General features: G+C 36.3%; 1 pseudogene across 1 annotated transcript; it reads left to right on the top strand.

Moving 5' to 3' along the window:
- Window positions 1-26,899: 26,899 nt before the first annotated feature.
- On the top strand, window positions 26,900-61,505 carry LOC143622647 (uncharacterized; annotated as a pseudogene). The gene is made up of 19 exons (XR_013151760.1): window positions 26,900-26,980; window positions 55,761-55,840; window positions 57,022-57,095; window positions 57,296-57,361; window positions 57,515-57,580; window positions 57,675-57,757; window positions 57,834-57,885; window positions 57,966-58,034; window positions 58,137-58,204; window positions 58,299-58,347; window positions 58,442-58,529; window positions 58,619-58,720; window positions 58,813-58,864; window positions 59,018-59,069; window positions 59,216-59,332; window positions 59,424-59,662; window positions 59,759-60,161; window positions 60,302-60,782; window positions 61,030-61,505. The product of XR_013151760.1 is annotated as an uncharacterized LOC143622647 (transcript).
- Window positions 61,506-72,089: the final 10,584 nt, after the last annotated feature.

The following is a 72,089-nucleotide window of genomic DNA, read 5'->3' as shown; positions in this document are numbered from 1 at the left end:
ACTGCAACAAATATATTAATATGGAATACATTAAACTACACATTTTTAAAGGTTTAAAAGTTATAGCATAAAGTTGTTAGAAATGTCTTAAAAATTCAATTTTAGGTTGTGCATTATGGGCTACGCCTTTGTCATGAAAATATGCTCAGCCAAGCCACAACGCAACCATCATCAAAGGGAGCCAGCTCCTTTGTCGCCAACTCAATAATGCCAAATTTTATCAATGAGATGGGTCCATCCAAACCAACTAATCACACTTTTTTCTATTTTTTTCTATTTATTATTTTTAATTAAACCATAACAAGCTAGTTAATAGGTGGGTTAGTTAAAGCCCACAAACTACGTGATAGAACGTTATATTTAAACCACAATGCATAGTTTTATAGTTGTAGACTTGTAGATTTGTCAAAGTATATATTGAGACGAGAAAAATACCTATACGCTATACCAATGGGAATACATGTCAAATATAATGATTAATCTGCTTCAAAAATATTTATGTGTGATTTTATTTAAAGGTTTGTGCATTCAGAAAGTTTAATCACGGGTTGAAAGTTTAATTAAGGGGACTAAGGGTACCATTCGATTCCCGTCGGTTTCATCTCCGACATCTCCAAAAGTGCCCCTAGCAAATCAGCAATGGACATCTCCAAAAGAAATCAGTTTATAAACCCGAATCTCCAAAACATAAATGAAAGATTGTGTGTGTGGTTGAAATACATTTGTGTAGTTTGGTATAGACGGGACACCACCCCTAGCAATTTGACAAACTTTTAAAGTTTTAGGTACTATGGTAAAAATGTGTGTCCATCTGATTGAATGATGTGAATTGGATACTTAGGTAGTTCTCCGTGTGATCATAGTACCTAAGTACACGTTTAAAAAAGATCAAACAAATACCATATTCAAGATTATGTGTGTGATTAGTTAGTTAGATTCGTGCGGTCAACCGATTGTGGAGGTTTTGAAGGAAAGGTTTGTATAGAAATCTTAACATTAATTTATTTTATATGTACCACAACCAATGTTATGCTCAACAGTCTAAATATGTTTAAATGGAAAAGATGTATATAAATGGTGTGACCCAAACCTACATTTTTCGGTTTTGTGTCAATTTTAAACTGATACGATGCTATTTGGGCTAATAAATCAAAAAAAAATGGGCCAAAAATATGGACCGTGATTTGACGGTTCATTTTGTAAAATTTGTAATTTTTAACCAATTTGACTGGCCACAAATTTGAACCTTTTAACACAATCATACAATACACGTCTTAAATATTTTATTATTCAATCTTCAAATCTCTCTCTGGACCTTGCGACCACCAAACCCTCATATACAAACATCACGCGGTCGATACCGATATGATATTTGTTTTGGACGTCAGTTTTATGGAACTGTAACTTTTGAGTATGCCTGTTCAAATAGCTTGTCCTAAAACTTGCTCGAAAAAAAAAGCTCACCAGGATCATTTTATATAATTTTTTGAGCCAAATTCGAGGAAGGTGAGCTGGCTTAAACATTTTTAATATTAGGTACACCGTACACTAATAAAGGTAGTACAAAACCCTTGGCCCAATGCTTAAGCCTATTGCCCATCTCTTTGCTTTGCAATCTGCCGTAATTCTTTTTCTTTTGTGACTCTCACAAGTAGAGGTGCACAAAAAACTCGAACCCGGAACCGGACCCGAAATAACAACCCAGAACTGGTTTTTTCAAATACCCAGGTTTTTAATGCCTGAACCCGTACCCGACCATATCCGTAGGGTACGGATAGGGTATGCATTTTGGTACTAAAACCTGAACCCGAACCGGACCCGATGTGTACCCGGTAATACCCGAAAACCCGAACCAGTTCTATACACGGAACCGGGTTTTGTCCAGTACCGAAACCGGGGTATTTTAAATACCCGATGTATACCCAGAAAATACCTTAAAAATAACCGAAAATACCCCTAAAAAGTGCAACCTTTAAAAAAATCCAATTTATACCCCAAAAATACCCGGAAAAAAGTCCGAAAAAACCCCAAAAATAAGGTTTTTTCAATACCCGAATATTGGGTATTCAAATACCCGGTTATATACCCGACCCGAACCCGATGCATAGGGTATGGTTTTTCAAGACAATACCCGAACCCAAACCCGACCCGGGTATTACCAATACCCGATTATCCAATACCCGGTTACAGCCGAACCCGAGTTTTTGAAAACCCCGATTGATGCACCTGTACTCACAAGTAGGGTTGCTTAACAAGCATACCCAACGAAATCAACTTTGGTTCAATTCATGCTCGAAGTTAAATGAGTTGAAATTTGAGCTTGAGCTCTGTTTGAATAAAACTAGGCGCAACTCATTATTTTTGAAAATTTGTACTTTTACATATTTGTATACTATATTATAAAGCATTTAGGAATGACATGTTAGGAGTTTTACAATCTTTTATTCATAGAGTTTAATACTTGATACATTCACTTTTAACAAGAGGAAAGGGTCATTTTCGTTCTTATGGTTTGGCAATTAATGAAAATTTAGTTCAAAAGTTTATTTTTTGCATATGGACCCTCCACGTTTCCTAGTTCCTGTCAATTACATCCAAAACACTAACCCCGTTAAATATAATCGTTAAGTCAGGGGTAGATATGTCATTTCACTATTTCTTTATTATAATACTTATTTCAGTGAACTGCAGTTTTCGTCCTTGTGGTTTGTTCAAATCTGCAGTTTTAGTTCAATAGTTTCAAGTTTGCAATTTTCGTCCTTGTAATTTCATTTCACTTGCAATTAAACCCGAATTTATTAACCTCGTTAAGTCTGGTCGTTAACCCATTTGTGTGCCTCTCACGTGGCGACCAATTTTGTTGTTTTTTTCCTCCAATAAACCTCAGTTTTATTTCGCAAGCCACATCACGTGAGGGGTTGGGGTGTATTTGGGGAAAAAGGAAAAAACTGACCCTCACGCAAAGGGTACACTGATAGGTTTAACGACTAGACTTAACGAGATTAGGGAATTCGGGTTTAATTGCAAGTGAAATGAAACCATGGGGAAGAAAATTGCAAATTTGAAACTACTGGACTACAACTGCAGATTTGGACAAACCAGAGTGATGAAAACCGCAGTTCACTAAACTAAGTATTATAATAAAGAAAGAGTGAAAAGACATGTCTACCCCTGACTTAACGATTAAATTTAACGGGGTTAGTGATTTGGATGTAATTGACAGGAACTTGGAAACGTGAAGGGTATGTGAAAAATAAACTTTTTGAACTAAATTCGCATTATTTGGCAAACCATAAATGACACTTTACTCCTTTTAACTAATTACAATTTTTTAAAAGGACAAAATGGTCTTTACTCACTAGCTCTACATTTAATTCACTGGATTCAATCTAACAAGTTATAATGAATCATACATGTATATATTACACTAGTTTTTATCCCCTGTATTACGGGGGTTGTTTTACATTGTTTGTTCTAATATTTATTTTTTTTTTTAATTTATATTTTTTTTATTATATGAACGTTAATAATATACTTATGGTTTGATGATAAATTGTTTCACAAATAAATGAGATGTTATAACCCGGTATAAAACCTATATGGTTTTGATGAGACCCAAGACCCGTTTATTTTTTTTACTATGAAATTGGTTTTTTAATTATAAATAATATTTATGAAAGTTAATAATATACTTATGGTTTGATGAGACCCAAGACCCGTTTATTTTTTTTACTATCAAATTGGCTTTTTTAATTTAACTAATATATATCTTTTTTAAAATAAATAAGATATTATTTTTTATTATATCGTATTTTATAGGATTTTTCCATAAATAATTTGGTGAGAATAATTTTTAATTTAATGTGATGTTATAACTCGTTTAAGGAATATCTGAGTTTGTTAAGACCCATACCCATAAATTCGGGTCAAATGCATGAGAAGTCTCCATTTAAAAATTAAGCAAATCTGATGACTCCAAAAAGGGGGAGCGACCACATCGCGACACATAAGATTTTTATGTCTTCGTTTATATATATTATAGATTAGAGTTTAATTTATTTTACTTTTATCTTATATTTTTAAATTTTTGAACATTATTTAAATTTTATTATTTTGACCAAATCACTTTTATTAAAGTTGGAAATTGCGAGGGTACACCTCTATACCATATTTCGTATTTAATAACGTTAACTTTGTTATGCACAGTTATAGTTGTGGGCTTGCACAGGTTGGATTAGATGGAACACCGGTTATTCCATCATACGGCTCGGGTATTTGTGTTATATGTTGTTGGAGAACTGGCCCTATATTTAGAATTTGTTCTTGTAAGTGTTAATGTCTCTTTTTCTTTTCGTTGGATTTGCTTCTTAAATTTATAAATATTTACGAGTCTCATTAAATAAAAAAAAACTAGCTTGCACACGTAAAATCTCGCTGCAACACGCTGACAACTTGCTGACAACTTACTAGTGAGTAGTGAGATATAAAAGTAATATTTCTTAACAAAAAGAAAACATACATTTTTTTTAATAAAAGTTTGGGTTATTATATTAAATTGTCTACTTAGCTTGGGCAAGCTAAGAGTACCCACAACAGGGTGCAATGACTAATGTCTGGATGAGGTGGCAAGAGAGGTAGGCAAGGGTGAACTAAATGCATTGTTATCGGACTAAAGCTTGAATGGTGAGAGTTGTTTATGCAAATCTTCACAAACAAGGAATGGTGAGTCCATTTTCCCACCTTCTCTCACATGCATATATACATGTATATTATATATATAGTTTTAATAACATTTTAATGAAGTTTGTTAAGGTTTGTTGTTTTGGTAAAAAGTTGGGTTTTTTAGAAAAGTTGGGAATCTGACGTGACGTTGATGTGTCGGTTTGTGAATGTTTTTTGTTGTGAATGCTCTAACGAGTGATCTCATCTTAGATAGGAATTTAAATGTGTCAGCTCGGCATGACTCGCTTATTTACGAACTCATTCCAAGTGGGTTTTTTTATAGAAAGTTTCAAATATATTCGTTAAAGCTTGCAATTGTGATTCTCTACCTTCTCTTTCTATCTCTCACACTTAACTATAACAAGACTGAAAGTGATTGATATTTATTGAATATTATTAAAATGTAACCATTAGGCCATTATAGAGGATAGGAATACAATCCTATACTAGTATGGGAGCTAGAGAGTGTTTGCGTGAGCTTTCTAGAAGTTACATATTTGTTATTTGTTTGTTGATAAGGCCATGCGTAGTCGTAACTAGGCACACCCGGGCATTTTACGTCATGTGACGCCTAGTCAGCTTTTGGACATTTTGTAAAAAGTAGGTGTGGTGGGAAAATGCCCCCAAAACGCCTCTCTCTCCTCTACTTCTCTCTCACAAGACCCTTAAAATTTGTGCCTTCCTTGCGTTATGTGCAAAACGCTTTGCCAAAACACCAACCCCAAAACGTCAGGGGGGCGGTGTACCCCGGCGTTTTAGAGTGAAAACGCCTCTAAAACGCCATAAGTACGCATGGTCTAAGCAAAAGTTGTTTGGTAAAGCTACTCCAAAAGCTTTAAAATAGAGATATTCAAATAATGACTTTTGTTTTTCAAAAAGCAAACAAGTAAATAAACAAATCTAAAAGCTCACTCACACACCCTAAATAATGAAAAATCAAATACAAATCAATGAATCATAGATAATCTTTAATATTCCCCCCTTAGTGTGAGTGTGTAGTGCGAACATGCAAACTCTCGAGACATTCTTGATATAATTGGCGTGGCAATGGTGGTAAAAATGCAGTAATATTGAGCAGGGATGGCCCAACGATTTTGGTGACCTAAAGCTAGTTAAAAATCAAGGTCTTTCCTAAGAAATTTAGAGTTGTAATTTCCAAAAAAAATTTCATCCTGCTTCATGTTCAATTAATGAAAAGTTAAATTTTTAACTAAAAAATTCAGTTCTTTTTAGATATTTTATTTTATTATATAACCTAGTACATGAATTTTTTTTTTCTCTTAAAAAAACCCAAATAATAATTTAAATATGTTGTAAAACGTCATGATGCAACTTGATCGGAGAATATTGAAAAACATCATGTGGAAATTTTAAACATATGCTTAAATTAGGAACATATGCTTAAATTATTATTGTAACAACATATTCTCAGTTATTACATTTAAACATAATTTAATTTAAGATTAGTTAAAAAAACCTACCGAACAAACTAATAGAAATAGAAAAGAGGTACGTTAAATAAATAGTAGAGAAATGATTTATATATACACACACTGATTTAGTTGTTCTATTTCATGGGGCTCTAAAAAATAGTAATTCTATTATGAGGTAAGGGGCTCTTAAAAATTTAAATTCTGTTGAGAGGTAGCATAGGAGAATCGAACCCTGGACATCATCAATCAACAATCACTAACAAGAAACTTACTACCGCCGCGGTGGAACAGTGTTTTGTTTTGATACCAAAACAAAAATTATATATGTTATATATATAACTCTATTTAAAATGGGGGCCTTAAATATTTGGGGGCTCAAAGCCCTAACTTGGGTTTGATATATAGTTGGGCCGGCCCTGATATTGAGAGGATGACGGAATATATAGGACCCGAATATGACCAAGCCGTACTATTTCCCGAACGAAGTAAATATTAATTTCCACATGCTTCGTTATTTGTTTACGTTGAGCGGGATTTTGTGAAAGTATACATCGGAGACGTTTTCACAGTAAAAAATGGTAGCTCGAGTAAGTGGAACGTGAAGTTCAACCAATAGATTTAGTAACCAGGTGGTTTCGGAAACTGCATTTGCTTCACCACGATACTACTTCAACACTTGATCAAGTGATCATTGCCTGAGTTTAGAGGACCTGGAAAGTAAATTCTTCCCAAATAATACACAACCATCTAGACGTAAACAAACGGCAACCCGGACATCCTCCCCGATACACGTCTGAGTAAGCCGTGAGAGAGGTGATAAAAGATGGGACCCCGTGAAAGTCATGATCAATGGTACTACTGAGATAGCGGATAATATGTTATCTCAGTAGTACCAATTACGTTCGCGTGCACACGCTATCGTTTTATTGGTCATGGTCATACCCTCTTATGAATATGAACATCGATCCCAACTTCAAAATTTTCAACTTTTCTTTCGTATTTCTTCGTTTCTCTATCATGAACCTATTACACTTTAAATTGTAATATAAACGTAATAACTGAGTTTAATATTAAAGTTAAAACATTTCAAGAGTTTATGAAAAACTGAGAAAACTATGTAATAATAAGCATTTTTAGTGTGTTATACATCTATGGTACCAAAACTACGCAAATAACAATCTACTTTACACTTTTTACTTGCGTATTGGATTTTTCTCCATCATGATTGTGTCATACGTTTTTTTTTTCACATACACGTATTTTAAGCACTAGAAGAATATTATAACAAATAGAACTCGAAAAAATTTTATTAATAGGAAATACTAAAGGGGTGTAATGGTTTATAGGAGAGATAAATTTTTTTTGGGTTTCTAGGTGTTCCGTCATTTGAAATGGCGGAACCGAGCATGATTGGAGAAACTGTCTGGTGACCTGGCTCTTATTTTTTGTTCCGCCATTTCAAATGGCGGAAGTGAAATATAAACCACGTGTTCCGCCATTTGAAATGGCGGAACACAATTTTTACCCCTTATAGGCTGCATCTATTTATTTTTCTCACTTCCGCCATTTGAAATGGCGTAAATGAACAGTATAATCCTGACACATCTGACGAGGGCTGTTGATCAAAACTATTCACTTCCGCCATTTGAAATGGCGGATCTGAACAGTACCGACAACTTATGACGTGACATAACCTTTCTGGCACCTTTTTACCACACTATTCACTTCCGTCATTTCAAATTGCGGAAGTGAACAGTGACTTTTATGACATCTTTTTATGCATGCTCTCTTGACCACATATTTAAACTAACACACTATTTAATATACTATTCACTCATTTCATTTCAAATGGTGTAAGTGAACAGTGTAATTTAAATACCTAATAATAAAAATACTTAATACGTAACTAAATTTTCTTTATTAATTTGTTTGTTTAATAAATATGTAAATAAATAAAGGTAAAAAACATGTTTAATAGGTAATTTATTTTTTCCATTTTTTATTAATTTGTTTATTTTATATAATTAATATGTAATAAATATTTTATAATAAACATCATTAGAAACACATTTTTCCTAAAGTTTGTGTTTTCAAAACGCCTATTTAAAATATACTTTTTTGAGTCTTAATTACGTATAATATTTTTATTTATAAAGTAATAATATATTTTTATTTATAAATTTTACTGTTCACTTACGCCATTTGAAATGGCATAAGTGAATAGTATATTAAATAGTGTGTTAGTTTAAATATGTGGTCAATAGAGCATGAATAAAAAGGTGTCATAAAAGTCACTGTTAAATGGCGGAAGTGAATAGTATGGTAAAAAGGTGCCAGAAAGGTCATGCCACTTCATAAGTTGTCGATACTGTTCACATCCGCCATTTCAAATGGCAAAAGTGAATGGTTTTGGTCAACAGCCCTCGTCAGATATGCCAGGATTATACTGTTCACTTGCGCCATTTCAAATGGCAGAAGTGAGAAAAATGAATAGGGGCAGCCTATAAAAGGTAAAAATTGTGTTCCGCCATTTCAAATGGCGGAACACAAGGTTTATATTTCACTTCCGCCATTTGAAATGGCGGAACACAAAAATAAGAGCCAGGTCTCCAGACAGTTTCTGACAGGTTCTCCAATCATGCTCGGTTCCGCCATTTCAAATGACGGAACACCTAGAAACCCAAAAAAAATTTATCTCTCCTATAAACCATTACACCCCTTTAATATTTTCTATTTATAAATTTCTTTCAATAGAACTCACAACCATTGTTCGGATTGCATCTTTAATGTTGTGTTTGTTAAATGGAGAAGAGGAGAGAGAGATAGAGAGAAGTTTGTAGGGACATAGCTCAAATCCCCATTGTTCATGTTCTAAATCTAACTAGCTAGATGCCTGCGTGATGTAACGGCGTGCGCATTCAACTCGACATTGAATTCATATTCAATGTCATTACACAAGTCACCTAATGATAGTGTGTACGTAGATCGAAATTTGGCGCATAGCTCGTGCAAGGCCGTTTGCTTGTAACCGAAGATTGAACACGCGTAACCGGACTAGATAACACGTTACTGAAAATTAAAACATGCTTAACTAACCCCGGGTGTGTAATTCATGCCGATTACTGGCGCAGGGCGTTGGGTTGAGCGCTTACCAAAATTTGACTATGTGCGTTACATGGTGCTGGACACGCATTTATCGGGCCCGGTACATGTAAACAACATCATATGCCAAACCAATGACGAAAATCAAGAAGCAAATCTGAAATATAATATATAACTTATTGGCAAATTAAGACACCTAAATTTTAAGTAATTTACAACTTAATTAACAAATTGTACAACTTACATAGCTTACGGAAGAAGGGCAAAATAGTAAATTTCAATTATTTAAATATAGTTTCAATATTGCCCCTTAACTTTTGTAAATTTAAGTAATAGTCGCAACCTTAGTCCATTAACTTTTAACTATATATATTTTTTAATTTCACATTTAACCAACTTCCACCCACGACTTTTAAACGGTCATAATTTTTTCGTAGGCTAATAATTTTTTTAAAAACCGGCACCATAAAAACGAGAATTTTATTCTCTTTAATTTGAATATGATATCGCCTTTGTTTTTTAGTTAAAAAAATTAACATTTATATAGCGGTGTTTGCGTCCGGTTTTGATGATTTTTAAATAAACAATTAGTAGTAGTTTATGATCATGTAAACCAAAATATAACCACTAAAAATTGAAACAAAACCATTATTAATGTTCCGTGTTTCCGCTGAATCACGTGAACACCCGTCCAGTAAAGTAATATGTGAAACTACACTGTCAAATAATAACTACCTTTTATTAGGTAACCGTAGTAATGGCTACGTAACTCCCTTAGGTTTGTAAGTTTCAAAATTAATTCCATTAATTAATTGGTTAGCTACTCAAGTGAGTTTTAGATTATTTAGAAGTATTAAATTATTATTATTCTTAACAAAAAATTAATAATCCCAATAAATGAAAGTTAATGATCCCCATGCATTAACTAATTTACGGGGATCATAAGATTTTTTTTAACATATAAAAAAAATACAAGAACCATATTTATTTTTTCGAACGGTGACTGTCACAGTTAAGCTATCTTACTGCATGAACATGTAGCGCCCCACCACCCCACTCAGGCCAACTATGTTGACATGATCGGGATCCACGTTGGCATCCGAGTTTGGCTTGACGTTCCCGGTAAAACCCAGTTGGCTCACCCCGCCCGAAGGCACGACAGGTTTTAATGCTCTGGTAAAATCCGGTCGGAATCAGGATTCAAACCTAGGACATCCGGGTCATCCATCATGTTCCTGGCCATTGGGGCAAGCCCCTCTGGTTAATGATTTCATGATTTCATGTATCATGCTATAATGATATTTTTATATTTTTACAATAGTATTAAAAACAAATATACAATTAAGGGGGTGTTTGGGATTTCTTATTTTACTTCCTTATAACTTTTCATTAAGTTAATAAGTTACAAAAGTGTAACTTATGGAACTTTTCCTCTTAAAATATAAGCAATCTCAAACTCTTTATTATTTCTCAAAAAGTTTTAAAGTTACAAGTTAGTAAAAATAAGCAATCCCAGACACCCCCTAAAATTTTTCACATTTTTATTCATTTTTTATCTTTTTAAAACTCATGCCTCTCAATAACTCTCATTCATCTTCTCCATCTCTAAAGTTAAATAATATTTCTTTTTTTATTATTTTTCTCATTTATTCATTTACAAACACACACAAATATGAGAGAGATGGATGGAAATGAGTAGTGAGTTATAGTTATAGTTATAAGTTATAAGTTGGTGAAAATAAACAATCTTAAATATGAGATAGATGGATGGAAATGAGTAGTGAGTTATAGTTATAAGTTGGTGAAAATAAGCAATCTTAAAATTTTTCACATATTTTTTTTTATCTTTTTAAAACCCATACCTCTCATTCATCTTCTCCATCTCTAAAGTTAAATAATATTCCTTTTTTGTATTTTTTTTTCTCATTTGTTCATTACAAACACACACAAATATGAGAGAGATGGATGGAAATGAGTAATGAGTTATAGTTATAGCACAACTTACAAGCCGAGACTCAGCTCAATTAGAGCCTACTCATTTTAGAAAAGTCAAAAAAAAAAGGTCGACGAGCATATCGAGGTGACATGTCAGAATGTTATCAGAAGAACAATGGTTACATGAGACAAGCAAAAGACAATGGGAATGAACAAGTGGTGGATTTGGGCATGGTGAGGTGCCTTACCGAACCGCGAAGACGTCGGGAAGAAAGGGAGGCAACCTATTAGCTATGGTTTTGTTTGTGGCGGTTATATTGATAAATTGTGCATAAGAAATATGAAACCTAAAAGTTGATTATAGTAGCATGGCTTATGAAGAAAAAGGAATAATTGGGTTTTCACTACATTGTTGTTTAATGTCAAACACATCGGAAATATATTTTTTAGGGTCAAGTTATTCTATAAAGGGTAACAAAAATGAGAAGTGTGAGAAGCCATAAATAATTGATATGTGTCAAGTGGGGACCAAAGGAAAAAGAGGTATAAAGGTAAGTGTACACATTTTCTCTCCCCACATACAAGGCACATGTTAATACCACAATTATTTAAGAACGTTTATAACTTTCTCGTATGATATTTTTTTTAAAAAAAATCATCATAATAACAAGCGTTTTTTTTATCTTTAATATGAGTGTGATTTTTGTAATATAAAATTTAAAACAAAAATCACGCCATTGTGTCTTTTCACAAATCATTGTGTCTTTTCGCTTATCATTGTGTCATTTTTTCGTCATTGTGCCTTTTCGCACACCATTGTGTCTTTTCGCAAACCATTGTGTCTTTTCGCTTATCATTGTGTATTTTTTCGTCATTGTGTATTTTTCCACACCATTGTGTCTTTTTGCTTATCATTGTGTATTTTTCGTCATTGTGTCTTTTCACACACCATTGTGTCTTTTCGTTTATCATTGTGTCTTTTCGCACACCATTGTGTCTTTTTTCGTCATTATGTCTTTTCGCTTATCATTGTGTCTTTTTTCGTCATTGTGTCTTTTCGCACACCATTGTGTCTTTTTACTTATCATTGTGTCTTTTTTCGTCATTGTGTCTTTTCGTCATTGTGTCTTTCAACTCATTATTATGTTTTTATAAATACTAATAACAACGTTATGTAATAATAATATGTAAAAATAATGATATAATAACAACAAGTTATCTAATACATAAAACAATATGATTGATACATGTTACATAATAACTTGAAACGTAAAACACAATGGTGAATACGTATAACAAAATGACCTAAAACGTAAGACACAATGGTGAATACGTATAACACAATGACCTAAAACGTAAGACACAATAGTGAATATATATAACACAATGACTTGAAATGTAAAACACAATGGAAACAACATATTATACAATGACACAATGAACAACAAAAAAATACAACTAAAAAACCCATTAATTTTTTTTATTTTATATAACAATATGATACTCATATTAAATATAAAAAACGCTTATTATTATGGTGAATTTTTTTTAAAAAAATAATGTCGTATAAATAAGTTATGGACATTTTAAAATGATGGGGGAATTGTCATGTGTCTTGCATGTGGAGAGAGAAATTCAACAAAGAAGTGTTATTACCTTCATGCCCTTTCCATCAATTTTTATTTATTAAATTAATCCCAGTCATTCAAATCTAAGTTCAAAATGGACTGGTTCCTTCTCACCCTTCTCATTTTTGTTATCCTTTGTATTTTAACTTTACCCATCTTTTTAAACAATAAAATTACATAAGTTTTTTTAAGGTTAAGTTCTATAAGTGTTTTTTAGTCTAATACCAATCTTGCCAAATACCCAAGTAATACCTTAAAAATACATGTGCAAAATTAATGCTACAACTACGGGTTGTGTGTCTCAATGATATTGGAGAAGTTTTCCGATTACAAATATAAATGCATAACACTACCCCCAAACTAGTTTGGTGATTTTCTTCTACATCAATATTTACCATGAACAAGTGTATTTGAGTCCGGTCAATATTTTTGTTTTTTTTCACCTTTCATATTTTAATCAATTCTTTTATTGGGTCTCGCTAAATGACCCAGCTATAAAGGTTATTTACTAAATGTACCTTTTCTTTATCACATCGATATGATATATTCTCACCCTTCTCATTTTGGTTGTCCTTTGTATTTTAACTTTACCCATCTTTTTAAACCATAAAATTACATAAGTTTTTTTAAGGTTAAGTTCTATAAGTGTTTTTTAGTCTAATACAAATCTTGCCAAATACCCAAGTAATACCTTCCAAATACATGTGCAAAATTAATGCTACAACTACGAGTTGTGTGTCTCAATGATATTGGAGAAGTTTTCCGATTACAAATATAAATGCATAACACTACCCCCAAACTAGTTTGGTGATTTTCTTCTACATCAATATTTACCATGAACATAATGTGTATTTGAGTCCGGTCAATATTTTTGTTTTTTTTTCACCTTTCATATTTTAATCAATTCTTTTATTGGATCTCGCTAAATGACCCAGCTATAAAGGTTATTTACTAAATGTACTTTTTCTTTATCACATCGATATGATATATGAGGATATAGCTAGATCTTGTATTCGAGCATATAGTCTCAACTCTCAATATACTAACATATACATAACGGGGCAATTTCCTATAATAGTAACCAGGTTTCACGTTTCAAAAGTGTTTCAATTAGGTCACTCGTAAATTTTTTTCAAAGGCAAAATGGCAAAACACGTCATTTATGTTTTCATGGTTTTTCAATAGTCGTCCTTTGGCAAACTTAATGATTGAAATCATGTTCTATGTTTCAAAAATGTATCACGTTACGTCCTTTTACACTAACTCAGTTAAGTTTTTTCGTTAAATCTGATAATAAGCATTAAGGAAGAGGCTAATTTTGTAAATTCACGTATTTATTTAATAATTAAAACTAAAAGAAATAATATATATATATAAACCTCTCTCTCTCTCTCTCTTCAACAAACCAATCTTCATCCTCTGGCCACCACCACCACCTGCACCCATCCACCCAAACACCACCCCCAATAATCACCACCAACACCAAGAAGCTCATAAACACCCTCCACACGTGACCGACACCGCTGCCGGAACCACAAGTACCACAATAGCACCACCATCGTCGATCCAATCAACATAAAATTAATCGACTGAACCGTCACTGGTTCATATCTAAATGGAGGTGAAGCAAGTTTATAAACTCTAGATCTAGAAGGGTTGGATGAATCAAACCAAATCCGACCCGAATCAAAGAAAAAATACACTTGAATCAAAACAAATCGAAGATTGTGTGAATAACTAGGGCATAAAAGATCTGAAATTAGACCCGAATTGGATCATCATATTTGTGAATAGCTGGGTATTTTGTGTCGGTCAAATTTAAGGACGGGTTGAGGTGGGTGGTTTAACAGTTGTGAATCTGATGTTTCTAATGGCGGTGACGACGAGTTGAGGTGGGTGGCCCGTGGTTGTAGATCTAATGGTTGTAAATGACAGTGGCGGCGACTTGAGGCCGGAACCCGGTGGAAATTACGATAGTGAGATGCAAACCGACGGTGCCGACTGTAGGCTTCCGGTAGATCATCACACAATGATTAAACAGGGAGGGAGAGAGGGGGGGAGGGAGGGAGGGAGAGGAAGTGGTAGGTGGGGCTTGCATCTTCTGGTCGCCGGAAAACGAGAGGTAAGAGAGTGACGGTGGCAGGTGGTGGTGAAAGTGGCCAGGAGAGAGAGAGGTGAGAGAAAGAGATGGAGAGAGAGAGAGAGATAGAGACAGAGTATGTAATTTATATGTATAATATAATTTTTGGTTATTAAATAAAATTTGAAGTTACAAATATACCCTCATGTGGATTGCACATGACCAAATTTAACGAAAAAACTTAACTGAGTTAGTGTAAAAGGACGTAACGTGATACATTTTTGAAACATAGAACATGATTTTAGTCATTAAGTTTGCCAAATGACGACTATTGAAAAACCATGAAAATATAAAGGACCAGTTTTGCCATTTTGTCTTTTTCAAATTAGGTCACTAAATCTTCAAAACGAGTCTCACCGAATTTTTTGAAACACTTTTGAAACTTAATTATTATTCTATGATATTTTCCCTCTACAAAGTAACACATATAACTCCTAAATTGATTAGGGGTTATTTTAATTAGCCAACCCATTTTGTTTTACACGTATCCTTTTATACTTCTATTTAACTAGTGAATGACTAATTTTCAAGATTTTTAATGAGCTGTGGTAGAAACATGTAGTATAATAATTTACAAAGAAAATGTATAGATGAATTCATAAAATATAAACTAGTTATTTATATAAATTTGTAATGTTTAAAGTTTACTTAATTTTTCTTTATTTTGATTTACTTTACATAATAATTAAGAAGTTATCTTATGAAATCTTAAATTGTAACAAAAAAATTTGACGAGATGTTCGTTTAAACTGTTAACTTAATAAAACTTTAAGACGTTTAAAGAAACTATATGAAAGTTTTACATGTACATATTATGTTTTAAAACATATACAATTTTATATTATTTAATTTGCAGATTTTAAGTTTTTAAGTAAGAAACTGTTCAATACAATTTTACTTAATGACTTTGTATAGTTCTTGTAGGTTTTTTACATGGTGATCGAAGAATGAATACTTTACGAAAAAGATAAAGAACATAAAGAAAATACATAAGATTTTTTTAAAACACGCGTAGGTGATTTAGTTAGCTAGACGTGGCATATGAAACACGAGAGTAGACTACTTCAAAGATACTTTAACGTGTAAAAGTTAAAAATTGAAGATTTATGAAAAATACAAGTACAAAAGCATGCAATTTTTAATACATAGTGGTAAGATAACGTGAATAAAAAGATCAATATGTAAAGTATACAACTAAATCATGACTGGATACATAGCGTGTTATACTTAAATTGTGTTAAACACCCCACGTCTATATTAGAGTACACACCTAAGTAAAGCAATTTACCTACGTGTATAGGATGTAACAAATATGTTGTAAATGCATAACTTAGGTCAATAAAAAGAGGAACACATATTGATACTTAGTGAAAAGCTTTTTAGGAGATTAGATTCGAAGTTTTTCAAGATTCAACTTCCTTGAGAGAACCTTATGAACTTTTCAAAGGTAGCATTCCATCCTAGGTCATACAAAAGTCTTTCCTAAATAAGGTTCAAGTTCATCTAAAATTAAGCTTTAGCAACCTATTTTCCCGAGATAAGTAGGAAATAGACCCAAACATTTTAAAAAGCAAACAATGATAATTTAATGGGTCACGTTATTTTGAAAATGAGAACAAAAATGATAAGATTGAGAATGATTTGTAACCACCTAAAAAAACTCCTCAAAAAGTAAAAAAAAAATAAAATAAAATTATAACTCAAAATTTAATAAAAAAACGAAAAAAGTAAAAACACAAAAATGTTTTCACCGTCTTTCTCGTTCTCATAAAAAAACACAATGGTAAGTGAAAAAAGTCGTTGTGTCTTTTTGTTTATCATTTGTTTTGTGTTTATTTTCGTCATTGATTGTGTTTTTTTCCTTGACATTGTGTTTTTTTTCTTTATATTGTTTTATATTACTCAACATTGTGTTATATTTTGCGATCTATTGTTTCTTTTTTAATTATAATTGTGTCTTTTGTTCATTTTCGTCATTGTGTCTTTTCGTTAATTTTTTTTTATTTTTTTGTTTTTTTTAACGGGAATGATGACGGAAACATTTTAGTTTTTTAATTTTTTTTCATTTTTTATTTATATTTTGAGTTATGACTTTTTTATTATTTTTTTAAACTTGTTTTAAGTGTTTTTTGTGTGGGCACAAATCATTCTTATCATTCTCATTTTTGTTCCCCTTTATATTTTAACTTTACCCATAATTTGATTAGATCCAAAGATCTATATTTAAGTTAGGTAACTCTTCAAAGATTGAAGATAAGATAACGCGTATGTATGGCAAGGAGCTTTTAGAAGCTTTAAAGAGTTTCAAGCTTCAAACTTTTAAGAAAAACTCATTTTTAATAAAAAAAACTTTGTTTGGTTAAGGTAATTTCAAGCTTTTAGATTGGTAGAAAAAGCTTCATATTTGAACGATACCATTACTAGCGTTTGAGAAAAAGCTAGCTACAAACGTTTACATTTGAATTTGCAAGTTTGGTACTTGAACTTCTATCAACTTTTGTTAATTTATATAACAGTTACACATTTAACCCTTATTTAAAACTAACTACCCCAAGACTTTTTTAGGGGTCGTAACTTTTTCACGCGTTAATAATTTTTAAACAAATTACATCATAAAAACGAGCATTTTATTCTCTTTAATTTAAGTATGATATTGTTATACTTCTTTAACTTTAAAAAATTAACATATACGTGATTATCGGTTATGATCGGCAACAAGTCGAGTCAGGTGAGCTCGAGTCATGTGTAAGACCAAATTAGGGTCAGAACAAGTAGATACAAAAAGGGTTAAATTAGTTCGGTTCGTGTCGGTAAGCTTTTGAGTCGAAAGGGGTCATGTCATAACATGTTTCAGATTAGAACAGTGCCTGTTTAGAATGGGATTCAGATCAAAATAGGTTGGTTTAAAAAAGAGTTAATGGCCATTTTCGTCCCTGTGGTTTGCTACTTTCGCCACTTCAGTCCAAAATTTTTAATTTTGTCAATTTTGTCCTCATAGTTTTAAATATTAGCCAATTACGTCCCATCCGTCTAACGGCATCCAGCTATGCCGTTAGTTTAAGGGTATTTTTGTCTGTCTCCTTTTAATTATGAGTTAATGGTCATTTTAGTCCCTGTGGTTTAATATCTTTGCCAACTCAGTCCAAAGTTTGAAAATTTGTCAATTTAATGTTCAGTTTAATTCATTTTTTTTTATGTTTTTTGTTTATAACCCTGAAGAGCATAATTCAAGCCCAAAACCATCGAGCAACCTCAAATACTGGTATGCATTTACTCTGTTGACAACAGTAATCCCCCCCTTATATTTAGTTTCTAGACATTTCCTAAAATCTTCTCCATGGTGGAATTAAATGGTAAAGTGGTCAAGGTAATTCCCTGAAACCGAATTATACAGAAAAAACTATAAATTGTTTTGTTGATTAATGTATAATAGTTGATTACGACCCAGATTTTCGTTATGATATGTTAATCTCTAAACCCTAAATATTATGCATTCATCAAAGAAACGATTTTTAGTTTTTGCGTGCAATTCGGTTTCACGGAATTGCTTTGACCACTTTACCATTGAATTCCACCATGGGGGAGAGTTTAGGAACCGTCTAGAAACTAAATGCGAGAGGAGGGGGTATGATTACTGTTGTCGACAGAGTAAATGCAGACTTGTTTTGGGCTTGGATAATGCTCTCTAGGGTTATAGAAAAAAAAACTGACTTAAATTGAAAAAAATTCAAACTTTGGACTGAATTGGCAAAAGTATCAAACCACAGGGACGAAAATGACCAATAACTCAAAATAAAAAAGAGAAAGACAAAAATAGCCTTAAACTAACGGCATAGCTGGATGCCGTTAGACGGATAGGACGTAATTGGCTAATATTTAAAACTATGAGGACTAAATTGACAAAAATACAAATTTTGGACTGAAGTGGCGAAAGTAGCAAACCACAGGGACGAAAATGGCCATTAACTCTTTAAAAAATTATTTATTTGAAATTACTGCATATTTCAACTTTTTTTTCTTGATTTTCGACATCATTTACACGCTTACTGCTTTTCCATGAATTACACGTCTACATTCGAGTTATGTATGCACCGTCATTAGGTGAATCATGTACCGACACTGATTATGTGGTTAATGTTAGGTTGAGCGCCCATTCTGCCGCACCACGTGGGCACCCAGCTAGTTTTATTAAAAGTTTCTGCTACTCTGCCAAACACCTAAAAATATTTAAAAAACTATAGCTAATAGCTACCAGCTTCCAGTCTTTAGCTTCCAACTTTCAGCTAATAGTCACCATCTAGTTTTGCCTGTAACACCCTTGGCAAACACAACATTGTCCCACTCTTAGGCTATCCCACATCGGTCGTGGACAAGAGAGATCACTGGTTCATAAGTAATGTCCTGCCTCTTCAATCACCAACGCGTTTTGGGCAACCAAAAACAAATCCGTGAGCTCTTCATGGGCAGAGCGGACAATATTGGTGGTGCGAGGGGCCAGATGTTACAGTTGGTATCAGAGCCTAAGGTTTAAGATAGGTCGTTAGTGGTGCCTTAGTAACATGCTTAGGAACCCTATACATGCTTATTTGTTTACCTGATGTGTTCTATTTGGTTGTTTACAGCTTGCGTAATTACCTTATAGACTAAGTACTTATTTAATTGTTTAGTTTAATGCTTATTTTATTGTCATGCACACACAACTCCGAGCTCATGTCTCACTCTCAAAATATTTTTATAATTTCGAGACTATGTCTTACCCTGAAAATGCTTTTATAACTCTGAGGCAACGCCTCATTCCCAAGATATATATTTACATTCAAATTTTTGTTGGTAGTTTTCATTGACGGGAAATTCTTTTAGGATTTCCTAAGTCTTGTTTTTACCTTTTAAGCGTTTAACGTGATCAGTTAACGGTTACATCTTTCCATTTCGTTTTATTGTTATTATTTTGTTACTTTTTAAATGTCTAGTCGGGTGAAAAATCTATGGGACGCCATGAACACACCAACTATTCATTTTAACAATTATTATATTTACGATATTTGGTTGGAGCATTATCACGTGTGGTAATATATAGAGAAACTTACGTTATTTATTATTTGTTTATGTATTTTATTCTATTTGAAACAAGTCACGATTTGACTCAATTATTTAATTATTCAATTACATTGAACCAAGACTTATTGATTCAATTCATTCACATACTCACAAATATTTTTATCCTCATGACGGAGCACAAATCGTTTACTCCCTGGGACTATGTTATCACAAGTCCATCTAAACAACTTACTATTTAATTATTTAATAGGTTATCTCGCACTCATATTATCACATTCACTAATTATCAAGAGCAATTAATAGCTATTTTTTTCATACGGATATTACAACATCATCAAACTATCAAATATAATAAAAGTATTATTAAATACCTTAATATTTGAACAATATCCCTCATGTTCACGATTATCAAGTTATCAATTAACGAACTTATCACAAGTAACTCAATACCCCCAATAACTATCAAGTACATCTCAGTTATCACCCACAAATTTTAAGTATTAACATTTTAATTTGTTATGCTTCGATTAAATCTCATATCAAATCATCTGATTGATTATATCACCTACTTAACGAATTATCGTATAGATTACCTCATTTAAATTCTGACTTATCCTTAAGTCATGATTAACGCTAGCACTACTTATGTCGAATTTCACTTTTTCTTTAATAACTAATAAGGAATTTACACAACTTACTATTTATACTCATTTAATCTCAATTTACATAATTATAGAAGGATTTCTACATCAAACAATATAGATCATATATTCTCTACACCTGCTCTTACAATCTCTAGAAGATAAATCCTAAACACTAATACAATCAATTTAATCTTGTTCACTAACTTCTTTCAGAGAAATTTCGATTCATTTACCCTTACTCACCCTCATAACAACAATAATAGCAAGCGCAAGCTTAATAATCGAGTTTAGGTTATTAAGCAAACCCATTTATCAATCTCAACGAAATCATAGTGTCCCAAACAAGAAACCTTACACCGGAGTACGCTCGTTACGTCTTATTCGCGACTTTCGTCATCCAACTCAATTCTTGTGTCATTCTTATACTCACTATAACAGTTATGGTTATCCCGTTAACACTTGTCGTTACGCTGCCTACGACACAAAGACATCCCATAACGGTCTATGCCGTCGACTTAGCTTTATACACCTGCTACACGTGCCTTTTACAATTATGGAGACCCTAATCACCTACGCAACGCATTGTTCTTTACTCATTCGCGCCGAGTTCAAATCATACCGGCACCATACCATACTACCCATGCTCATTTAGCTTAAACCAACCAACTCTATGCCTTTCAAGCTTTCTTCATGTAACAAGGTCATTCTCGCTTACTCGATTCTAGACCCGCAAGACTTAATTTCATCGAGCTTACCTTAGTTAAACCTCGTTATCACAAACCTATTCGAGGTGCCCCAAATCATTCGATCTCAATTATTTAAGTTTTCATAAGCTCAATTAACAAAGGTGTTTTGAATTAAACCAATCGTAGTTATGTTTTCACAAAGAAGATTTTTATCGTCTTAATCATTTTCGTCTAAACGTATTTTGTATTCAATTATACCTTAAATGATTATTTGTCTAAATTAGTTATTTTGGAACAAACCCAACTTGAAAAATTTATCATTTTAAGTATCTTATTTCGCATACGATAAAAGTTTTCTTATATTTTTCAAAGATCAATATCGTTGGTTGCCGTACTTATCTATACGTTTGGTTTTACTTAATCAAAATTGTAGGATTTGGTTCATTAACATTTCGTCAACTGATCAAAATATTTAGAACCTCACAAATCGAAACAAACTTTAAAAAAAAATTATAAAAGACACAATTTCGACAGCCAGTAGTTGACCATATTATTTGTCTTTTCTCATTTACCTTGTTTTCTTATTAATTTATTGACAACGTGTCAACTTCTACTCTCAACTTTGATTTTTAACATTTTTGTATGGCGTGTATATATTGATCTCATGCATTACAATTTACCTTTCATCTTATAAATATATTTTATTATTAATCTCTAAAATATAAACTCAATTTCCGAAACATAAATACAATCAACTAAATTGTGTTCATTAAACTAATTGTTGGTAATTTTAATTCATTTACCCATGCTTATTCTCATAATAACATCAATAACAAACGCAAGTCCTAACATCAATTATATGCCATTAATCAAATTAACAATCAATCTCACCAAAATCTTAGCGTCTCAAACAATAAACTTTACGTCAAAATCCACTCGTTACGTTTCACTTGCCACTATAACAATTCAATCCAATCCTCATATCGTATTATACCACAAGACGTTCCACAACCGCCTATACCGTCTAATTCTAAACCCCATGCTATGACGTTTGCTCAAATTTTTATACCCTGCTACCTGTAATCGTGACAATTATGGGAATCCTAATCCCTACGCCATGTGTGTTCTCGATTCAATCATGTTCATTATGCTCAAAATATCCAAACTTATTTTATTAAACCTTACTTTGCAACCTAATCAAAATACTTCAATTCAATCAACTTCAATTATTTTAGTTTTTATAGATCTAATTAATCAAGTTATTTTAAATTAGATATATCAAATCAATCATAACTAAGTTTATCAAAGAAGATATTTTTGTCATCTTTATCTAAACATATTTTATCTTTTTCAATCATACCTCATAACAAACCTTTATTCGATTTTTGGATTTAAACAACTTCAATTTCAAGTGATTATGCTCATACAATAAAATCTATCTTTTCAAAAAGACAATTTCCTAAAATTATGTACTCTTAGTTTATATCTCTTGACCTCATTCATCCCAATTTGTTTCACTCTCAACCCTATTGAATAATTTCCTTTTCAAACTTTCAAGATTTAGAACTTGTATCAAAAGACGTTCTAAAAACTTTATTTTATTAAATCAACTCAAAATTTCAATTCATTTTAACAATACTGTACACAATGACTATCTTTTATTTATAACCAAAATATATTAAAATTCTTGTTTTCACTAAAAACCATGCCTTTCAAATGTTTTGTAACCCACATGATGGAACGAGTTATGTGGACCATCCGACGATATAAGTAATTATGGAGACCTACATAATTACTGAAGTCCTCGCATGAAAATCATAATGCGTGCAATTGTGTGTTCTAATATAGAATCAAAAGTAGTTGGGATAACGGTACAAATGTAAAGATGATAAGGACATTGTGGGTACGCCACTGGTACATCCTATATATAAGTGCCCTTATCGAATTTTTATTTGGAGCGTTATCTTGACTATTCAAAATTCTGTGTTATGATAAACTATAAAAGTTATATTTAAAAAAAATCTTCAAAATTTAATGGTTTTGTTATAATATCCTTTAATTTCGGGACGAAATTCCTTAAAGTAGGGGAGACTGTAACAACTCGGGTTTAAGAACTAATATTTTATATCCGTTACCCGACCCACTTTTATATTCAGAAAATTTTATCCGTAAAATGTCGCTGGTATCGACTAAGTTAATTATTATTATCTTATGGTTTAATTAATTATATAAAGATATAATTATAACTTTCATAATTTGGCAAAAATTACCCAAACTAAAACTTTTACCCAACTTTGTTTCCACCTTTCATCTCTAGGGACTAATGTGCAATATATATATATATATATATATATATATATATATTAACTTATCAGGTTCAAATAACCCATTTTCGCGACCCATAACCAAACCCGTAACCTGTATTTGACCATAAACCCTAACCCGTTTCTTAACTTGCGCCATAATCATCGCGTTATAGTTGGAATTGATTATTGAATATCGTTTAGACGCGTATTGTAACAAACACTGTCAATTTAATTAAAGAAACCCGATCAGAAACGATTTCGTATGCCTAATATCCTAACTGTCCTAGCCCAAATCCCTAATATACCATTAACAGTCTCTAGAATTCAATTAAACGGAGAGACAAGACGAAAATACCAGCGCATATTGAACCCCTATGGTTAATTGTGTTATCGTGGTCTTCTAAGGTTGTTCTTGATCATCTTTTCGCCGTCACTGCCTCGACCCAATTAACACCATGTTCATCGTTGTTTGAGGTATTTATATATATGGTTTTGCTCGCTTTTAGGTTAATTTCAAAAGCCCTAATGTTAATTGAACAATCATGGATCGTATTGATCGATTTGGTTCTAGGGTTCATAGGATCTTATGTTCGCGTATGGTTAATGTTATAAATTAACAGTTTCGAGTTTCTAATCAAATAACACCATAGCCCGGTTGGCTAGGGGGGGGGGGACGTTACGTTTTCATGTCCACAAGTCTCGTTAGAAGTTTTCGTTATGTGTATATATGTTTTTTTATATCCTAATAATATTCAAACCATCGTTATTTTATAAAAACCCGACACCAACATTTACGTTTCTCGTCGTTAAGCGTTCTTTTTACAAACGTTGATCTTTATTTTATATTTTTATTTTATTTATTCAAATAATTAAAAGTATATCCCATTTCATATTTAATTATACTTGTTGGTGCATAGATGTCAGTAGTTCATATGTATAAAGTCTGTAATCGAGTCTGTAATATTGTTTATGTAATTGTTTGTGTAACAGCGAAGTTGTTGACAAGTTCGTCAGGCGAACTTGTTAACCAAGCGAAGTTGTTGACAAGTTCGCCTAGGCGAACTTGTTCAACGAGCGAAGTTATTGACAACTTCGCCTGAGGCGAAGTTGTCGTGTATTTAAGTAACCTACGGGTTACTGTTTAAGTGTTCGGTTTTTGATAGTTTGTTTGAGAGTTCGTGATAGTTGTGATCATTTCACGTGTCAAGTGTCTGTAATAGACGTGGTTCGAGTTATAATATAACGTGGTTTCGTTTGTATCGTGTGTTCGTGTTTTACGTATTCTACGCTCGTATCTACCCACGCAGGGATTCCGCACCTGCGTAGATAGTGATATCCCGTGTAAGATCCGTACGGGAACCTACAATTGGTATCAGAGCTTAGGCTCGATTGTGAGGTTCGGGATTTCACGCGGGTGTAGAAAACGTCTCGTTTGACCTATTCGCGGGACGCGTTTTCGTTGGGATTGTGTTATACTCACCTTATACAGTCATATTCAAGCCGTTACACCGACCGGAAACTGCTAAATCGTCGAAAACAGATCTGAATATTTTCAGTGTTCTTCGGGCGAAGTTGCTGTTCTTCAGGCGAAGTTGCCGTCACTGGAAGTAGGGTTTCGGCGAAGATATAAGGCTAAGCGAAGTTATCCACAACTTCGCCTACCTCATAAGTTCGCCTAGGCGAAGTTATCCTCAACTTCGCTTACCTCCTAAGTTCGCTTACCTTAAGCGAAGTTATTCTCAACTTCGCCAAGTCACGCGAATTTAAGGTTTTTCCAGCGAAGTTAACACTTAAGCGAAGTTATCCTTAACTTCGCCTATAGTACTGTTTGGAAGAATTTTTTGATTTTTCGGGTTTTTCGTATTTTCGAGAAGATGTCGCCGATTAACATCTCAGAGTTAGTCAAAATGGAAGTCGAAGCGGGGTCGGCTACTAAGGCTCCAAGGTTGATGAAAGGAACAGACTTCGTAGCTTGGAAAGATAGATTCATTCAGTATATTAAATACCAGGATGCAAAGATGTGGGTGTGCATCCAGGATGGATATATTCCACCGACAATGGAGTACGAAGGTCGTGATGTGGTTAAGAAGTACAGCAAGATGGAGGAAGAAGAGAAGAAAATGTATGAGGCCGAGAGCAAGGCCCATGCTGCAATTACTATGGCTCTTCCTCAAGAGGTTCTCCATACATTCCGGAAGTACACTTCTGCACGAGAGCTTTGGGATGCTCTTGAGAATAGATTCGAAGGGAACGTGGGTATTCGTGCCTCGAAGATTAAGCTGTTAAAGACCCAGTTCTCTGTTTTCAAGTATTTGAAGAACGAATCGCTCGATGATATTATCACCCGATATTATCATCTAATGACAGAGCTGAACAACTATTCAATTGCTTACAGAGAGGAGGAAATAGTTGAGAAGCTTCTCGATGCTCTCCCACCGAAGTGGGAAATGTACACTGTTCTAATGAGGGAAGACAAAGACTTTCACAATTACGACTTGGAGACAGCAGTAAACAAGCTCAGAACCTTTGAGCTTAATATGGTTCTAAAAGAGACACCAACGGATCAGGTTCAAGACCCTGGTATGTATGGTGCCAAAGTTAACTCAGGCTCAAGTTCGAAGCCTGACTCTGCTGCTTACTACTCCAAAGGAGAGTCAGGTTCTGACTCTTCTCATGAAGGAAATGTGTCTGTAAACATGAACGGTGATGTTTGCTTCGTTGCTGGAGGATCAAGTGCTTCGAAACCTCAAGCATCCACAAGTAGTTTCTCTCCCAGTGCTTTAAGCAATAACTATTCCAAGATGCCAATGAGTGTCAAATCTGCTGAAGAGCAGTTTGCAGTCTATGCATCTTTTATTGCTTCTTACGAGAACTACATACAAGGGAAGATTGTGGACCCTGCTGTTTTGGAAGAAGACAATGACCAGATCGATCCTGATGATCTGGAGGAGATGGATCTGCAGTGGCAGATGGCGATGATAGTCAGAAGAGTGAAGCGTTTCATGAAGAAGACTGGCAGAAAGTTCGTAGGTGGAAAGCCAGGATTTGACAAGTCAAGGGTGAGGTGTTACAATTGCCAACAGAATGGACACTTTGCAAAAGAGTGCACTAATGCACGGGTAGAACGTAGTCAGGGGAGGACTACACAGCAAAGTGGAAATAACAATGGGAATAGAGCCATGATGTCTGATGCTGGTGAATAAAACTGGAATATGTTCTCTGGAGAACTCTTTGAGCAAGCTCACATGGCGAAGGTTGCAGCTGAAGAGTGTGTGAAAGCTGCAGAAAATGAAAAAGCCTTCATGGCTGATGATCAGAACACCGAGGTATGTACTAAACCTATCTGTACTAAGTGTGAGAACTTGTCTGAACAGCTTGCAACAATTACTGATCAGTATGTTAAATTGGATGCCGAATTTAAAACCTTGAAAGAAGATCATCATTTTACAAAGACAAGAGAAAATAATTATAGAATAAAAATTAAAGCGTGTGAAAAGGACGTTAAAAGTTTAAAAACAAAATTAGCTGAAAAAATTGATGTGATCGATCTAAGCTACGAGGTTTTAGAAGAGAAAACCAAGTTAATTGCTGAGAAAGAAAAGCAGATTGCTGATCACCAGGTAAAAGTGGTGGAACTAAATAGGAAACTGGAGCAATTCCGGAATTCCTCTGCTATTCTTGATCACCTCGTCAGTGATCAAGGTTCCTCACCTAAGAGGGGAGGAATTGGTTACCATGAGGTTCCACCACCATATAACCATAATTATACTTTCAATCCTAGTGTTCATGAATCTGTTAATTTTGTAGCTGATTAGACAGGTACTGCTAAGGAAACTGGTAAAGTACCGGAAGTTAGTAAAGGCGAAACAAGTTCGCCTGATTCAAAAATTAAAATTTCAAGTCCAGTCTCATCTGATTCGGATAAGTCATCCGAGTCGGGTAAGACAAAAGAGAAGGAAGTATTACCCACTAGTGGAGAAAAGGTTAAATCAACTCAAAAGAGTACTCCACTCAACCCATATGTCCCACCCTATGTGAGACGTACGGGTGGTAATACTGCCTCCACATCTAAAACATCTGCTGAAAAGAAAGCTGAATATAGATGTTGTTTTAGATGTAATCAAACAGGGCACCTTGTTGCTGATTGCCCTCTGAAGCAGCGTTTCAGAGAGGTGAGGCCCTCGAAAACTGAGACTAAGGTTTTTAGTAATCGTTTAAATGTTAAAAATGAAAACCATTCAAATTTGAGATATAATACCGGTTTTCAAAGAAACACATCTCGTTTTCACACTACTAATAACCAAACCAACTGCTATAATTCTTTTAATTCTCTTAATGTTCATCAGTTTGGTTGGCCTCACTATCAGTCTCCAAGGAGGTATTCTGTTAGGACTCGTGAAAATTTTCCTAATGCTAACTATGGTCAGCCAAGGTGTGTGAGTTCAGATAAGAAGGTTAGTCGACCCAAGACCAAGAGGTCTTGGGTCCCCAAATTTTAATAATCTCTTTTGTTTGTGCAGGAACAGTTGAACAGGGCATCCAAGAATCTTTGGGTTGTGGACAGCGGCTGTTCCCGGCACATGACTGGTAACAAGGATTTGTTACAAGATTTAAAACCTGTTCAAGGGGCAAGAGTCAGTTTTGCCGGTGAGAGTGGTGGCAGAATAACTGGAAGGGGTACGGTAACTAACGGGAAAATGACGTTAGAAAATGTGAATTTTGTTGAAGAACTTAAGCACAATCTGCTGAGTGTGTCGCAGATTTGTGATAAAGATTATACCGTACACTTCACGAAGACTGATGCGATTGTGTTGAAGCCTGGTTTTCAAATACCAGAGGAGTGGATAGTAATGAAGGCTCCACGTGATCGAAATACTTATATGATGGATTTAAGTTCAACTGAGATGTCAACGGAAGAGTCGTGCCTTTTGACGAAAGCAAGCGAATCGGAATCTGAACTGTGGCACAGGAGAATGGGGCACATTCATCTTCGGAAGATGAACCATATTGTCAGACATGGGCTTGTGTTGGGTGTTCCCTTAAAAAGTTTCAATGTTGAAGACAAATGTCTTGCGTGCAAAAAGGGAAAGCAGCACAAGAAGTCCCATCTCACCAAGAAAGTCAACTCAATTGCCAGTACACTAGAGCTGCTTCACATGGATCTCTTCGGTCCTGTGAATGTAAGAAGTCTTGGTGGTACAACTTATTGCTTGGTGATCACTGATGATTACTCACGATACTCGTGGGTATACTTCCTGAAATCGAAGGACGAAACGGCTCAACTGGTGAAGAATCTGATTACCAAAGTTGAGAACATTATGGATAAACGAGTGAAGTTCATCAGAAGTGACAATGGTTCCGAGTTTAAAAATTTTGAAATGGAGATCTTCTGTCTGTCAAGAGGGATTGAACACCAATTCAGCGCTCCGTATACTCCGCAACAGAATGGAGTGGCTGAAAGGAAGAATAGAACTTTAATTGAAGGAGCCAGAACAATGCTGGCTGATTCGAAGCTTCCGGTGGTGTTCTGGGCTGAAGCTGTTTCTACAGCTTGCTATGTCCTGAATAGAGTTTTAACGGTAAAAAGACTTAATAAAACATGCTACGAGCTGATGCATGGAAGAAAGCCCAATTTGTGTGGACTTGAAGCTTTCGGGTCCCCGTGTTCAATTTTAAAGGCACATTCAAAGTTTGGTGAAGCAGCCGATGAAGGAATCTTAGTCGGCTATGAAGTTGGGACTCCCAACAGGCGTGTCTTTAATACAACGAACGGCAAGGTTGAAGTGGTATGTAACACCGACATTACGAGTTACAGATCGCCAAGACCGAGCATCGGACCTCCTGGGATTTTCGACTATGATAGGCTCTTCAAGTCTTTTAACATACCTGATTTGGTTCGTACAGAAGAAGAAGAAGAACGTGTTGCTACGAAGATGATTCTAGATGAGGAAGAAAATTTGGCGCATAGACAGCTATTTGATGATTGTCAACCTTCCTCATCAAATTCTATCGGTTCCCCTGCTGTCTCTCCTGAAGAAGAGTTTATTAATCCTTTTCACTCTCAGCCAAAAACAACCATTGATGAGCTCTCTACTAATTTAGAAGATAATTTGCATGTCGGTGCTGTGCCGACCACGAGAATTCACAAAGATCACCCTCTGCAGAATGTTATAGGTGATGTGTCCTCCAGTATACAAACCAGAAGTAGCTTGAATGAGCACACCTGTGTTTATACAAGCATTAAGGAAACGGGTATAATGAACGAATGTTTGTACTCATGCTTTATTAGCCAGATTGAACCGAAAAATTATCAAATGGCTCTTAAGGACAGCTCGTGGGTTGAGGCCATGCAAGAAGAGTTGGCTCAATTTAAGAAGATGGAAGTTTGGACTTTGGTTGAAAAACCAAGAAATGTGCATGCGATAGGCACAAAATGGGTGTTTAAGTGCAAGAGAGATGAAAAGGGGATCATTATAAGAAACAAGGCGAGGCTGGTCGTTAAAGGATTTAATCAGCAAGAGGGGATAGACTATAATGAAGTGTTCGCTCCGGTGGCCAGGTTGGAAGCAATAAGATTGTTTTTGGCGTTTGCTGCTTTCAAGAAGATGAAAGTGTTTCAGTTGGACGTGAAGCGTGCGTTCCTCAATGGGAAAGTTGATGAGGTTGTGTATGTTGAGCAACCTCCGGGTTTTCCTGACCCAGACTTTCCTGATCATGTATACAAGTTGAGCAAGGCGCTGTATGGATTACATCAGGCACCTCGTGCCTGGTATTCAACGTTATCGGACTACTTGCTAGAGAATGGTTTTGAAAGGGGTTTGATCGACAGTACTTTGTTTGTGAAGAGAGAAGGAAGTGACTTCCTGCTAGTTCAAGTCTACGTGGATGACATCATATTTGCTGCATCAAGAGTCTCCATGTGTCAGGATTTTGAGGCCGTTATGAAGAAAAGATTCGAGATGAGTGCTATGGGTGAACTAACGTTCTTTTTAGGATTGCAGGTTGATCAAAAGAAGGATGGGATGTTCATTCATCAAACAAAATATGTTCATGATGTCCTCAAGCGTTTCAAGATGGAGGACTCTTCTCCATTTGACACTCCAATTTGCGTCAACCACAAGTTGGGAGCTGAAGTAGACGGTGACGCAGATGTGGACCCAACTCTGTATCGGGCTATAATAGGTTCTTTGATGTATTTGACTGCTTCTAGGCCTGATATAATGTTTTCTGTTTGTCTTTGTGCTCGTTTTCAGGCAAACCCAAAGGAATCTCACATGAAGGGTGTGAAGAGGATTTTGCGGTATCTCAAAGGCAAGCCGAAGCTAGGGTTGTGGTACCCGAAGGGAGGAGACGTGGAACTGGTTGCGTATACGGATTCTGATTATGGAGGATGCAATCAGAGTCGGAAGTCGACTACAGGAGGATGTCAGTTTCTCGGTGAAAGATTAGTTTCCTGGCAGTGCAAGAAACAGACATCAGTCGCAATCTCAACGTGCGAAGCTGAATATATGGCAGCATCCAACTGCTGCTCTCAGGTTTTGTGGATTCAGCAACAATTGCGCGACTATGGTCTGAATTTCTTACTCACTCCTATTTTAATTGATAACACAGCTGCCATCTCAGTAATTAACAATCCCGTGAAACACAGTAAAACTAAACATATTGACATTCGTCATCATTTCATACGGGATTGTGCTGAGAAGAAATTGATTAAGGTCGAAAAGGTCGATACGCTAGAAAATTTCGCTGATTTATTTACAAAAGCGTTTGATAAATCCAGATTTCAAAACCTAATTGAGCTGAACGGGATGATCAATCCCGAGTAACCATGTTTTTATTGTGCTTATTTAAAAATAAAAAAAAATAAAAACGTCACTATTGCTTAAAATAAGTCGGTTACCTCAGTTTGATGGACATATCCTCGGATATGTTTTGGTCCTCGTTTCTACTGGTAGAGAATGAGGGTCGCCATTAACCAGACGACTGAAAGTGACCGGGGCGGTTATGATGTGTTTTCTTTCTGTCGCTGAAAATTAGTCGGTCATACTTAGTTAGAAGGACACATACTTGTATGTGGTCGGTCCAGTTGATCCATTGGATCTTCAGGATTGCCGTTTACCTGAAGACTTTGACGTGATCGGGGCGATTGAAGTCAAAATTTTTTTTTAGAGGGAAATGAAATTACTTTTCAAGTCTGTTACTTCGTAAGAAGTTCGTTAGCTATGTCAAACGGAAAATTGATCTAACCTTGGAAAATGATATATATACTGATTGTGTGTGCTTAACTAGTGAAGTTATTAGGCTTAAAAGGCTTTAGGACAATCATTGTATGTCATGGTAACTTTTTATGGTGCGTAAAAGTAGATGTGATACAAACTAATTTTACTTGATTTTACGTGGAAACTCCTTAAGAGTTTTGCGTGTCTTCATATATATCTTTTCGAATGATAGGCAGAAAAGCGATTACCCAGTCATACACGAGCCCATGTGTGTTCTGATTCCCGTGAAGAAAGCTTTCAAGACACTGCAGTGATCCAGATTCGGGACTTGCAGTTAATTTCTACTTTGAAGTCTATGTTGTTAAAAAAAAATAAATAAAAAAAATATATATATATATTTGGAGTTATTGTAACATATTAGTGATCATAAAATCAAGACTTCTCTATCTTAGAGCAAGAAGAAGAACGGGAACCAGAAGGAGAGTACATACAAGTTAATCAGACACTATGGGTCGAAGTCAACTCGGGGTGACTTGGGGAAAGCCAAATACGCTTTGAGGATAGATAGGATGCATCAATATTTCTGAGTTGTTGCCCACTTAAATTTTAAGGATTAATTGAACCTAACTCGTATCACAGAAACGATGAAAACCACTTTAAGTTATACCTACTTACAACCTGTCTCTATATGTCATAATACAGCTAAACACGGATCTATGTGACAGTCACGTAGTTAGTATGATTCCTGTTAGGATCTTTTCTAAAACATAGCAGTCCCTACCGAGACTGAAATTTGATCTCTTATACTTTAAATTTTTAAGTTTTTGTACTTAGATAGTTTTATGATTGTTTATCTGGTTACTTAGAATTGATCATGTCGTTTACTTCTTAAAGGACAACTATTTAAAATCTTAAGGGTTAAATTTGAAAATTTTAGGCGATGTTGTTGAATAGGCGAAGTTGTGAATAACTTCGCCTAGGCGAAGTTATCCGTAACTTCGCCTGTATAACTCCGCCTCTATATAAAGGATTTTAAGGGTCAAACTGTTCACAGATTATCAAGCGAACTTATCCGAAAATTTCCGGCGAAGATATACATATTCCGGCGAACTTGTTTCGATTTCGATTTCGACCCTTTTTCTCAGTTTCGTTCATAGATTCGAGGTGTGTGTTATTGATTAACCGTATATCCATCGACAGTGGTGCTTTTCATAGGTCGTTTTGAACGGTTTCGTGACCTCAGTCCGGTGACCTTTCAAAACCGAGATTTACAAGCTTGTATTACGTGTTCATGGACAAACTTTTCGTCCAAATAACCTTAATACCAAGTGTTATTGAGTTCTTCATCGTCAAACTTAGCCGAATCATCGGATTCCGACTGTTAGAATCTGAACAGTCGCCGATTCAGTTCAGGCGAAGTTAGGGTTTCGGCGAAGTTATCATCAACTTCGCCTGACGATTAATTTCGCCTGAGGCGAAGTTATCCACAACTTCGCCTAAGGCTTAATTTCGCCTAACCCTTATCTTCGCCTGAGGCGATGTTGTGAAGAGGCGAAGTTATCACTAACTTCGCCCTGATCATTATAATTAAGATTAATTAGACGAACTTAAAGATGAAGCGAAGTTGTTCCCAACTTCGCCTCACCTTTAACTTCGCCTATACAGGTTTGATCACAACTTCGCTGCTGGTAATCAAGCGAACTAGTGTACAACTTAAACGTTTATCTAACTTGGTTCGTTTAATGCAGATATGGCTGCTGTTGGAGGTGCAGGAGGTGCAGGTGATGACGGTGATGATCAAAGACAATTCTTTCCAGCCCATAACCAGTTCATAACACTTGACCCAGATGCAAAGGGCGTGGAGGATTATAGGGAGATAATTACTTTTCTCCTGCGCTCAAGGATTTATCATGCAATAACGACTACCCTGCCTATTTCCCTACCGAACATTGAAGATTTTTGGCAGACGGTAGAGTATGATTGCCGGGTTGAGCCCCCGGTCATGCGAGCCACCGTTAACGGTCAAGTCGTTCAGTTTTCTTCTGAACATATACGGGTGGCGTTGCAGTTTGGTGAAGAAACGAGGGATGACCCAACGGAGTTTGTTGCGCCATTCCGTGATGGGGCGTTCCTCAGGATGGGATATTCGGGTCTCTTAGGAGACACTCAACGGAGGAAGGGGTTCCTCTTAGATCAGTGGCGCTTCCTTATGCACGTCATGATCGTTTGTATGTCAGGACGGAAGGCAGGCACTGATGGAATGGGTGCGACAATGCAGTCTGCTATGACTGCATTGACTTATAATAAAAGATATTCGTTCAGCCAGATGATCTTTTACGAGATCGACAGGCAACGAAGGGCTGTGGCGCGTGAGCGGTTTACGATGTATCCTCGATTTCTACAGATGATTTTCAATCATGTGGCTCCGACGCTGCCTCAACGACGCCCTATACGATACGTTGAAAGTGTGACAAAACGTATCTTTGCACAGTGTCGCACTTCCAGCGCACGAAGCAAGCCTGAGCTGCGTCCCAGGCATACTCCGCTCTTTGGGTATCTTATAAACCCGGAGTATGTGCCTGCGGCGGGGGACGAGTTCAGAGACCCATGACCACAACAGGCGGCAGCACCCCAGGCTGTATCAGCTGCGCCTGCTGTATCTACTGTTGTATCTGCTGCTGTGCCAGCTTCTGAGATTGATCTTGACGCCATGTTCGGCGGGCAAGGATTGTTTGATATGGACCGATTTGATTCACATGAGAATATTCAAGTCTCGGGTCCACAGGCAGACTTTGATGATGTCATGGAAGAGGCTAGACAGATGATGGTAACACATGAGAGAACGGTTGGGAAACAGAAGAGAATTGTTGAAAATGACGACGAGGAAGATGATGAAGAAGAAGCTGTGCAGCTGGTGAGAAAGCGCTCACGAAGGGAAACGACAGGTATGGGTGTAGGAGCCGGAGAGACTTCAAGGTTTGCACGTTTTGCTCCACCTGCCTTGTCTGGTATGTCCCTTGTTCCTACCTCTGTGCAGGTATCGAGTACAAGCGCTACGGTTGTTCCCGTAGTGGCTACATCGTCGGCTGACACTCCATGGTCACGGCCGTCCAGACGTCGGCTCCAGCAATTGTGTATCTACCACCTCCAACGCTTACTCCATCGGTGGTAGTAGCACGATTTGTTGAGTCTACGGTCACCACTACTGCAGGAGTATCGGGTACGGTACCACCTGCGGACACGCCCTATTCTGACTCGGAACGGATAGCTTCACTAGAGCGGATTGTAGCTGAGCAATCAAAGACTATTCAATGCCTAGTGGAAGCAAATCAACTGCAGGCATCCCTCCTGGCTGAGCACGGGAAAATAATAGATGCCTTGAAGGTGTTCTTGGCATCTCAGGGGGAGATGAGCTGTAGAGGTGATGAGTTGAGGACCAAGCGTCGAGAAGACCGAGATGATGATCCCAATGCACCGGAAGGTGCAGGTGGTGAGCTGCCAAGAACCTCTCAAGCTCTTGGGGCTTCCACAGCTGAGGGGGAGTCTACCGAAGTGGCTGGTGGTGATGATGTAGTGATGGTGGAGGATGACGTGATCGATGCGCTGAAGGAACTTGATGATGACATGTTCAGCGACGATGTGTTATTTGATGAAGATGTTCTGCCAATCAGTGAGATTGAAAAGATTGGTGCAGAAATTGTGGTAGAGAATGTGATAGAAGAAGGGGAGATTGTTGAAGAAAACGTTGAACACGAGATCCCTGAGGTTGAGAAAGCCGATGTGAGGGCTGAGATGGATGAGACTACTGAGTGGGAGGAGCAGCCTAGGTGGAAGGAAGGCTGTGCTCATTGGTTTATCAAGACCAAGAAGCCTGCTGTTCCAGCCATGTTCAAGAAGAGCTATAACATTAAAGGCTATGCTGAGGCGAAGAAGGGAATCATCTGTTGGATTTATGATGAACAGATCAAGTTATTTGTGGTAACACGTTATGATGGCATTCAATACTTCAAGAGAATGTTGAGATCTTTCAACACGTTGCCGGAATGCGAGGTGAAAGATTTGGGCAGATTGGGTCTGATAAACAGAAGTGACAACAATATGGCAAGAATGATTGAGAAGATTGTGTGGAAAGAAGGCGTAAAAGAAAAGAAGTTTGAACTATTAAAGCCACAGAAGGGAAAGCTCGTGGAGGATACAGAGAGGGGATTGAGAGCAGATGGCAAGCCATGGATGGTGATGAAGTACAAGCCGATCCGATGCATCAAGGAGGTTCCAATGAAGAATATGCCTCAAGATGTGTTGAAGAATCTAAAATGGTGGTACGTTGATTGCCAGACTGCTGAAGCCGTGATGGAAGACGAAGATGAACAAGAAGTGCTGAGGGTGTATGACCCGATGCATCTTGTTAACTTATCGAAAGCTGATTTGCAAGCGTTGAACGAAAAGAAGATATTCTATATTCCTGCTTGGAAGGATGAAGCAAGGAAATATCAGCGAGTAGTCACGGTGTGTGTTAGAGAAGGAGTGCACGCATGAAGATACAGGATTACAAGACAAGAGCTGAAAGATCAAGATATGAAGCTACTGCCAAGGGGGAGTCTGTTGGTGCATAGATGTCAGTAGTTCATATGTATAAAGTCTGTAATCGAGTCTGTAATATTGTTTATGTAATTGTTTGTGTAACAGCGAAGTTGTTGACAAGTTCGCTTAGGCGAACTTGTTAACCAAGAGAAGTTGTTGACAAGTTCGCCTAGGCGAACTTGTTCAACGAGCGAAGTTATTGACAACTTCGCCTGAGGCGAAGTTGTCGTGTATTTAAGTAACCTACGGGTTACTGTTTAAGTGTTCGGTTTTTGATAGTTTGTTTGAGAGTTCGTGATAGTTGTGATCATTTCACGTGTCAAGTGTCTGTAATAGACGTGGTTCGAGTTATAATATAACGTGGTTTCGTTTGTATCGTGTGTTCGTGTTTTACGTATTCTACGCTCGTATCTACCCACGCAGGGATTCCGCACCTGCGTAGATAGCGATATCCCGTGTAAGATCCGTACGGGAACCTACAATACTGTTTCATTTAATTTGTATATTTGATCATATATTTATTTAGATTCAATTATCACACGCATATCATTAAGTATTTAATTATATATTTTATCAAGAATAGTTGTTGGTGAATTTATAAGTAATATGGCTAATGATTCTAACTATATCAATCGTTCGATCAATAAACACTCTAATCTTAAACCTAACTCAATTCACATTAAAACCTTAATTCATCAAATTATGCTATATCTCTTATAATTAATTTAATATTGTATTATTTAACTAGGAGTCCTTGACGGTATACTCCGAAGGGTTTATCTTTCTCATCACTTATATTTCGTTCATCCGATCAGGTGAGTAATCACTCCCCTATTTTACTTGTTTTCAAATGTTTTGGGGACACTTGCGTACCATTTATCAAATTATTTATCTTATTATTTCTCAAACGCAAACTGTGATCTTTGTGTTGTGTATCAATTGAATGATTGTTTGTTTCTTGCTATTTGCTTACTTGAATCGCATTCGGAGAGGTCCAACATAATCTCATTATAGTATGATCATACAACCGTCGTAGTGGCCGGAGCCCGATCGCATTGGCAATGGTTTCACCGACACTCATTACTTGCTTAACACTTTCATTGTTTATACTCACAGATAACAGTTTTGCTTATTTTTACTCTATTATTTATATCATTATACATTATCGTTTTGTTTGTGTCAAAACTGGTGAATATACTCACTCAACATGTGTTGTTGACAAATGAATATATTTTGTACGCATTTGCAGGTTATAGACTGGATTGCTTATTGAACTGAAGCTCACGTAGAGATGACCTTAGGATGTTAAACATAAACAAGAATAGTTGGTTTTGTATTGTAATTTTCTCTATTTTTGTTGTAGTTAAATGTTCGTTGACAATTAATAAATTAATTAGATATTGTCGCATAACAATTGCATGATAGTACCTTGCGAGCTGTGGCAATCAATTACGCCCCGACATTTCCGTCGTAGGTTGGGGTGTGACAGATTTACTGTTACATCCGGCCCCTCGCACCACCAATATTGTCCGCTCTGCCCACGAAGAGCTCACGGATTTGTTTTTGGTTGCCCAAAATGCGTTGGAGATTGAAGAGGCATGACATTACTTATGAACCAGTGATCTCTCTTGTCCACGACCGATGTGGGATAACCTAAGAGTGAGACGATGTTGTGTTTGCCAAGGGTGTTACAGACAACCCCCCTTTGGACTCATCGTCCTCGATGAGGCGTGTCCCAACATCCCGAATGGCACAAGAGGGGCCGGATGTTATAGTTGGTATCAGAGCCACTCTTGTGCCGTTCGGGATGTTGGAACACGCCTCATCGAGGACGATGAGTCCAAAGGGGGGTTGTCTGTAACACCCTTGGCAAACACAACATTGTCCCACTCTTAGGCTATCCCACATCGGCCGTGGACAAGAGAGATCACTGGTTCATAAGTAATGTCATGCCTCTTCAATCACCAACGCGTTTTGGGCAACCAAAAACAAATCCGTGAGCTCTTCGTGGGAAGAGCGGACAATATTGGTGGTGCGAGGGGCCGGATGTTACATTGCCAAACATACCGTTGTACACAATTATTTTTTAGTGTGTTATATGATAATAATTTTGCATTATCATGTAAATAGTCATGTATAATATATTTTTACCCGCACATTATGTCTTTTTCTTTCAAGTCTGCGTATTAGATTTTTGTTAGCATGTGTAATATTTACTTTAGTTAGAGCATTCTTAATGGGTTCTCAAACCCATCTTCATTTATAAAATCTAGAAAAAACATCTAAATAATCACTACAACCCATTCCCTATCTTTAAACTCCTTCTCTAAATTTTAGTGAAATGATATAGGAAGCCTCCAAACTTAAAGTGTTGCCACAATACTCAATTTTCAACTACCCTTCCATAAATATATATTAGAAATCAATTTAGGATGTGTTTGGGATTCCTTATTTTCCTCTCCTTATGACTTATGAAGGTTGAATAAGTCATTTTTATGTTTATAAACTGTTTGGTAACACATAACGCCTTTTAGGTTTCTCCTTATCATTAAGGCTAAAAAAATGGGTTTTCAATAAATTAGGATTTGGTAACTTATCTACTTATAGGTTTAGAATACTCATTCTACAATTCCATTCCACCAAAACACTTTTAAAAACAACTTATTCACTTACACAAAAATGTCATTTTTGGTCATTTACATCAATAAAATAAACAAAACACTTTTTAAAAAACAACTTATTGACTTATGTTAATCCAAACACCTTTAAAGAAACTACTTATTAGAAAGTCATAAGTCCTTTTCCACTTATTATAAAAAGGTCTTCTCAACTTAAATAAGGAATGTCATACACACCCTTATATTGAAAATGGTAAAAAGACAAAATAGTTAGAAATTAAGTTTATAAATGAAAGAAAGAGAAAAAAGAATATAGAGATGGTATTGGAGAATGGGTTAGAAAAGGTTATTAGAAAAATGATGTATAAATTAAAAAGTTATGTTTTTTAGTTAAATTTTAAAGATAGAGATAGAAAACCATTAAGAATGCTCTTAAACCGAAGAAAATCATAGACGAGTAAAACCTCAAAACCGTTATGTTACACGACTTATAAATTGTGTAAATCAAAAGAGGTCCATATAACTTGATTTGGTTAGGCTTGTCAACTATGTTTCAAATATGAGAAAATTTTTAAAATTTTAAAAAATAACACCCTATTTGGAAAAATTCCCTAAAAGGCCTGGGTCATTTTTTTCCACGTAAACTTTCATTAACAAACACCAAAACCAACAAGCAACCTCCACAATCCGAAAAGAAACCACCAACAAAAGCAATAAGAAAATACTGACATGAACAAAAATCTACACCAACTTAAACAACCTATTTGTCTATTTTTTGACCTTATCTTGTACCAAAGATAACGAATAACTTTATGTCCCCGATTATGTCTTCTATATTGACCTCTTTGCCTTCAAAAATATTCTCAGTTTTCGCCTTTCAAATCCTCTAACAAGCTATAATCACCATCTCACTAAACGCCCTCCTCCTCGACTACACCAAGCTCAATAAAGTTATAGAGTTTTAGTAAATCTCTAACCGAGAACCGATATACAGGAGAGACTTTACACCAACGACTAATGTGATCACACACCACCACCACAATCAAGCAAGCAGTGGTAACATGATCCGCCGACTCGTGTCCCGAGTCACAAAGATTGCTTCGCCTGTTAGAAACCGACATATTCCTTCTCTCAAGGGCATTATGAGCTGGGATTCTACTCATTTCCCCCCTTCAAAATGTATATTGCACTTTGTTAGAACCAATTTGCTTCACCAGTAACATCACGAAAATATCGGGTCAAAAATATCCAAGTTTAAAAAGTCCAATGATCAAAAATGAAAATTATCTGAATTTGCGATCGATCGCGATACGCGACGTACTTGGGCGTAACGCCATCGCGTATCGCGATAGCGATGTCTGACAACCAGACACGTGTCAACACGTGGCACACTAGCCGCCACGTGTCACAATGTGGCATAAAGCTCGCCACGTGTCACCTCGTGGCACCGCATCTACCACGTGGCAAACCTACATGGTGACTCACCATAGCTAGTCGCGGTACGCGCGAGATGATGAACCGAAAATTGCCTATAAATAGAGGCTTCAAGCCTCTCATTTCACACACACCATTTCTCACACATATCTCTCTCTCTAGAACACACACTCTCTCTAGAAATTGCCTCGTAAAACGTGCCACCGACCTCTTTTTTCGTGCCAAAAACCCGACACTAAACCTCGTAATCCGTGCCATAAACCAAAGATACCCCGGCATACCGACGACATCGCCTCGAAATACGTGTCGACCCGGTACGACCCAACATTCTACCTTGAAGTACGTGCCGACCCGGTACGACATGACGTTCCACCTCGAAGTACGTGCTAACCCGGTACGACTCGACGTTCCACCTCGAAGTACGTGCCAACCCGAGACAACCCGACGTTCCATTCGAAATGACCCGACGTTCCGCCTCGAGGCACGCGCCGACCCGAGACGACCCGACAACCTGCCTCGAAATGCGTGCCGACGAGACTTGAAGACCGGTGTGCCTCGATTTGCGTGCCAAGGAGGTGCTGATCATGATTCTCGGTATACGTGCCAACGTCGAAGTGTTGCCCGTGAGTTTAGAAATTAATAAGGCAAACAAGGTAGGCATAATGCCCGAATAAAATATTAATAAAATAATAAAGACTTAGACCCTAGTCAATGGTATGGTCGATACCTCGAAAATAAACAAAAGAAAATAAAATATAAAGGTAAAGATTAAAGTATAAATCTTTATTATAAATAAAGCATAATTGTTATTTAAATAAATTTTAAATAATAATATGAAGAGAAAGAATAAAGAAATAATAAAAGAATCCTTATTAATAAATAAAGATAAGAATATTATATATTGTTTATTGTTTATAATTATTAATAACAAAATAAATGATAACGTTGTTGGAAAACGTAGATTTTAGCAACAAAAACATGACGGACTAAAGGTCCGAATATGAGAATAAGAGATATATGATTTGAACTATAGGTTCAAACATATTATAAAAGAAAAGGAAAAGAAAAATAGAAGATAGTTATAGTTTAAGTTTATTATTCTTGAATAATAAGTAAAAGAAAAATATACGTTTCTTAATAAAGAAGAAACGTAAAAAACAAATTAAACTAAAGGTTTATCTTGTGAAAGAAATAAGTTAAAAAGAAAGAGTTTTTTTTTAACTTGAAATAAAAAAGAAAGAAATAATATTTTAAACTAAAGGTTTAAAATAAATATGTTTTGAACTAAAAGTTTATAAAGAAATTTAAAATCGAGGTTAAGATTTTACAAAGAGACTAGAGGTTTTAAGCCGGATTATATATTCGACTAATAAAAAGTTATACTCGTACTATAGGTGCGAGATAACAAAGAAGAGAGAAAGATCCTCGGACGGTGTATTGAATCTGATCTGAAAGAGAAGGCTATACTCGTACTATAGGTGCGAGATAGCAAGGGAAAGACCCTCGGACGGTGTTGAAGCCGATCCCAAAGCGAAAAGGTGAATACGCCCCACTTTTATAAACTTGTTTTCAAACAAACAAATGTGTTATGTGTAAAACTTTACATGAGATTGAATATCTCTAAAAACATTGTAAATAAGAGTAAAAGCCTAGCCCTCAAGCTATAGTGTACGTTTGTCTGGATCCTTACATATGTGGTTAATTGCGGTGGGCACATCGCACCACGCCTGGTCACGACCTCCAGCCACGATGGTCCGAACTAAAGTATGTTCGAGTGAGAATGACCTTGTGTATATTTATGGTACCTAAGTACGTCGAAACGCTGCGGTGTTTTGCTGGGGTGACCTAGTGTAGAGACTCGAGTTTATAATGATGTTGTTTTAACTTTGTTATTCCTAAGCCAAAATGAGCCGAGGCTTGCGTAACCCTTGAGGGGTGACAAAGTAAAAGAAAATAGTTTTTTTTAGCGTCAGCATACTCACCAGCATATCGCTGACGTATTTTCTAACATTTCAGAAAAAGTAAAGTATCAAGAATTGGAGCCATTCATGAAGTGGATGTTCGCAAGGTAGAGATGGCTCATTGTTTTAATTATTAAAAAACATTATAATATGATTTGTAAAATCAAACGAGGTTTATAAAAACATTTATTATCCGAAAAGTTTTTCAAATAAATTAAATATTATTACCAAATAACGATTTATTAGTAAAATGTTTTAAAAGATACATTAATATTTATTATAAATAAGGCTTTATAAATAAATTAATATTTCAAAATATTAATACTTTTTAAAGACTTCCGCTAAACTTTGATACATTTACAAAACCGGTACCAACTATTGGTCACACGCCCAGGCCGTAAGTCGGGGTGTGACAGGTTTGTATCAGAGTCATCGATCTTAGCGAATTAGGTATTCAGTTATACCTAGGCTTTGATCAAATGATAGATAAATATTTTATTACAAGATTTTATAAAGCATAAGAAAAGTTTAAATACTTAAATTAACAATATCAAAATTTAAAATATATATATATATATATATATATATATATAGGGATAAGATATAATAAGTACGGATAGGAAAAGTAACATTATTACATCTAATTTATAAATGTGGAAATAAGTTGACTATGGTCCGACTAAGAGAAACAAGGCAACTTCCGACAGAAAAGAAAAGAGAAATATGAATTGAGCTTAACCCCAAAATTTACTATATGAATAGTAAAAAAAAGGTTAAAGCAAGCAAAAAAAAAGGAAAGATGCTTGAAGAATAGCAAGCAAAAACAAAAGAGAAATACTTGAAACATAATCAAGTAAAATAAATCAATGAGTATATAAAATTCCTCATACGTGATGAATGAGTAAAGATGGATTATAAATATGAAATAAGACGATACATTCGTCCAATTGGTAGCAATAAACCATTTCATAGTAGAAAATCTTGCGTAGTACAAGATATGTTTTGATATATCTATAAATTATTATAGAAAAAAAAAAGAGAAGATATAAAAAAAAACTTTTTCAAAGAAGTAAGAGGAATGTAAATAAAGGTATGAAGACTCACATTCATGATGAATAAGTAAAAGGATTGATCCATCCAAATTGGTAGCAACAGGATTTTCTAAAGACCAATTTGTAATAGGAAATCTTGCACAATACAAGATAGGCTTTGATTCCCTTAAGTATTAAACCTATCTATAAATTTTTGTAGTGCGTCAAAAGAAAGAAACTCCTCCTAAGAAGTTAGAAGTGAGAGAACATGAATGACCAATTTAGAAGACGAGGTCCGTGAAATGATTAATGAAATTGTGAAGCTCCAATAATAAAAATGCTCAATAACCCTAGGAAATTTGAATCAAGAAAAAGGACTCAAAGCGAGCCTAATTCTTCAAAAGAAAGTTGTAACCAATTTAGTATTGAGAACGAATTAAGGAATAAAGAGTAACAAGAAACCTAAACTTCAACCGAAAGATACTTTAAAACCTTTGAGCTTAAGAAATTCCGTAGAAATGAAAATATCATAACCACCTTGAATTGGCTTAAGGAGCAAGAATCAATCTTGAATAATACTACCTGTGAACAAGCCATTCAGTGTTCTTCGAAGATATTTAAAGATAAAGCTCTTGAGTAGTAAAGTATATTAATTCAAGTTAAAGGAAATAAAGTGATGTACAACTTAAGAATTTAAAGATCTTATTTTACAGAATTTTTGCCCACTTAATAAAAATCAAACAAGATCAAATCCTACTATGGGATCAGAAGGTCGTTAATAACAATATCAAGAAATACAATGATAAATATTGTCAATTAACTTCGCGATTAGATGATTTAGAGTTTGACAAAATGGTGAAATACATATCTAAGCTATCAAAAGAGACAAAAATGGTAGAAAATTTCATGTACCACAAACAACATCCGAAACTATGATGATAGCCAAAAGTAATAAAATTTCAAGAATGAATGTTCGGAAAAATAAAACAAGTAAGAGCAACGATAAAGAGAGGAACGTTGAAACACTCACAACGAACGCATAAATAGATATCAATACAATCAAATAAAGACAAGGGTAGGCCAAAGGAATGTTAAGTATTTTAAATAACTATTAGTCTAAATTAACTCATGTAACCCGTTTACAAATTCGTTATAAACAAGAAATTTTATAACAATGAATGGATAATTAACTTCCTAATATATATAAAGAAAATATTAGCATATAGATCGTATCTACACACATGAATACTTATATGCAAAAAGAAAGATATAGTAAAATTTTCAAAATACAAGAAACTATCATCTATAGAAAGATGAACTAAAATGAATGATAAATTAAACAAAGCATGTCTATTCAAAGAAAATCAATTATTTGAACTTTAAAAGTTCAAGGAAAATAAACGGAAAGAAATCGTCAAATTCATGAAGCAAGGGTCAAGGGATTACGTAAAACAAGTATGAAAATCTTGAAAGCTATCAAAGAATAAGTAAGTTAAAAAATGATAGAATGTCATGAAGATTTATGCAAAAGAGATTCGATAGACTAAATCCGAGAAATATCTAGCAAATATTTAGAATACTGAAGGTAAGGTAAATAATTAAACACAATTGGCCACTGTGTTTAGCGATTTACAATTACTTACGACATTCTAAATTATAAACTTACTATATCATCCAAAGTCATAGAATTAACAAAAGAGGTATACTACAACATTCGGAAGTATTAGTAAAAAGTCAAACAAGATAACTATAGAAGGAGGTTATCTGCTCTTTATCAGATCACGGAAATTTATTGACAAGAAGATTGCATAATGAATGTAAAAATAGATGGTATAGCATTAGAACATCTACTTAAGAAAGTAGATTCAAATAGATGCTAATGATAAAACCATTGAGCCTGAAGATTTTTATTAACCATAAACCGAAGAATGAGAAAATTGGAAAATTAGAGCATTTGAGTTTTAGAGATTCAAACTCTAAATAGATGTAATAAAGCAAAAACTAAGAAAACCTCAAGAGTAAGTAATCAACAAAAATCAAATCTCTGTTGAGAAATGTTATGATACAATCGATTTTTTAAAGCTAAGAATGGTGACGAAATACTTAATACTAAAAAAAACCAAAATTTGATACCGATAATGGAAAGCTATACGAAATGATAATGAACAAAGCTCATAAGTACAAGATGCACTCAAAAGTAATAAAACATACCACAAACCTTAGATCAAAGTATTAATAGAAGAACATGAACAAGATATCATTTCGTATGTAATGAAAGATCAAATTCATTTACAAGTGAAAACCAAGCACAAGAAACCTTTGGATTACTTAAACAACCCAAACTCCCCATGTAGAAATGAGTAAAGATAATTATGAACTGTATTATAAAACTTCCCAAGAATTCATACTAATACGATACAATATGGATTATTGATGATAAACTAACAAAGTTTGCCTAAATTTTTCTCGATAAAAAATCCGTACTCGATGGATAGATTAGCATGAAATTATGTAAACAACATCGTGTCTCTACACAATGTGCCCCTATTTATAATATCCAATCAAGACAATTTAATTACATCCCATTTAAAGGATACTTTCCAACTAATGTTAAGAACTCGATTGAACTTTAGCATAATCTATAATATATGGGCAAAGTGAAAAGAATAATCCAAACGTAAGAGGTTATACACCGCGTAAGTATAAAAGATTTAAGTGGAAGTTGGATAGTTAATTTTCCTAATAGAATTCTCGAATAATAATTACCATATAAACATTCGAGCCGCACCTTATGATACGTTATATGAACATAAAAGCCAAGCGCTAGTGCATTGGTCTAAACGAAAGATAACCAAATGTCTGGATCTGAAGTAGTCCAAAAAATGATGAATAAAGTGTAACAAAACTATGAACGACTTAAGATGGCGTAAGATTGCCAAAAGAGTTATATGTCCATTATAAGATAATATATGCAATAGGGTGTTAATATAAAGTTTTCGTTTAAAAACGACGTCATTCGCTTCGATAAGAAAAGAAAATTTAGTCTACGTTTGTAGAACCATTTGAAATAATCAAGCAAATCGGGACTGCTGCATACCGTCTGTGACTACCCAAAGAAAACAAAAGGGATACACGATGTATTCCACGTCTCTAATCTGCGTAAATATCGAGCCAATAAATCTTTATCGATACCTTTTAAAAGATATAGAAATAAATAAAAATTTAATATCTAGAACAACCAATTCAAAATCAAAGATTCGAGAACAAAGAAAGTAAAAACACGAACTCTAAAGATTGTGAAAGTAAAGTGAGAATCACGAAGAGGCCCCGAGTATACTTGGAAACTCGAACCTGAAGTGAAAAAGAAATACCCCCACTTGTTCTAGAAAGAAGCAATCTCAAGGACGAGATTTATTTTATGGTGGGGAGGATGTAACATCACGAAAATATCGAGTCAAAAATATCAAAGTTCAAAAAGTCCAAGGATCAAAAATGAAAATTTCTGAATTCGCGGCCGATCGCGATACGCGGCGTACTTGGGCGTAACGCCATCGCGTATCGCGATGGCGATGTCTGACAACCAGACACGTGTCATGCCACATGTCAATACGTGGCACACCAGCCGCCACGTGTCACAACGTGGCATAAAGCCATGACACTGTGACACGTGTCCTGCCACGTGTCACAATGTGGCATAAAGCTCGCCACATGTCACCACGTGGCACCGCATCTGCCACGTGGCAAACCTACATGGTGACTCACCATAGCTTGTCGCGGTACGCGACGGCTATTCTTTAGTCCATCGCGTATCGCGATGATGAACCAAAAATTGCATATAAATAGAGGCTTCAAGCCTCTCATTTCACACACACCATTCTCACACATATCTCTCTCTCTAGAACACACATTCTCTCTCTAGAAATTGCCTCGTAAAACGTGTCACCGACCTCCTCATTTTCCGTGCCAAAAACCCGACACTAAACCTCGTAATCCGTGCCATAAACCAAAGATACCCCGGCATACCGAAGACATCGCCTCGAAATACGTGTCGACCCGGTACGACCCAACATTCTACCTCGAAGTACGTGCCGACCCGGTACGACATGACGTTCCACCTCGAAGTACGTGCTAACCCGGTACGACTCGACGTTCCACCTCTAAGTACGTGCCGACCCGAGACAACCTGACGTTCCATTCGAAATGACCCGACGTTCCGCCTCGAGGCACGCGCCGACCCGAGACGACCCGACAACCTGCCTCGAAATGCGTGCCGACGAGACTTGAAGACTGGTGTGCCTCGATTTGCGTGCCAAGGAGATGCTAATCATGATTCTCGGTATACGTGCCAACATCGAAGTGCTGCCCGTGAGTTTAGAAATTAATAAGGCAAACAAGGTAGGCATAATGCCCGAATAAAATATTAATAAAATAATAAAGGCTTAGACCCTAGTCAATGGTATGGCCAATACCTCGAAAATAAACAAAAGAAAATATAAAGATAAAAGTATAAATCTTTATTATAAATAAAGCATGATTCTTATTTAAATAAAGTTTGAATAATAATATGAAGAGAAAAAATAAAGAAATAATAAAAGAATCTTTATTAATAAATAAAGATAAGAATATTATATATTGTTTATTGTTTATAATTATTATCAAAATAAATGATATACGTTGTTGGAAAACGTAGATTTTAGCAACAAAAACATGACGGACTAAATGTTCGAATATGAGAATAAGAGATATATGATTTGAACTATAGGTTCAAACATATTATAAAAGAAAAGGAAAAGAAAAATAGAAGATAGTTATAGTTTAAGTTTATTATTCTTGAATAATAAGTAAAAGAAAAATATACGTTTCTTAATAAAGAAGAAACGTAAAAAACAAATTAAACTAAAGGTTTATCTTGTGAAAGAAATAAGTTAAAAAGAAAGAGTTTTTTTTTAACTTGAAATAAAAAAGAAAGAAATAATATTTTAAACTAAAGGTTTAAAATAAATATGTTTTGAACTAAAAGTTTATAAAGAAATTTAAAATCGAGGTTAAGATTTTACAAAGAGACTAGAGGTTTTAAGCCGGATTATATATTCGACTAATAAAAAGTTATACTCGTACTATATGTGCGAGATAACAAAGAAGAGAGAAAGATCCTCGGACGGTGTATTGAATCTGATCTGAAAGAGAAGGCTATACTCGTACTATAGGTGCGAGATAGCAAGGGAAAGACCATCGGACGGTGTTGAAGCCGATCCCAAAGCGAAAAGGTGAATACGCCCCACTTTTATAAACTTGTTTTCAAACAAACAAATGTGTTATGTGTAAAACTTTACATGAGATTGAATATCTCTAAAAACATTGTAAATAAGAGTAAAAGCCTAGCCTTCAGGCTATAGTATACGTTTGTCTGGATCCTTAAATATGTGGTTAAATGCGGTGGGTACATCGCACGACGCCTGGTCACGACCTCCAGCCACGATGTGCCGAACCAAAGTATGTTCGAGTGAGAATGACCTTGTGTATATTTATGGTACCTAAGTACGTCGAAACGCTGCGGTGTTTTGCTGGGGTGACCCAGTGTTGAGACTCGAGTTTATAATGATGTTGTTTTAACTTTGTTATTCCTAAGCCAAAATGGGCCGAGGCTTGCGTAACCCTCGAGGGGTGACAAAGTAAAAGAAAGTATTTTTTTTAGCGTCAGCGTATTCACCAGCATATCGCTGACGTATTTTCTAACATTTCAGGAAAAATAAAGTATCAAGAATTGGAGCCATTCATGAAGTGGATGTTCGCAAGGTAGAGATGGCTCATTTTTTTAATTATTAAAAAACATTATAATATGATTTGTAAAATCAAACGAGGTTTATAAAAACATTTAGTAAAATGTTATTAGTAAATAAAGATTTATTAGTAAAATGTTTTAAAAGATACATTAATATTTATTATAAATATGGCTTTATAAATAAATTAATATTTCAAAATATTAATACTTTTTTAAGACTTCCGCTAAACTCTGATACATTTACAAAACCGGTACCAATTATAGGTCACACGCCCACACCGTAAATTAGGGTGTGACATCACCTCATGACACAAGTGTTACTCAAATATTTACTTTTGATTATCAACCTCTTTACAAAGCTCATAAAGAATTCTCCATCCTCATTACCTATCCACTCCCAAGAGTCCCCCCTTTCTCTAATTCGCGGTACTTTACAGTTGGAAACACTTCTTCCCATTCGACCCTTTCCATGTCCGACGTAAGGGTTTCTCGTCCAATTCCTAGTCCAATTAAACATTTCCCCTCATCTCCAAAACCACTCACTAACTTTACACAAGTTGATTTTTTGTTTTTTTCCCCGGTTTATATAAGTTAGGACAAGCCTCCTTTTAAGCTTAAATTCCCAACCCAAACATCATACCAAAAACAAAGCTTTTTACCATCTCCTAGTTTACCTTTTATCAATTCTCCTATATTGTTGCCATCCAATTTCAGTTTATTTATAACTTTAGCGACATTCAACCAAACACCCGTGCTCCCATTTTTGAACGAAACTTTTTTAGAATCTCTCTTCATTTTGGTTATTTGGGGATTTTCCCTTTATATATTTTCAAACAAAGTTATAAGAAAACTAAGTTAGTGGTCCTTATGTATTAAGTAAACTTTTAAAATTCGTCATGAGTCTTATTCATCCTGGTAGGACCCTTATCTTCATCTGTACGTATTAGAAAGTACAAGAACCAGATTCGTGTATCACATTATTATATTAGTCTGGCCGTAATTTTATTCTACGTATTAAAATATTAAATGATACATGAGGAATAATGAACATAATTTTACAAGTCATTACTATAATACTATTTCTCTTCATGAAATCACACATATCATGCATAACATGTTATATGATTATAAAAACATGCAAATCGCATTAAAGTGTAAGCTATTAGGCACACATGGAACAAGATAACGTACCCTTCGTTGTAATTGAATTACTTATTACCTTCGCATATATAACAGATTAATAGCTCATGTATAAATTATGTAGAGCTCATATACATAATGTTAAGATTAGAAAAGAAAATCTAACTACATCATATAGCAGAACATTTGTTAGGCTTATGTTATACGCTCTCTTACACTTTTGGTAAGTCGAATGTTATTGTTATGGTTTATTTGTATAAATCATTAAAAAAGAAAAACACATAACAATATACTATTCTGGTGTTATCTCTTTAACATTCTGTTAGAATAATTTCATACTAATATTCGTGACATACACGCCTTTATAATAACATATATGCTATTACCTGTATATTATTTCTTAGTTTGATGAACATAAACACAAGTTACACGGGTATAACAATAACCCATTCGTGTATAAAGACATGCAGCTCAGAAAGCACACCGGAGATGTAAGTTACGCCATTTAGTGTGGAATATATTGAAAAGAAAAGTAAGTTTTACGGATACCTGAGTCTAAAAGTTACGCTTTTAAATACAACTGCAAATCATTTTTTTACAAGAGAGAAAATGTTAATTTAAGGATACACAAAACTAAAAGTTTTAGACAAAATGGCAAAAGAAGTCCTTTATGTTTGAACGTTTTTTCAATGGACGTCCTTTAGCAAAAGAAGTGGCAGAAAATATACTTCATGTTCAAATTCCTTTCATATTATGTCTTTTGTCACTAACCCAGTTAAATTTTTCAGTTAAATCAGATATTGTGCAAGACTCATGAGGGTAAATTGGTCTTTTTACCATGTTTATTTATAATATATTTTAGACTCTCTCTCTCTTTCTCTCTCACCCAATCTCCAACTACCAATTCCGGCCAGCAGTGCGGAACCGAAGACCAACAAGCACCACCCCACCACCACATACGACAACAACCACCACAGCTTGAACCCTATAAGCTTTGTAACAGAGGATTTCAGGTTTTACGTGCACAATTAGATGATACCGTGGCCGAAATTGCGGGTCTTTTGTTCAGCGCCATCTCCACCGCTTCTCTCTCCGGCGACCACAAATAGCGATGGCGCCTTTGACGCCTCTATTTCTTTAGAAAAAAACCCAAATTGCATATCTTTTCTTTATCTCCAACCCACGCTTCTAGGTTTAAAATCTAGGGTTTGTAGGCGAAACATGTTTTTGTCTTTGGCCAATCTTTATCTTGTGGGTTTCACAAATGGGCAGGTGATGGCTGTAGTCGGTAATAGGTGGACATGGTGGCCAATTTGGTGAAATAATTGAAACTCTGTAGTTGATTTCGTCATAGCAGATTGTAAGCATCACAGATGTTTCAAAGTTGACCAATTTCTTCCCCAAATCCCATCACAGATCTATAAATTGTAATGCTAACAATATATATATCTTAATTATGGTATGATTTAATCAACCAGTTTCTTCCCCAAATTCTTATGTTGGTGGCGAATGGAGTGGCGACGATCGGCAACAGGAGGTGGCGACCGTGGCGGTAGGTGGGGTGTATAAGTGGTAGCAGTCGGAAACATGTGGGGGTGGTTTTGGATGTTGAAAGAAGGAAGATATGGTTGGTGGTGATGGTGGGTGCACATGACAGGATGAAGAGGGAGGGAGGGGGTATTTATTTTTTTACTTTAAATATATAAAAGTAAGTGGTCCCAAGAAAGCTAAGTCACGTGGCGCCCAGTCATTATTAATTTTATTTGTTTTTTTAAATACTAAATCATTTAAATAAATTAACATAAAATTAAAAAATACATTAAACTTCCAAATAAAAACTAAATTAAAAAAAATACATCAAATTAAAAAGAAATGCATAAATAACTAATAAAACTAAAATTTATTTATATTTTTCTAAAATTTTCGCTCGTCGAGTGGCTTTTAGAGATTGGACTATCGGGTCGTCTTCGGATAGCTCATTTGAAAAAACCTCGATGTATTTGTCCATTTCATTCATTCTAAGTAGGTCGACGGCATCCAAATTTAATTGAAGTCGTTGGGTTCCAAGGTCGTGTAAAGCTTGGAGTCGAGAGTTCATTTCTTTGAATTTACTTTCCAATTCGGGATTTGAACCCGTTGCCGACGACGAAGCGACCCCTTTCCCCCTTCCCTTGGCCTTGCTTCTTCTACCCCCCGGCCGAGCCATCTCGGTAGTATTCACGGCGTCATTATCGCTTAGGTTGAAGTTTCGAGCGTCGGAACGGGGCGTGCCTGAATCAACCGAAGACGATGTTTTAGACTTTTTTTTACATGGACCACCTTCGGCTTCGGCTTCGGCATCCAACACCATGCCCCATTTTGGGTGAAACCTCAACTATTCTTTTCAAATGCCAAAGTAGTTGAAGGGCCCCCGACCTTATGTTGATACTCTGTCAACGCGTTTTCCATGACTTCCGCGTTTGAGACACCGCTACTCCTATGCCGATTCAGCCGAGAGTAAACCGTATGGAAAGCCAAGCATTTGGTGTTTATGTCGCCCCATTTCGACAGTAACAAATCTTTTTCTCGATGTGAGTCCCCGCCAAGCTCGTGGAACAACCCTATAATTTTGTGCCAAAATACCCCCATTTTTTGATAATTCGCTAAAAAAATAAAAACATTACAAGTTTAATGTTTGTTATAAGAAATTTTAAAAAATATATATGTATTTTAAAAACCTACCGCATTTGGCATCTTCCGATATCACGCACCAAGCACGAGCACATAGTACGCACTCGTCGATACTCCACGGTATCACCGTCTTTTTAACCCGAGGTTCGCCGGCAGACTTCTTTCCGTGTTTTCTCGGACGTCCGCGTTGGCTCGAACCACCTACGGTCTCCGGGACAGGTTGGGTCTCCGGCACGAACTCGACCTCGGGTTGGGTCTTCGGGACGGGTTGGGAACCCGAAACGGCAAAAATGTTTGCCGTCGGGTTTTGGAAACCGGGCAACACATTTGGCATAGAGTTTTGTAGATATGCAATGTACGCGGCCATTTGCGGGTCATACATATGCGGGACGGGTACAGTTGGCGTCGGGGCGGTAGATTGGTTCGATTGTGGATTTTGGTTGCCTTGACGGGCATATTGACCGAAACCGATAATATTTTGGTTGTTGTTTGGAAACATTTTGATAGAAATATTTGTGTAAAAGATATAATTGGTGTAGAAAGTGGAAGGAATGTGTTAAAAAAATGAATATGGTTTGTTTATATAGTATAAATATAATTAATATATTTAAAAAAAAAAAAAACCCAACGGCTCTATGGCCCCCAACGGCTCTTTTTTTGATTTGTGTGCCATTTCATGCGTTTTGTATACAACGCTTGCAAAAAAAACACATAACGCGGGGGGGGGGGGGGGGGGGGCGGTGTACCCCCCGCGTTTTCGCCCATAACGTGGCTGGCAACGTTACCACTACACTTGGTCTTATAAATCTTTTTCATCTCTAACCCTAATTGTTTTTTCTTGTCTGCATAGTTAAAAAAAATATAAGAGCTCGATTCGTATATCATAGTATCATACTAGTATATTTTGACACAAGTTATTACTATTTTTCTTAATAAAATCACAAAATATATGTATGGCCATGTAATATACTTATCATAAACATGGAATCACTATAAAATATTAACCATTATCATAAACATTTGAAACAAGATAAACTCTTCGTTGTAATGATGAAGCAAGTTAAAAACTCTTAACAAACATTTATTCATTTTGGGCATATAATAACTCATGCATAAGTTATAACCTTAGAGCATCAACAATGCTGGACCTTCATATTAGATTCCAATATTTTCTTAAAAACCTTAATTTTCTTCCATAATACAACCTCAACAAATCTCATTAAACAATATTTATAACGTGTATCTGTGTGTGTATGTATATATATATACACATGAGAGAGTGTGTGTGGCCCCTACTTCCCCATCGGCCCAAATGTTTGCATCAACAAACCCCCCTCCCCCCCTCCCCTCATTAGACCTTGCTCCACAATGTACCGAATAATATCTAAAACTTTTGATGGTTCAAAAGGGAATTATTATTTCAGTGTATTACATCATTAAAAATAAATACACTGTAGTGAAGAGAGAGAATAAGGCAAGTCCTATATCAAGTGCAATTATATAGGCACAATAAGGTGTTGTTTGTTTTTTAATACAAAAACTGTCTGCAATCTGATTTCATCCGATTTAATGTCTGTAACTGAAGATGTGGTCTGAAGATCTGCAATCTGAAAATATAATACTGTTTGTTTTATAAATTGGACGTCTGCATAATGAGTGGAAGTGAGTGGTGGTGTACGAACTATAGAAGTGGATGGTGGTAGACGACTGTGATAAGCGGTGAACGGTGGTAGTGGACAGTGGGTAGTGGCGGTGGATGGTGGTGATGGACGGTTTTGGTGGGTGGTGGTGGATAGTCGTAGTGGCGGTGGATGGTGGTGGTGATGGACGGTTTTGGTGGGTGGTGTACGGTGGTAGTTGACGGTGATGGCGACCGACAATGGGTGGTGGTGGTGATGAATGATTGTGGTGGGTGGTGGTGGTCGCGGACGGTGGGTAGTGTTGGTGGATGGTGATAGTGGTGGTGGATGGTGGGTAGTGGCGGTGGATGGAGGCGGCGAGGGATGGTGGTGGCGGCGTACGGTGGGTGATGGTGGTGGCGGACGGTGGTGGGAGGAGTGGATGAGAGGGTGGTTGCAAAGAGATAAGAGTATGGTTTTTTTGTGAAGATGTTTTAAGCAATGTTTTCTTGCTTTTCTTTTAAGAAAAAAGAAGATAACTTCAGATTTGTTTTAAGAAAAAAAACAAACAGTCTTCAAGGGTAATGTCTGCGTGCCTGCAAACATTTGCTCCCTTGAAGATGTTTGAAGAAAAAACAAACACCCCCTTAAACAACTGGTCAAAAGGAAAATATGGAAAATGAATAAACGATTCCAATACAATACACGTTAGATAGTCGAATACTCGAATGACACATACCGAATCACAAAGAGTGTAATAATATAAAAGGTTGACATGATAACCGATGAAAATTCTCAAAAAATATAAAGTTGATGTAAAGTTCCGTAAACAACCAAACCAAGGATTCTCTATATCATGACGTTTTTCATTATTTTTTGCTTTGGCTTTAATAAAAAAAATACTTTTATATTGTTTCAAAAGTTTCGTACAAATGGTTGCACCGCCATTTGCAGTTTTTTGTCCTGACTAGTAGTAGTCGCCTCTAAATTCCAGTTGGTACGACTGTCTAGAGCATGGCTGGAGTAGTGATCAATCCGGTGCACATTCTCCCGGTTTCCGACATTGTTGATCGTTCGTAGTGGCACGAGGGATGACAAGAAGATCTGCCGTCTCTGTCTTCATCTCTCCAGGTTGTAACATTAGGGGAAATATGTGTGGTGCATTTTGTGTATTTGTTACTCGTTCATGATTTATGCGTGTTTTGTGTTCAGTTAAAATATAATTATTGTTAGTGATTTGTTATTAAGCTTAATGCTAGGTTTCATACGCTTTATTCGTGCTTCGATTTCACACACTCACACTCGCACTCGCTAAATTTCTTTAGGAGATTTTGCTTCTGAATATGGAAATTGTGTATTAAGATTGAGATATGAGAAACTCAAGTGAATCATTTCGAGTTCGCTGTAACTAATGCTCGTTTCTATCTCTCTGAAGGTAGAAATAAGGTCATTTGAGAACTGTAATTTGAAGCATGTTTGTGTGCTAGTGGTTTTAAGGTCTTATTTCTGTAGGGGTGTAAAGGAGCCGAGCCCTAGTAGGCTCGAGCTCGGCTTGTTTTGACTTAGCAGAGCTAGAGCTCGACTCGTTTTGAGTTCTTTTTCTAAAGTTCGAGCTTGGTTCGGAAGCCATTTTTTCAAGCTCGAGCTCAGTTAGGGCTTGGATGTTTTATTATTTATTAACTAATTTATACTCTTAATTTTAATGATATTTTTTGTATTTTGAGAGAACCTTAACGAGCCTAAGTTTGGTTCAAGCTCGCTTGAAGTTTCTTAAACGAGCCAAAGCTCGGCTCGAGGTCGGCTGTGTAGTGTAAAATTAATACATGGAAGTACAAAAAGAGTAAATAAGTTAAAAACACACTAGGCTCGATAAGGCTCGGCGAGCCTAAACAATCTTCCAATACAAAGCTTGAGGTTGGGCTCGATAACTAAACAAGCTTTATTTGAGGCTTGGGCTTGATAAGGCTCGGCTCGGCTCGTTTCGTGCTTTTTTATCAATCTGATCTTGAGTAGCTCGTGAGCGGCTCGGTTAGTTTGCGCCTGTACTTATTTGGTTTAACAAATGGATTATTTAGTAAGTCATGAAGGTTTTGATTTCTCATTAACAATCATCGCTGAGTTTAACAAACTAATTATGGATGGATGTTTTTAGCAATTAGCATACACAAGTGATAAATCCAGAAACAAAATTGAACATGGTGAAATTATGCACTTATATCATTTACTATCATCTAAACATTACACATTCACATCCTAATCTTTTTTAACCACATGTAATTTGTTACTGATTAGATATACATTGACTGTTACAGAGCTATTGACTATGCGGTTAGTAACAATGAAATTCCACGCAGAGCTTTAGAGTTTACCTGTTTTATTGAAGGAGGTATGGACCTCTTTAATGTGTTCTACACTTTTAACTTCAAATTGTTGAGAGTAAAAAAGCATACTTCAACATGATGGGATGTAACTTTTTAAGTTTGGTTCATCAACTATGTTCTATAAAGTATACCCTATATACATATTAGTAGTTGTTAGATTATGTAACTAGGATTGTAATACATGCTTGCACTGTTATGTGGTTAGGTACGTCAATGGATTGATGACGAAAACATCCTAACAGCTATAATGATGGTGATGATATCTATAAAGGTACTCTTGTATCTCAATTTCTTCAAGTCATTTAAATCATCAATTACCGTTCTGAGGGTTTGTATGTTATTGATTCACGTTTGTATCTTATTGATGATGTGCTGTGCAATTCTTACTTTCTGAAGTCTAAACTTGTTACCTTATATATAACAGGGTGCATGTAGAAATGGATGGTTTCGTGAGAAGGATAATGAAGAACTTCATACTCTTTGGACAGAGGTTTGTAAATGTTTTTTTTAATATCTTTATATTTGTTGATATTGGCATTTTTGTAGCGAATTCTCTTATTAAGACTACTGTTTTGTGATTGTAGATTGCAACAAGTTTCTGCAGCGTTAAGGATATGAACTCTGGAGAAAACACAGTTAAAAACAGCATCGCAAGAGTAATGTCAAGGTATTTATGACTCTTACTATATGGATTGTTGTGTTTGTATTTGTTTGATTAATCTTTTGGCTTCTATTAATTTTAGGTTCTTTCCAAGAATGAAGATGGGTGAAATATTCACATTTATTGAGGCACCGGTAATAGTGTTCAGTTTTGTCTTACCTAATGTTAGCTTAAATGTCTATACACTAATCATCATTTATCTATTATACTGTAGCCGGGGCATGGTGCATTTATTAGAGATTTCCATATTGCAAAGAATGTAAAATCTCTTGATGAAGAAGTAGTAAGATTTCTATATTATAACTTAACATATTCAAAAAATGTTTGTTTTATCATGTCTTCTGATTAAAGTTTAGAGTTATTTCTATTTCTAACTTCACTACAGTATTTGTTTGTTGCTCAAACAGATAACACAGAGACATCATCATGCATCACAAGCCCTCAGTTAGTCAGGTATACAATTCTTATAATCCATTATGCATTTTTCTTGCAAAGTACACATGTATTCAAATGATCTGACCCGTAATTGATTCTGTTCAATTTCTAGCTTTTTGTTGAATGGGAAAGCAATTGATAGGAGAACTGGTATTTACAAGGTTTGTATACACTGAGTGATTCATGGGTTTTCCTGCTACAAGTGGCAAAGCGAATGCGCTGTGTGAATACTTTAACGTGTTTTATTTCTTTCAGGATCCTGGACCACAGATTCCAACAGCTATAACAGATTTGGTTAGGTATGGAACAACAAAATTTCTTCAAGCGGTGGGCCAGTTCAATGGTATGATATCCTACACATGCACTTTGTTTCCAACATAGTTTTTATCTGCTTAAATTCTATATATTTAACTGTCTTTTATTGTATGGTAGGGAAATATATCATAGTTGTTGCCTTCATGAGTATGATCACAAACCCTAGCTGCCCTGAACTTCCAGATTATATGCAACCTGTCACTGTTGCATCTGATTTAGGTATACTATTGTAATGTATGATAAAATAACATAAGCAATAGGATTATAAACATATTCTTGTTTAATGTTTTTGGTTTGTTTTTTCATGATAGATAACGATATAGTTGAAGGGCCATCTACAATATCGCTAAATTGCCCCATAAGGTATGCACCAGACTTGTTTTTATAGCTGTTGATTTCTAATTTTTTTGCCTATAGATAATGCAGTTCAATAGCATTTCATTTTAACAAAATATAGTGGTTTCTTTTGATCTTCCACTTATTTATGTCTTTGGATCTGGGCTCTTTCTTATACAGCTTCAAACGCATCGTGACACCTGTCAAAGGTCATTTATGCAACCATCTTCAGGTGAGTCTCCAATTTGCATTACTTACGGCTTTAACTTGGTTACATTGTCACGTGTTGGTAACTTTGACCGTGTTGACCTTTTCTGATTTGGTGCCTGGCTTGTATATCATCCTATGTTTGTTATATGTTTTGACTCTTTTTTGCAGTGCTTTGATTTTGAAAACTATGTGGACATGAACTCAAGAAGACCGTCATGGCGTTGTCCCCATTGTAGTCAATCTGTATGCTTCACTGACATCCGAATTGACAAGAAAATAGCCAAGGCAAGTAGTAACTACAAATACTACACCTGATCATTTTCTATTCATTTGATGTTTTTGAACCGTCTAATGAAAGAAACTTATTTGTCCTTAGGTTTTGAAAGAAGTCAGTGATACCATTTCACATGTGAAAATCACTGCGGATGGCTCATGGAAACATGTTAACGAGTGTGATGATCATGCTGATGAACAAGATAAACCACTTTTACACCAAGAATCTAATCCCTCTTTGGACAAGGATGAAGATATTATGGACCTAACAAAAGGAGGTAATGATATTGATGCCCATCAAGAAAATGAAGAAAAACCTTCTCTTGCTCAGCTGCAAAACCAACTTAATCTCAGTGATCGAATTCCCAGCCTTTTAAACATGAACCCTGTTCATACAAATACTTCACCTCATATTGAAAATCCATTTTCAAGACAGACACTTGAAATCAGGACATCAGATACCATATCAAACGTTGCTGTTTCTCAGGGTCAAACAGTCATTTCTGGTTCCAACAATATGCAGTTACCAACACATGGAATCTGGAGATCTGTGAATCCTAATTTGCAGGGTCAAAGTCAAGCTGAATGTCAAATTCCTTCTTCCGGCATGCAGTTTCAACAGGATAGGATGAATAATATGAGTAATGATTATGGTCAGAGGTACACCACACCTGGCGCCTACGTGACCAGAATTCCAGTTTCTGTTCAAGTACCTCCAACTCAGACTCCTGCAGGAATTGATAGACAGCAACAATTTTCTAGATCTGTTACGGATCAACATCAAATAATACGTATGATCGCAGCTTCAAATCCTTCGATGTTCGAGAACATGAGCTTTCAGGTACAATACATTACCGCCTTCATAGTTTCTATTTAATGTATTTCTCTAAATTTGCAAGATTGCCTGGTTAGATATTTTGGTCAAAATGGACCCGTTGAGCCATATTGTTATTCTTGATTTAACTCTTTCTTTCCCTGTAGAATTGGCTTCATCAAGGTCAGTCAAATGTTTCAAGCAAACCAGCTCAACAATTTGGTGCTCACTCAGGTCCATCTCATCAATCAACTGGTCAACCATTCAACTCCTACCGATACCAGTCAGCCAACCATATGGTAGAGTCGAATCATTTGGGTCCCACAATCGCTCAAGCAATCAACCAACAGGGCCACCACTATGTAGGTTCCGTTAGCAACCAACAAGCCCTCCGCTATGTAGGTCCCACAACTGGTTCTATAAGTAACCAACAAGCCCAGCACTATCTAGGTCCCACAACTGCTTCCATAAGCAACCAACAAGCCCTCCGTTATGTGAGTCCCACGAATGGTTCCATAAGTAACCAACAAGCCCATCGTTATAGCAATGCCACTGCCCCACAAGCTTCCCAAATCAGTGACTGGACACCACTGACTCCGGCTCCAATCCATACTTCATATTCATCTATGCCTGTGACATAATCGGAAGGTTAAAACACTATTCCTTTTTTATTATCATGATAATGATTTGGTTTCAGTGAGAATTGATTTTGGAGGCTTAAATAGTCTTTGGTGACTTGCAACTCGTTTGACCCGTTCCCAATTTAGCTAACTTTTTGAATTTTGCCTATCTGACGTTTCTGTTAAAAGACTTATTCACCTTTTACGTGTTAATATTGCCACCTGGCGATTACTAATTCGAAACCTTTGTATTTTGTGCACCTCATCATGTCTAGGTGTTGGCCAAGCTTATAGGATGCAAGAGGGTTCGGTCAATGCACCAGCAGACCTGATGTGGCGACCAGTTGGTCGCATGCGTGGAAGTTTGGGGGACCGGGCTTATTCAGTTGCTTTTAGTCAGTCCATTATTTATCCAACCCAACCAGTCCAAGCGGATGTTAGCCCACCTGTTCTGAGCACTCCTAGACCTTTTTCTCCAGCCCATCTGCAAGTCCTACTGGCAAATAACATAAATGCTAATGGCTTACAAGAAGGTGCAGATGGTTCAGTATTGAATGGGAATGGTGGTGCCTGGTAATTAGGAGAGGAAATGGATATTATACTAATATAGAAAACATAGCCAGTTTCGTATCTATTTGGCTGTGTAACTGCTGATTGTGGTTTTTTTGTTGTTGACACACTCAAAACTGTTCCAAGTCTTTTGGGATAGCTGCTTTTGGTCCCACGTGGTTACGTCATCCACATATATATAGAGATATTACTACCGAGAATATATGTCGACATGTTACTACTGATTATTCTTTTCTTCCTCCTGCTAGTTTTCTTATTACTGTGAGAGATCAAATATGCACAAAACACACACTGACACACACATACATATAATCCATTGCTCAACTTGGAAATGTATGCATGTGATTTAGGTCCTTTAATATGCCTACTCATGAGTTTTAGCTTTCAGGTTCACAACACGAGGGTCTGCACCTAGGAGCAATGACAAATTGGCTCATACAGCCTGTTTGTGCGGTCTTACTTTTGGTCTTTATGGTTCACAAAACTTATAATGAATTAAAAAAAATATGCGAGAAAATCACCACTAACAAGTTAATTTTATCGTGTATTGGGCATGAGGTATACGACCTCATCATCGTGTATCTACGTTTTCTCGTGTATTAGACGTTATATCCATTAATTAATGCATTTGTAAATGCATGTGATGCGACATGATTCACATGTCATAAGAAAATGCTATTTTTTTATGAGTTCCTGACGATAATTCGCGACCCTAACTCAAGTGATATCTTTAGTGGCGTGTACCTATTCCAACTAAAGCTCGTGTCAAATGTCGTGACAACCTACAATATTGTCATGTTTCGAGTCATGAATTATGATAAGTTATCATTAAATTGCTTAATTTTTTTTATTAACTTTTGATGATGTATTTTAAAATTTATAAATATAAACTCGTTATAGCATAACTATTCCAAAGAACTTAAAAACATTGAGGATTGAAAGTTAGCAATGAAGAAAGACAATTCTTCAGATATAAAAATACTTTATATACGCCTTTTTAATACATGCTCCACTAATAACAAAATTACACATATTAGACATATGTAGCGGTTTAAAAAAAAAATGAAACATGTCGTTCACGTCACTACTACTGCATAGGTATAGTGAATTTTTCCATTTAGGTGTGTCACTCCACCACATTGTTAAAATAATGTTTAAATTACATTATAAAAAAATAATTGAAAGGAAAATGGAAAGATGTGTTTATGATTCTCATTGACTATTCCAGTTAATTGCAAAAGCTAGATGAGTAGATGGTGGATTTGAAATGGGAAACACTATTAAAAGCAGTAGTATAGTGGATTAGTGGCATGGCAGTTTTGGGCTGTCACGTAGATGGGCAGACGCCCTCATTACATATTTTCAGACGCTCTTAATGCTATTTTATTTAGGGTGTTACATTAATCCTTTTTATTTATGAAAATCATGAATATCAAGGATCAAATAGATATTGTGAGAATGGTAGGAACAAATATTAGCCATCCATATTTTTATCCTGTGGCTGAGATTTTTTAAAGTATCAAATATAAATAATTAGTCATTAAAATGGGTATGGAGGGCATATTTGTAACTTCTTAGTGCTGTAAGTTTATAAAAACCTCCTTCAACAAACATTAATTAAGTCAATTGTTTATAACGTAAATTTTATTAATCCGTATACATGAATAAAAAAGAAATGTAAGAGGTCTAATTCGTCAAACCTAAAGATATGTCCAATTTATTTTAATGAGCATGTGATTAATAGTTATTTATAATTTATATTATTTAATCTTACCTCTTGTACTCCAATTCTCCATCATGTGTTGATACAGTTGTGGTAGTTTTGTTTCGTAAACGCTATGGACCCTAATGTGTTGTTATGGTTTGTTATTTTTGTGTTGTATGTTCATTGCGTTATAGGTTTGTTATTTTTTGTTTTAAATGTGTTGTTATAGTTGTGCTATTTTTTGTTTTGTAAACACTATGAACTCTAATGTGTTGTTGTCATATACATTTGAAGTGTGCTATTATTTGAAAATATTATGTGGATGTGTTGTTTAATTTTACGTGAGCTAAAATGGTTTTTGAGCTTTTACACAATTATAATTATAATTGAAGATTAGATGTAAGTGTTATGTGGTTGTTTTATTTTTTATGTGCTATATGTTGTGATGTTTGTGTTGTTATGTATTGTGGATGAACATGTTCATCAACTGAGAATGGATCCACATAAAAAAGGAGAATGAATCTTAGGAAATATCCTATAAAACTTTTAACATATAAAAATCTAAAATAAAAGGATCAACATAATTATAAGATTTACCTAATAAGAATTCTCTACAAATGTAGAGAAACTAGTTTTATAACCCCGCGTTGCGGGGGTAGGGTGGGTGGGGGTGGCTACACAAAATGAATGTGTTAAAAGGAAAAACAAAACTCATCATGAACTCCTATTGTTATTGTAAAGTGACCGATGGAAGCCAGTTATCGTTCAAAGTGTTTTTGATATATAATATAGCATTTAGAAAGAAAAAAATGTTGATCTATCTCATTTATTAATCCTCTAAGTAGAGGCAAAAGGATGCCATATTAATGTTCCAAACATTCAAATATTTTTCATAAAATTTTAGTAACAGAGGCATGCTTACTCGCTATTCATACTTTGATCAAATACATTTTCTATTATTGATGTATGAATAATTATTTATGGAAGAAAATATTTTTTATATTTAACTCTATAAACATCCACACATTATCAGACACCAGCTATTTAATTCTTCTTCAGACTCCATCACTACAAATTAAAATAAATTAAAAAATATATATAAATGTAGTCTTTTCTCACGTTTACCACCACCAACACCCCTCTCACCTACTACCATCTCTTTCTCTTTTCCTTGGCACAACCTCAAACACAACTCCTGACCACCAAACACAGCGATGGCCAGCACGACCACCTAATCATCGGCGTCTATGTTTCTGCAAACAACATTTGAAAGTAATGGCTGTGTCAGCGGCCAACCACCTTGACAATCTAACTGTTTCAGGGCCACCATCCACAGTTGTGGCTACATGAGCTCCACCACTTATCTACTGAAACTCTAGATCAGGACATTCTTGGATAAAGAAAAAAAGATCGGATTAAAGGTTGTAGATATAATTCGAGATTTGATAATCATGTGGTAACCGTTACCACAGATCTAAGTTTTCATCGATTCCAGTCACAATAACTTGGATTACGTGATTGTTTTTGGTCGATTGAAGGTTAGGCAGTCATTGAGGAACATAGCCGGCGGCGTGAGGAGTTAAGTCACGGCAGCGAGCGGCGTTTATTGTGGTTGGAATAATAGGCTAGAGAGAGAGAAGAGTTATCACATAATCAGTTGCCACTAATGGTGGTGCACTGGTGTGGCGAAGATCTTGTCAGGGGAACTATTAATAAAGAGCCAGAAGTGATGGTTGGTTAATTTGTATTTGTTTTAGTTCGTTTATTAATTAGTTTTAATTGTTTATTCTAGAACTTTCGATACTTCATACGTGTATTATTGGATTTCAGGTCACAGATGTTAAAATACATAATTTGGACCTGTTGTGACATGGTATGAAGACCCGGGATGTCCCGCATGCGAAACGAGGAAGTTTTATAAAGTTTGCTGGTGACCAGGCCCATCGCGATACGCGATGGGCATGCTTGAGGACCCATCACGTATCGCGATGGGATTTAAGTTGATGTTGACTTTCTGGTCAATCGCGCAGCGAAGACCCCATCGCGTATCGTGATAGGGGGTGCAGACGGGAAAATTAGGTTTATATTTCATTCTTTATCATAAACAACCCTAACTCCGTTTTGACGAACAAGAGGCGATTCCGGCAGTTCAAGAAGGCGATTTTCACCACCATAGCTTGTGGGATACATGATACACATAATCCGTATAGAAGATTCAATGATGTCAAGGCTCGGCTAATCTCCTAGAATCGCACCCGGGATGTATAGTTTGTAATCTTTATAGTTTTTCTCATGTGACTAAGAATATTATTGTGTTATTATTGATGAGTGATATATGATTATTGATGTTTGCTATTTCTGAGTGTTCGGTCGGTTTATGTTTACGTTAGTCTGAACAATCTGTTACCAGTTGCTAGATAATTGATCATATGACTGTTTGGTTAGATTGAATACAATAAAACATACAATTATCCTTAACTGAGTCACACTGGCAAGGACTGTTTGATAACCAGTGCCGTGTGTAAAATGATTGTTGATGTCTAAGGTTTTGTTTGATTAATCAGTCTTTAGTTAATCATTTATAATTAATCTGAAAGATTGCATGAGATAACTATAGGTTGCTTAATTGAATTCCCGGGTGTGATTTGCTTTGTTAACTGCTTAAAACTCGTTTACTTGCTTGTCGCTTAGTTCTCTAAATTCATTTCAATTGCTTATGTGATCAGCACTAAACACTAGTTACTTCATAATATTAAATCTGTACACGAATTACATTGACCACATACTACTTGTGATACGATACCCTACTTGCTCTAACTATTTAGTTTAAATTGGATTTTTGATGAGCATTACACGTTTAAAAAAAACCCCAGTGCTGGCAGAAACATATTAACTTATAACACACGTGCAACACAATAACGAAACAAAAGGGGAACAAACAATGATGCCAGATGTACAACTCTCAAAGCCGAAACCTCTTTGAAATTGTAATATATATAACACCCTTTATTAAGAAACTAGTTTTAAGACCCCGCCGCGTTGCGGTGCGGAAGTTAATTTTAGTAGACGTGTTCGTTTGGTCACTTTCACCATCAAATCAGTATGACATGCACCACCACCTTACCCCCACCACCATGTTACTACCGTTGCTTCGTTCTTTTATCCTCTACAAAACCATTATCGCGACCAAACACTACTTAGTCTTAGTGTTCAAACACACACACTCATTGTCACTGAATGATCCGCCAACCAAAAATTACAATTTAATATGTGTGTGTATATATAGTAAAGTAATAAGATTTGAAGTTATCACAAATTTTAAAACACTTAGCTTTTTAACCTATGATACAAATTTTATTACATGGTATACAACCTATGATGCAACCAAAAGTTTTTGGTTGCAAATTAATATATATAGTAATAGATGGTTTGTGTTGTGATTGGCTCATATTGTTTTTACACGAAACTTGTTTTTTAGGAGATCCATATCCTCATTTAAGATATTATATACACAAGCTAATATCCTTATATATTACTAATATCAGAAATAGACTTACGACCTTTGAAATTCGACTTTGATTTCTAAGATGAGCATGTCTTGTGTGTCCGGAATAAATAAGGTTGTTTTTAATCATTAGAAAAAGCTTGAATAAGACACATGTTGGGGTTTCATTGTTTTGAGTCCCATTTTGTGTTTGTGGGACTTGTTGCTTTGATGGATTTGTTTATTTTAAAATTTATGTTTACATTTATATATAGTTAATATATATATATATATATATATATAAACTATAGAGGTAGGGTACCAAAAGGACTCAAGTACCCGTACGAAATACCCGCGGGTCAATCAGAAGCCCCTCATAAGGCACCCGCGGGATATATAAACCATCCGCATAATCATCTGAGGAAGAAACACCCTCATAGCACATGCGGAAGCATCACAACACCCTCAAAAGTCATCCGCAAAAAGGAATATCCTTCCGCGTAAATTACCTTCTAGAAGAATCGCCAAGATGCTTTCTTGGGCAATATGTGATCCATCGGCCGATTAGCTAGTGACACGTGACAAGGTCGTTATAACCGTGCACATGGCCAATATTACCCCGTTAACCAATAATAGAGCGACACGTGTCCAAATTGTTATACATGCACATGCAATGTATAAGCTAAACCTATCATATAAGGACACGCGTCCAGACGGTTATGCAGGCATCTTCTAAAAGGACAGCTGACCCAATAACTTCCCCACACCATTCGGCTATAAATACCCTCTCAATCATCATGAGGTATTCATTCACCATCACTGTACTCTCTCAATTTACTTAAGTACTTTATCTCTTCATCAGAGCGATACTTATTCTCACGCCGGAGGGTGGTTACGGGAAGACCCCCCATCTTGTCCTTCCCGTAACGAGCTCACGGTGTTCTGTTTTGCAGGATTCACGTCACTGGACTTTGGAGATTGTATTCATATCGTATTGACCGTAACCATATCCTACCTTGTAAACCCATCGGATCTAGGACCCATTAGTGGGGAGTAGACCCGTGTTTCTTCATTGGCGCCATCCGTGCTTTTGTTAGAACAGCTAAACTTTTTTTTCCTTTCTCTTTACGATATGAGTCAGTTACCTAAAGGGCCGACGGAGAATCAAGCACAACCTCCACGTGATCTCAACCTTGAAACACGTGAAGGAGCAACATCTGTGTTTGCTCGAATTTCGACTCCTGTTGCAAGAACCGACACCGTTAATCCAGGAATCTTTTCCTTGGATGGTTCAACGGCTCGGGGGTTGTTTGCTCAACAAGAGGGTGTCACCCCGGTAGACACCGGAAATGTTGTTACACCAACTACTGACTTGGGGTACGTCACAGCCCCAGGAGGTTCTAATATAAGGAATCTAGAGCGCGTTCCAAGAGAAGTCCACCGAACTCAGTCGAAGTTAGGTTTGGAAGAAGATTCCGGTGACTCTAATCCAAGAAGAGCTCACCGTCATAACCTTAGTGCTGAAGAAACTTTGTCTCCAGACGAGTGGCTTCGTATTCAACAAGAAAGTTTGAAAGCAGAATATGAACGTCGGGTTCGGAATGAGCGTTTTCATGGCCGTACCCTGACGTATGATGAACCTCCTAGGAGATCTATTTCTCCTCCCATAAGGGGAAGCCACATCCAGTATAGTTTGCCACCGGAGCGGAACATGAGCGAAACCCGAAGGTTGCGTCCTCGTCCCCGCATAGATATGCGGGTACCATCCTATGAGGACGAACTGGACGGGTACGGCTTATCTTATCGACCAGATGGTAGTTTTTATAGTGGGGATAGCCTTCTTCCTTCATACGGAGGGGCTAGTTATCCACATCCAGTTGTCCGCCATGCGGAATATCATAGCAATGCTGAATACGATTTTTCCAAACCATATCGCCCAGAGTCTTTCGCAGAAAAATCAAAATTCATTCCGAGTATCGCGACAGCTCCATTCCCGATTAATGCAAAGATTCCAACATCCGTTGGAACATATAATGGAATGACTGATCCCAGTGACCATCTATTAAGGTTCGAAGCAGTCGGAGGAGTCAGTGGTTGGACCCTTCACCGGAGCGGCGCGGGAATGGTTTGAGAAATTACCATGCGGAAAGATTACAAGTTGGAAAGATTTTGTAGCAAAATTCTCTCATCATTTTAGTCAACAAAAGAAACATACCCGTGACCCTTCGGAAATACTAGATGTTACAAGGCGAAATAATGAGTCTATTGAGGATTTCATTACTCGTTTTACTAACGAGAGCCTTAACATCGGAGGAGTAAGCGAAGATATGCTGCGCGGAGCATTTTGTAAGAACGTCCACAGTGATGACTTGATCCGTACTCTAACGGGAAGAGATGGAATGCCCGAGTCATGGGATGAAATCATGAAGGCATCGAAGCTGTACGCAAGAACAGAAAAAACTCTAAGTTCCGGCAGTCAAAAGCAATCCCCAAGGGTCGAGTTTCAAACTCCGATACCGAACAGGCAAGCTAAGGGACCAATATGGTCAAGACTTCAGCCAAGTGCGGAAACATCTAAACCCTTTGATGCAAGATCTTTGATCGGCAACAAGGGTAAACATAATTTTTCAGCTCGCTCCACCAACAGTTGGACTCAGTTATCAAAAACTCCCTTAGAAATTCTCACTACTGAGAATCTGACTTTCCGGAAACCTCAACCAATACCATGGAAGTCATTCCTTGATACCAAAAAACATTGCTCATATAATAATGATGTCGGACACAACAAGAATGAGTGTGTGGCTCTCAGAAATGAAATTGAAGCAGTTGTTAAAAATGGTAAACTCGAACATTTGGTCAAAGGCGTACGAGGAGGGACTGGCAAACCTCCCGCAATCGATAGCCAGGGCCCGGCCAAAAGGCAAATCAAAGATCTGAATGTCCACATGATTCAAGGGGGACATTCGGGTAAGGGAAAATGGAGGGAATATTCGGACGAAGAGTGGAAAAACGAGCCCGTTATTTGTCCTCGGATCAAAGGAGGCCCGTGTAACAAAAACCCGCTGATAATTACTGCCGAGTTTGGTCATTATCGGTCACAATACGTGTTCTTCGACACAGGCAGTACGTCCGATATTATGTACGAACAGTGTTTCGAACAACTGGATGAAGAAGACAAAGAAAGACTACAACCAATTCATGCTCCTGTTTCTGGTTTCGGTGGAGAGATAATGCATCCGCGCGGTGTTATCACTTTCCCAGTAACACTAAGTGACGGAGTACGTTCAAGAACAGAGGAAGTTGAATTTTTGGTCCTACCAGCAACTTCTAAACATGACATTATCTTGGGACGAGAAGCAATTGGAGACTTCAATGCCCATCCGTCCACAGCCCACGGTGCAGTAGGAGTTCCAACTCGCACTGGTGTGGAAATAATTCATGTAAACCGACATTGTTTTATAACCGAAAGTTCAAGACCAAGCAAGGTTCCAAGATAGGCTCAGAGGACTGAATCCGAAAAATGGGTTTTGAACAAGAAGTTTCCAAACCAGACAATTACAATAGGACCCGCTATCTCGGAGATAGTGAGAACCTTTTTAAAGAAATTATTGACCAAGAATATTGACATTTTTGCTTGGCGACCCGCGGACATGACCGGTGTCCAGCGGAGCATTTCGGAACACAAGTTAAGGGTGAATCCGTTAATCACCCCAATTGTACAAAAGAAACGAAAGATGGGTCCAGAATAAACAAAGACTATGAATGAGCAAGTACAAGACCTTCTTCATGCTGGGATCATACGAGAAATCAAGTACCAAACATGGGTGGCTAACTCAGTGATTGTCCCAAAAAGCAACGGAACATGGAGGATGTGCATAGATTATAAAGACTTGAAAAAGGCATGTCCAAAAGACTGTTACCCGCTTCCGGAGATCGACATAAAAGTAGATGCTGTGGCCCCATTTAAATTCAAGTGCTTCGATGCCTACAAAGGGTATCACCAGATTCATATGGCAGCTGGCGACGAGGACAAGACAGCGTTCCGAACTGACCAAGGAACATTCTGTTACAGAATGATGCCTTTCGGATTAAATAACGCGGGGGCCACATATCAACGACTGATGGATCAGGCTTTCAAAAGTCAAATAAGTCGGAATCTCGAGGTTTATATGGATGATTTGGTAATCAAAAGCATTGAAGAAGATCAGATGTTAAGAGATATTGAAGAGACCTTTGAGACACTACGAATCATCAATATGAAGTTGAATCCGGCTAAGTGTTCATTTGGCATGGAAGAGGGTAAATTCCTTGGAGTCATAGTAACAGGCGTGGGCTTTAAAGCAAACCCAGATAAGGTCCAGACTATAGCCCGCATGCCTTCACCCTCTTCCCTTAAGGAGGTTCAAACATTTAATGGGAGACTTGTGGCGTTGAACCGATTCTTAGCAAAACACGCGGCCAAGTCTCATCCATTCGTGTCAACACTTAGAAATTGCCTCAAAAAGGCACATTTCAAGTGGACCGTGGAGGCTGAAAAAGCATTCTTAGAAGTTAAAAAATTCTTAATGGAGCTTCCTACTCTAACAGCACCATACGCGGGTGAACCTCTGACACTGTATTTATCTGCCTCGGACATTGCCATAGAGGCCGTTCTGCTAACCGATAGAAAAAATGTTCAAACTCCAATCTATTACGTCAGTAGAACACTATCGAACCCGGAAACAAGATATTCGATGTTGGAAAAATTAGTTTTGGCATTGGTTTATGCCACCAGGCGGCTCCGCAGATACTTCCAAGGACACCCTATTAATGTGTTAACCGGGTACAAACTCAAGAACGTGTTGAGTAAACCCGAGTTGTCCGGACGACTGGCAAAGTGCGCTATCGAATTAGGTGAACACTCGATCGAATATAGGCCTAGACCAGCAATCAAGGGGCAGGTACTCGCGGACTTTGTCACGGAAGTTCCGAAGTACAAAGAGCAAGAATGCCTAATCGAACAACAACCTCAAGCACCTCTGGAACAAGGGCAAGTTTGGTCATTGTTCACGGACGGAGCTTCCAGCAGCGAAGGGTCAGGTGTAGGTTTAAGGCTAGTCAACCCTGAGGGGCATGAATTTACGTATGCCATCAAGTTGGACTTCAAGAGTACCAATAATGAGGCGGAATACGAAGCCTTCCTGGAAGGACTGCGGATAGCAAAAAAGCTGGGGGTGAAACATTTGGAGGCTCGGGTGGATTCTATGCTAATTGCGGGACAAATAAACGGAACATACGAAGCCAAAAACGATGTCATGGCTTCTTATTTATCACAAGAGACGGTCTTGATTCGCCAATTTTCCTCCTTCGATATTGTTCACATTAAGAGGAGCGAGAACAAATCGGCGGACGCTCTTAGCAAGCTAGCTTCAACAAATTTCGAGCATTTCGCCAAAGATATTCGTGTAGAAGTTCTAGACCATCCATCTGTTCCACAAAATCAAGTCCTGATAATCCAAACTGGTGCTGAGTCCTGGATGTCACCCATTATAGCTTACTTATCTTCCGGAGCACTTCCAGCAGGGAAGGCTGAGGCT

Source organism: Bidens hawaiensis, unplaced genomic scaffold (genome assembly GCF_021521415.1).
Source record: "Bidens hawaiensis isolate Kalapana, Puna unplaced genomic scaffold, B.hawaiensis_p1.1 tig00000369_1, whole genome shotgun sequence".
Lineage (NCBI taxonomy): Eukaryota > Viridiplantae > Streptophyta > Magnoliopsida > Asterales > Asteraceae > Bidens > Bidens hawaiensis.
This window is presented reverse-complemented; position numbering and strand designations above follow the sequence as displayed.